The 72089-nt window shown below is 43.3% G+C and overlaps 3 protein-coding genes across 3 annotated transcripts; all 3 read right to left on the reverse strand.

The window, feature by feature from the left end:
* Positions 1–12160: 12160 nt before the first annotated feature.
* Positions 12161–24180, reverse strand: LOC142776502 (uncharacterized). The gene is made up of 3 exons (XM_075880295.1): positions 23733–24180; positions 16321–16500; positions 12161–12281 (listed from the first exon to the last, which is right to left on the reverse strand). Exons 1-3 carry the CDS (start codon positions 24042–24044, stop codon positions 12192–12194), a joined length of 582 nt encoding a protein of 193 aa, XP_075736410.1. The 5' UTR covers positions 24045–24180; the 3' UTR covers positions 12161–12191.
* A 14828-nt stretch (positions 24181–39008) lies between these two features.
* On the reverse strand, positions 39009–42471 carry LOC142777427 (uncharacterized). Its single transcript, XM_075881809.1, has 2 exons — positions 41834–42471; positions 39009–39367 (listed from the first exon to the last, which is right to left on the reverse strand). The coding sequence occupies exons 1-2, from the start codon at positions 42233–42235 to the stop codon at positions 39278–39280; spliced, it is 492 nt and encodes a 163-aa protein (XP_075737924.1). The 5' UTR covers positions 42236–42471; the 3' UTR covers positions 39009–39277.
* Positions 42472–52175: 9704 nt separating this feature from the next.
* LOC142776503 (uncharacterized) lies at positions 52176–54763 on the reverse strand. Its single transcript, XM_075880296.1, has one exon. The coding sequence runs from the start codon at positions 54694–54696 to the stop codon at positions 52402–52404; it is 2295 nt and encodes a 764-aa protein (XP_075736411.1). The 5' UTR covers positions 54697–54763; the 3' UTR covers positions 52176–52401.
* Positions 54764–72089: the final 17326 nt, after the last annotated feature.

Raw genomic sequence — 72089 nt, forward strand, 5'->3', positions numbered from 1 at the left:
TTGAACTATTAGGTCCACACACTTTGCCTTGTACTCTGAGAGCTGCCCCTATTTGGCACTCTCCTACTTCAGTGTTTTGGCCATGTTCAGCACCTGTGGCCTGAGGGTTTGATAGGTTGGATTTGAATGCTGCACCATGCCGAAAAACAAGGCCTGGACCCCAATGTACAGTGATAAATGCCTCGTACCACAGTGCCGCTGCAGCGCTATTTCGAGTGCTGATTCGTTCATGGGAATCCACTGCAGGAACGAAGCTCAGGTGATCCATCGTGCCCACAGTAAGTTCCAGTTGTTGCTGCTTGGGCATGCTTGAACTGCCGTATTGCCTCTCCATTTGTCGTCGGCAGGTTGTCACCCGTGAAAAGTACTGATAGCTACAGCTTTTGTGTTTGGCAGCTCATGAACAGTTTCTTAATTTGCCTGGTATGCATTCGCACGCTTTCAGACACAAGAACGAATACCTTGAAGGGACATCCTGGGTGGCTTGCAGATGCTCTTTTCTCGAATGCTGCTACGCTGGCAGTGCTCGAATCATGTGTGTTGATGACAATTCCCTCTGATGCCCACACCTTTTGTTCGTGTCTCTCTCGTACATAGTGTTCGCTTAAGTAATCGTTCTTTAGTTATTATGGCTTCCGAGAGAAAGCAGTTATAACTATAAAATTTGTAAATATTTATAATAACGCGGTGCTTTCAGGGTGGCCGAACACCAGTGTACTTTTCTAAAAAAATTCGGGATTTGGTCAAGATTTTGTGTAAAACATTTATATCAGAAAGTAAAGTTTCAGTCTTAAATACTGCTCTTTCCGAGTACTATTCAATTTAGCCTATTGATAATTCCTTGTACGCATTCGAAATTTTGGCATACTAGGTTCTGTGATGTCACCTCGCAGGAAAGAAATATTTTTTGGGATACTTCAGTTTTCAAAAGAAGTAATTAGGAATGAGCCTGTAATCGTCAGCGTAAAACACAATAAAGATAGGCAGAGAGGAGAGAGCACAGAAAAAAAACTTCTCAATCAAGCAAAGTTGCCAATTCATGAGGAAAGAGGCTTCATGTATAGCATGTTTTTGTGCCAATAAATACATTGTGGAAGTAGAAATCTGTGTGTCCTCTTTTTCCCCGTTTCTGTCGACTTACCGGTTTGATAACGAAACTTTATCAACCAGCTCGGGCCAAGTTTCTGTATTGGTATTCACGCATCTCGGTTGATTCGAAGAAAACTTTTAGCAGTAATATTAACAAGCGCAGATTTCGTTTTTGTTTGTTTCAGTACTTCAATTCATTTTAGTTTTCTCTTCATTGATGATTTGTGGGGTTTAACGTCCCATAACCACTACTTGATTATGAGAGACGCCGTAGTGGAGGGCTCCGGAAATTTTGACCACCTGGGGTTCTTTAACGTGCACCCAAATCTGAGCACACGGGCCTACGACATTTCCGCCTCCATCGGAAATGGCGCCTCAAGAATGCCATTCACCAATTTTCTTGCGCAGAACATAAAAAAAACGTTTTGTTCTCTTTGTCCAGACGCAAGACTAACGTCTTTCCACAACATTTGCAGTGTAACATGCAGATACTGGGCCAATTTTTCATCCCTCCTAATTTTCACTGCTTTTAATCTTCGCTTCTTTTATTCTGTCTTTGCTTCCCCTCTTTATTCCTATTTGTCTACCTATCACTCTAAACATTTCTTACTCATTCTTGCTCTTTCAATTTATGTCCCGTTTTTCCTATTTTTTGAATTCGTATTTGACTATTCTCTTTTTCTATTTCTATTAAGTATAGTTATGCCTTCGTTACGCCTAGTTAGTAACAAAACGAAATTGTAACAAAACAGATTATAATTATGGAGGCGCACCAAGAACAAGTCTTCTCGCTGGCGCAAGAGAACGGTCAACGAGTTAAACAGAGAGCGTTGCCACCGCTTACTACAGCATGTTACACATGAAATGTCACCATACGAAAGCCGGGCCCACATACAGGGATCCGCACTTAGTATGCGGGGCGGCAACTCTGACCACGCACACCACCTTGAGTGTTACCAAGACAACATTACTTTAAAGAAATCACCCGCACTTCGTGCTAAAAAAGGCTGAAGACGTACCACGCAACTTTTATGCCGTACTAGCACTAGTTACAACAACACACGGTTAGGTGTAGCCCAACTATCTTGAAGCAATTATTGACCATATGCGGCTGGCGCTCAAGGAGCGCTATCTTGGACTCATAACACTCCAGTTCGGTATCCTTATCAAGTAAACAAAAAGTGCTACGGGGAACTAGGACGCAAAAAAACGCTTGAGTCTTTGAATTGAACGTCTCATGATAATTCTTGTTTCATATTACCACCCAGAAAACCGGCAAAACTCTCGATTATCGCATCATTGTGAAGGTGCCCATAAATCTAACTGTGCTCCCAAATTTATTATTTTTCATATGTATTATTAAATATTATATACAACCCAGCACCTTAGAGAAGCGTTCCCCATAAAGCCCCTTTATCTAATTAGAGGAGTCTTAAATTCCTAAATACTGAAGGGTCACCTACAGACCTAATTGCCGCTTTCAAAGCTTAGCGAATGCTTGTAAATAAATCCACCAACAAGTCCTTCTTTTCACAGATGTAATTCCAAACTTCTTACACGCCATTGTAGTTGGAACAACTGAAAAACAAGTCTATATTATAAATTATAAAAAAGTTTATTGCACTCCTCTCGTTTGATATAAACGTTCTAAAGGAAGCTCTCTAATCTCTCCGATATGGTGAGAACACAACAGAACGAGCGAGATCGTGAAAAAGTAAGCTGCATTTATCACCTCAAAATTAACCGTTCTTTAGCTAGTGCTGTCTTGTTACCGACGCAATATGTTGGATACACCCCCTTCCTTTCCTTCTACCCTTTTTTCTAACGCCTCTTCACACCCTCTTCGTGTTTTTTTATTTTGTTTCAGCTCATTCTGATTTCATGATGCAAGAGACAGCACAAAAGACACGCACACGTTAAAGTAGGTAGTTCACGCTTTCAAGCAGACAGTGCTCATCTCTTCTCTTCTACGTACTCATCTATAATGTGCACGTACTGACTTCAAGGCAGGTTGACAGGGAAACATCATTTGCCATTCATGTAGTTTTATTTTAAACGCGTACACCAAATAAACATATTTGCACGTATTTTATGCTGGAAGAATACGCTGGCCGTATTTCTTCACCACTTGGCCATCGACAACTGTGTCTCTATCTCCGGCTGGGGACCGAGGCACAGTTTTCAGCCCCTCTCCAGTGGACGCCGGTTGTCCTGCTGGACAACGCCGCTGTTGTCGGCGACACAGCTGCACGAACAGCTACCACCCACCGGGAAGCACTGATCCGCCAGAGGGTCGCCGAATTCCGCAACTCTTTCGCTACTTCCGCTCAGGAATAGACGGGAGAAGCGGGGCAGTCGACGCTGCTGGCTGCTACCGTGTCGCCCAGACGGACACCGACACAACGGTGCAGGCTGCGGTTAAAGAGCGAAAATTCAACGTAACGCCCCAGCAACCTCACTTTCGTTGAGCCATTTTAGCTGCTGCAGGATACACTTGTCATCTAATTATACGCTCAACCACAATGTTTAGCCAAGTACGTACGTCACACCTGAGTACGAAGGCTCTTGAATTTGAGACACCACTGACCGACAGATCCGCTTGCATTAACCAGCTGGCAGCACCCTATACTCAGAGCCTGCAGCCTTTGAATGTAACCTTGGAAACAATACAACCAAAGCCCCACATTCAATTAAACGTATGAATTAGTGTAAAGTCCGTCATATGCAGCTCCTAACGGGGGTTTCTATTTGTTGATTTAGAGACCAATAACAGTTTATATTTGCCCAAAAACGGCGATAACAGAGGTTGATATTTTGAATTTGACAGCGTCATGAAAATCCCACATGAATGGCAATACAAAGTTAGAAACAGAAGACCTCCCGGGATCAAAGCTAGCCATTGTTAAAGCAGCTTTGGAGAAAGATCACATGCAGACGTAATGTCATGGAACAACTGTGTTTACAGTGCACTCTATGCAATTTCTTGACAACATAACAAACGTAAGTATCTAATCCCATGACTCAGGTGAGGTTACTTATGTCAGCTTACCGTTAATTGTGGCGACAGTGTAAGCTCTGCTTTACCACCAGCACACTATAGGTTACATTTATACTTCTAATATTCAACAAACTATATGCAAGCGTTTTATACACCACTTCAATACGCTAACATCTGATACAATACGTATAATATTGGCATATCATTGCCCTGTATCATGTATTATTTTTTCATAAAACTTACGTCTCTGCTCCAACATAAATATTGTGTTACGGAATACTACGAGATACAGTTTAACCACCTGGGCAACCAAGAAGCCTCGAAAGCCCATTATGTGTAGACAGCTACTTCATTCACACATAAACGAGAAATACAAGTCCTTCTTGTTACGCTTGGCTTAAAGCCAAAGAAGGCAGTCACTGAAAGGCAAAAGGGTGTTAAAAGGGTGTGTGGTTCGTCCGTTTGGGGAATAATGGGGCATTCAATTTCATCGCCCTCACGACGTATCCACTCAGAGCCGCATTGCTGGCTTGATGAGAGAGCACCTGTTGATGACTTGTCGTTATATTTATCTGCAATGTTTGATAGAAGCGAAACGAGCAGCACGAAACAGCTGCGTCTGCACGCTTACTGCCTTCGAGTGTGGAAATTTCGGTGCTGCAGGTAGATTGAAAGATCCCGTTCGAAAGAGCATAAACGCTCACCAACACACACATCCTGGCAAAAAAATATATGTTGACTGAGTGGTGACGCGGACGTGTTCGCAAGTGGTATTTCTTTTCAAAAGCCGCAAATGCCTCACATGCGTTACAAACGCCAAACGTAGAGTGAATCAACGCTGCTATCATGCGCCCCGCACTGTCTTCATACCATGGCCGCCGCAGGGCGAACACGCAGCTAACTCGTTTGCCCGTGAAGCTCTACTCATCCTGCATAGCACCACAGATCCCACAAACTTATGCAACTGTTGTCCTGTGCAAGAGGCAACAATCAGCTCTCTATACTGAATAGCTGCAAGTTCAGCCCCGTGCTATAAGAGCATCGACGACATCGTGCAAAACGAGTAGTTGGCGGAATGATAGCTTTAAACGCACGCGAAATACGCTGGCATGCTTGATGGATGGATACTGTTCTACGTAACTTCGACAGCCACGTTCGCGCGCGCCCCTTACTCTCGTCGAGTAAAGACGCATGCCCTGTTCGCTTTGTGCTATCCTTCTGGTAGTAGCAACAATAAACTAACGTATCACTGTCCGAGCTGAGCACATGTAGTACATATTACGATGCAGTACAAGCTCGTGAGAAAAATTTCCTTATATCCGCCAACAAAATCTAGCATTAGCCAGTGCTAGCCAACTATAAATTACCTTTAGAAGTTTACTCAGAAGTCTACAAGATTGGCAGCACTACCGAACGCTACTAAACGGTGAGTCAATCCTCCCCTCACAAGCAAATAACCCACATAACAAGAAAGCAGCAGTCAGCATTACATGGCTAACATTTTCGTTATTTAACAAAAGCTGGTTATCGACCATGCTTATCGAAAATGTTGACATTATCTAGCACAACGTAACACTGAAAAAGATAATAGCTTTAACATCCCAAAAACACGTTTTCCTTTTGAGGCCACGGTGCAAAAATACTTTAGGTGAGCGAACGCCGCGAAGCGAGCGCTTGGCGGAGAGGGACCGATTATGTTCTCTTCGGGGCATGCCAATAGATGTCTCGCCGGGCTGAAGGCCATGGCGAGCTGCTAGCAAACTCCGCAAAGCACACTCGGCACATGGGTGACGGTTTCCGATTATGAGAAAATCCGGTTATCGCGCGATATCGACCACGTGACACATATAGAGCGGTGCCGTGAAAGAGTGGGTGATAAGGAAGGAGGTCGATGGTGCGGTGAGGGTGTTGTGGTGACTATTTGAAACCTCACAACGTATAGAATGCGTGATGGTACATCTAACATGGGGATCGTTGACATGATCCCCGAAAGAGACTGTACCGGAAAGAACACTTTTGGCGAAGAGTGCGATTCTTCGCTCTTCGGTGGCTCTTTGATTTATGTTTTTCATAAAGTAGGGGAGTGCTAACAAATTTAAGTAAATAAATGCCGAATAGCACATAGGATAGACTAATATGCGTAAAATTATGAGTAAGGCCCACACGTACGTTCTTCACGTTGCTGGCTGTGCGTAATGGCGCGTGACGCCTGACGTCATGTTGTAACATTCTTATGATAGGAGCCTTAGTTCGAATTTCTCAGTAGTAATAGAAACATTTTCGGTGACGTTTTTTATCTCAAAGTTTTGCTTGCATCACATTCTGCGCGAAACCTAATTGTTCAGCTAACCTAAATTCCTGAAGTAGAATAAGCAGGACGAAATAATTATTTTTCAATACTAAAGCACAAGCACCAGCATAGGCATGTCATAATGCCGGCTTTATTATTTTAGGGTGCTTTCTAGAATAAAAAAATCTGAACAGAATATCAAGAGAATGATGTCGGCAAGCAGTGAACAAAACCAGTGCAATTTTCTCGTTTAAGAGGGGACGTTACCTTTACTAGTCTATGTTTAGGCGTTTTAGAAGTAAAAAAAAATAACATGGTGCTAGGCATAAACGACAAAAAAGCGCCATCAGCAAGTAAGCCTAAACACAAGTTGCAGCAGATGTGAAGGTCTTATAAGCACTTTGCAGACGCCTCAGATGTGCAATGACGTGAGGAACGTTTTGAAACCAGCCCGTACATTCTATACTATAGGCGGAACGCATTCATAATTCAGTTCTGGTACCGTTGACACAGCGACCACGTTAAACAGACAAACTATCCGCGAAACCTGCAAACCTTGAAGTTCCTTTACTCGTACTCGAAATGTGTGCTTCATATGATCATGCGCCTTGGTTATTTGCCTGTGATTTTTAACTCCCTTAACCACTCAAGACTTTTGGGGGCTCTAACGGGAGGCTTACTTTTGCTTTCGGCATATATATATATATATATATATATATATATATATATATATATATATATATATATATATATATATATATATATATGTGTGCTGTTTGCGTCGAGGGTTGCAGTGATATCAGTCAGATTTTTTTTTTCTACTTCTCTTCAACTCTAAAAACTTAAATTATTGCGGTAATATTGAGGTCATTCACAACCTTGAAAAACAACCACAAACGCGGCAACACAAGCAGCAGACATCTGCTGTATGAAGCAGGTCCAAAACTTCATTCGTATCAGCAGAGCTTCCGGCCGTCAGCGCTCAGTGCCGCCATCGTACCTAGCAGTTGCGAATAGTGCCTAGAAAGGTTTGTAGCTACTATCAACGATTAATGAGTGCGGCTACTGTCCTATGTCCCTGCAGGATTTTCTACACTGAAAGAGAGGGGGAAGATGGGCAAAGTTTGTAGCGCCATCTTTCGGCCTCCTTTCGAAACAAAACATCATCGGGCACCATCTTTGAGGCATACCGTTTGGGCGGGCTCCGGAAGTTTACACAATCAGCTTTTACCTGACGAGCAAAAGAATCGCTCAGTCGACGCTCCTTTAGCAAGTCGCCTCTATTAAAATGTGATCACTGTGGCCGGTATTTTCCCTGATACCTTTATGTCGACAGCCGAGCGCCGTAACCAGAATGCCACTACTGCGGCCAGTGTTTTATCTTGATTACGCCTGTTATCACAGCCAATCATGAAGCACCGCCACAGTAGGTAATGACATTGTGGCTCCCCTGCGCCCAAAATTCTACATTGACATGTCCGCTCAAACCCCTATGACTGATTACGAGAACTGTCCATTGACGGCCACCACGGAGAATAAAGAGGGGGTTGCGGTAGGGACAATCGTCTCATCCGAAGCCTTTTTTAAGCACACCCACCCCCATATTCAGTGTTTGACATCCACCTTCTATCACCAATTAGAACATTTTAGTGTGATTGCTGTGAGCACATATTAACAGAATTTAGGCTATGATGGGGTTTTCTTGTTACTAAAAACGAAAAATGCAGGGCTCAGCTCCTCCCTTCCAGTGTTACTTCAAGCGACCGCCCCCTCCCCCTAAAATGAGTGCATGGATTTATCCCATATTAGAGGTAGTCTTATAATAACAGCCACTAAAAATGCATGACTCCGCGATACTCTTACGTAGCATCTTGTCTTAGGGCGTCATTATTGGCAGTGTTACTAATCAGTGGACGTTCTGGTTCTCTTAGGTATATATCGGACACTTGGATAAATAAATTTAAAAACAAAAAACTGTAGTTGAGTACCAGTGCAAAAGCAGCGGTAGCAATCAGATGCACCTGATCTGAAACAGATAGGTAAACGCACTCTGCAATATGCCGGGAAGACTACACCTATTCAGCACTGCACCAATCTGAATGATTCAGCCATTATATTATACACATTAGTTTTGTTTTATGCATATCGAATTTCTGACTTCTTACTGTGCTATTCCTGCAGTTCAGAAATCAGGAGCATTAATTCGTACCATGGGTTACTCATCAGTGCAATATTATCAGTCAACCGCAGGTTCCCAAGATATTTTATTACCTCGTATTCTTAACTATTTCTAATCCATGGCCCTAAACCATTCTACCCATGCCGTAATTCGCATTGGAATGATCGTGTCTTTATTCCCCACCCCTACTTTGTTCGATTTGGTCGCTGGCTTTATGGAAGGATATGAGTGGGTTCTTTCTGCTGCAGAAAACTTCCAATAGGTTCATATAGGCTTCGTTGACGCCCTGATCTTGCAGTGCCTGCATGGCTGCTCAAGTCTCGACCCAATCGAACGCATTCGCGTAACCTATGAAGGCGATGTACAGGGTTGGTTGTATTCCGCGCATTCCTCTATCAACCTATTCACTGTATGAATATGGTGTATTGTTGAGTACCCTCTACGAAATTTTTCTTGGCCTTTTCGGGTATTTAATGCAAGTTGATATATAAGCTATTATTTTTGCAAATAGCTTGTAGACAGTGAACCAAAAGCTGTTGGGCCTGTTTTTTTTTTAATTCTTGAAATCTCCTTTCTTGTGGATTCAGATGTAGGCATACCTGAAGATATAATTATCTTCCTGTCAATAAAACTAGGTATATGTGGTTGCCAGTTCTTCTAACATAATCTCTCCACAGCTCTTATGTTACCTTTTGTTACCTAAGCCTGAGTGGCTCTCTTCAATTTCCCTGTAGTTACTTGTGTGATTTCAGGTTTCTATGGTCTCTTACTGCTTGTTACGTGATTATTCAAGTAGTGTCGGCTGCTCCACGGATCTGTGTAGAAATATACAGCTACCTCAACTATGCTATCTTCATTTGTTGCGACCTTGCGTTTTTTGTCCCATAGCATATGCATACATCTGATCTTTGCCTGTGCAGAGTGTTTCCTTCGCAGCTTTTAGGCTCCTTCCACTCTTTACAGCATGATCTATTCCCTCCATGCTATAACTTGCTTTGCGAAAGCTCAAACAGCTCTGCTTTGTCTGTTCATCGCTCCGCGTTTCGTAAGGATGTTTCTCGTCTTCTACTATAGGTTGCCAGTGTCTTTTATATTGACTGTACCTTGACTTCCACCGCACACTCCTTGATTATACTAAGCAGATGATCGCTGATTGTGTTAATGCTATAGATGTCGGTTTCCTCATGTATAGCCGCAAATCAATTGTAAGGTGAAACTAAGTTTCTGCATTTTCCATTTCAACTGGAGCTAATCAATATCCTTCTTGCGTGTCAGTTTATGCTCTTGCTAATAATAAATCTACGTTAATTCGAGACCTCTCCAATCTAAAGTTACCACATGGAATCTTTTCTACTACTTCCACATCGTTAACAATGCCTGCTTGAGCGCACGTAATAAAGTTTTTAATTATTTTCGAAATTTTGAATGTTCCACGTTCTAAAGTTACCCTCTTGTTCGTAGATAGTGTATATGTTGGGTAATTTATTGCTTTATTCCTGTGGCATTTGGACAGCCGATGCCATTTTCCCACGCTGCATTGCATCAAGCCTGCTTGTTACCTAGCTTGGCATTAAACTTGCCTTTCCGTACAGTTTACCCTTTCTTTTCATTACTCATTGCTGACTCTACATTTACGTGTAAGCGTACAGCCATATGCTTACCTCTTATTACAGTTAATTCCAATACTTGCCACCCTCCCACTAATACTATAGCCTTCAACCTTGTTGCTTGCAAAAATTTTGTAAATAAGAATATCCACACCTAGTACTTTCATCTAACCCGCAATAGCATAGGACGTGGTCCTTCTACAGCAGTGCAAAAGCCTCATGTGTCTTCCTACTTTCGTTAAGCCTTAGTATATCCCTTTGTACACCCTCTAATTCCCCCAATAGCTCAGCTAGACTCGGATTAGTAGATAACATACAAGCGTTAGGCATGTGCATGTTCAGATTTCAATGGCAGCTATTCTGGACAAAAAAATTCTTAGCGCTCTCCGCTAGGTCGCAGGTTTGAAAGACATTTTGGCCAGCTGCTCTGCAGTCGTGGGTACTGAGGGCTGCGTGTTAATTGGTGTATTTATGCGATAGTTAGGGTGGCCAGTCTTCTATGGTACGGGAGTGCATTACAAGCTGTGGTCGACAGTTAGGCGACACGCCCATCGTTTTTTTTTCTTTCTTGCAATCCCATCGCCTCGTGGATTTTCTTTTTTGAGCGCTTGAAATAAATAATCCGGTGCTCGATTCGAACAACCCACCTCTTGCATGTGAGGCTAATCTCTACCTTTAGATAGGAGTTGTGCCCCGCATTCTTAGCTCTTTTGAGTTCACACTTACTGCGGATCCAATCTCAACTTGGCCTTCCTCACAGCTCGCGTGGTCTTCCCGTTGTTCCAAGGATTGAGAATTGAAACGCGTTAAAGACGATTCCTGTAACGTACGGAAGCTCCAACGGTGAAGGAAGTGTGCAAAGTAACAAACCGTGCATTTCTTTTGTGTTTTTTTTTCGTCATTGCTGGCAACTTGAAAACACAACAGCAGCTGTTCACACAAATTTGAAATTTGCCGCCACATAAATACCCCGTCATCAATACTGTGCCATCCATTCATTCCAACGGGTCTTGTCATTAGAAAACATGTGCAATAGGCTTGCAACCAAAATTTTCAAGAACGTGAAGCCTCCCGAACCTGATGTCTTCATGAATGTGGTCTAATTATTCTCATAGAAACAAAAAATATAGCCTTATCACATGCTAATTGTAGCATGGCCCAAAATTCTCGAACACACAAATTTGCCTCGAGCTCACCTTGCGGTCATGACAGCAAAACAGCGCACAAAACGAGAAAGCAGTGCTGCGTAAAGCTGCTTCAAAAACACGCGTGGAGTATTAAATGCATGAGCGGCGTTTGAGACGTTCATCAATGAACACAGCGTGCAAACGCTTTAGCGCCGCCACTCAGCAAACACATCAGTGGTGCTGCAACGCCAGCGAGTATGTCAGAATATTTTAATTGCAACTGAACGTCGCTCAACTCATACGCATGTTCACGCGTTGTTGTCCACTTTCGAACAAACCATTTTGTTTCCCCTGCAATATGTAAATTTGAACTCTCGAAGGCAGCAGGCATGCACATCAAACACTGTGGTACTGCAGCTCTTCACTCTTGTATCGAATATTAAAGCTCAATAAAAAAAAAAGGTTGTGCATAGCTGTGTGTTTCCTGAGTGGTAAAGTGTGTGTATTTGCGATTGTGTTAGGCTCTTCAAAGTTTCGCTAAAATCAGTTACAATGTGATGAAAATCCAACTAGCCTAACAACAAATTTTAGTGGGTTATAGCTACTTATGCTTACCGTAACTTATGCAACTCAGCACGTCAAGAGGAACGAATTCAACTTTTCATATTGTTAGCTCTTTGTAAAGGAGTCTGGCACATGAATCACGTAGATAAAGTGGGTATAAAACAATAAACAAAGTAATAAGGCAAAACGCGCAACTATGGCTGTACTGAATTGCGTAACTCAGTTTATTACTAGAGGTGAATTACTCATCGATGAGATCAATATCCTCTATACAGCGCTATCTACCTCAATGTGATGAACCGTGCTCTTCATGTTGCTCGAATGAATACTTTCATCGTCAAGAAGAACAATTAAGGAAGAAGAGACGAACATTTCTCCCGGCAAATAGTGGGTAGCCGGGCCATATCTCCCGATGACGTTCGGTCGCCTGAAATCGACATGAATACAGCCAATCATTAGGAAGCTGAGTATAAGCAGCACTTATATAGCGGTGGTTTTGCAGTAAGAAATCGACAACTTATTCCACGCATAAGACGCGGTTGGCCTTTTTTTAATGTTAAGAGTACCGAAACAACAAAAGTAAATCATATAATAACAGAGAATCCTTCAAACTATTATTTAAATCACCGAGCTTTGACGGTTGGCTAGCCCCGCCATGGTGGTCTAGTGGCTAAGGTACTCAGCTGCTGACCCGCAGATCGCGGGTTCGAATCCCGGCGGCGGCGGTTGCATTTCCGATGGAGGCGGAAATGTTGTAGGCCCGTGTGCTCAGATTTGGGCGCACGTTAAAGAACCCCAGGTGGTCGAAATTTTCGGAGCCCTCCACTACGGCGTCTCTCATAATCATATGGTGGTTTTGGGACGTTAAACCCCACATATCTATCAATATCAATTGATGGTTGGCTATCTCTCGATTTGATTGGTACTATCACTTTTCCTATACGACATGCTTCTGTTTACAATAACTGACAACTGTGCTGGTTTTATTAATGGCACTTGTAGACATTCTTGCTATGTTAAGACTGCAATTAATGTGTTGCATATAAAATATGATGCCTACCAGGGGCAGTCTGCCTTGTTATACAAAAAATGTGACATAGAGAGCCTATAGTTTCTTTATGGCCAAAGTATAGTGTAATATATGAAAATCTGTTGCTTCGTTATATAGTGAACTAAGCAGCAGAGGATCTGAGAGAAACCTGGTATTGAAACGCAAGAGCAATTTCTGTCAGTACTGGTGCGCCTCTCAGTTTTAATAGCTAAAATATTTCTGAGGTTTTTGACGGTGTTCTCTGGAAGCGCGAGAATTGCGCTGTGGATGAAAAGTTGGAAGCGCAAAACCAACGAGGACAGGAAGGAACATACAAAGACAAATTGGGGATTTCGCGCTTCCAATTTTTCACTTTATGAACCAACTAAACCAACCACGCAATTTTGTTTTGTGCTTTGTGTACTGCTGGGCTATATATGGCTCAAACAGGCGTCGGCGGTAACAAGGCGTCAATGCCGCAGCCCGTGCACTCACTCTCCGGGCACCATCCATGATCCCACACCAATACGGACCTCAAAATAATCCCGCCTACACCTTCAAAAAAAACACATATTTCGAACTCAATAACATCTATCCGAACCCGTGTGAAGGATTCACCAAGATGGAGAAGCGAATCCTTCTTCACCTTTACACTAAAACTCTAATATGACCCAGCAATTCTAAAGAGCGTGTTTAAAAACCAACCTTGGCTTCACCTCAAGTTTTCCCTAAATTACTGTACACCATAGGTGCGTCTTAAGGCGCAAAAATAGTAACAAAGTCAAAGACAACAACAAGATCGACTCATGAATTCTGGCCCACACTGCTAAACACGTGCCCAAAACACTTTAATCTCGCTTCCACGGGAAGTTGCGCACTGTGAGTAGAATTCCTGTGACATTTGCCACATGGCATAGGAGCGCCAAAGAACAATAAACCTCACCTTTCTAGCCGACCCTTCCCGGAAAGACTGGGAAGCCTTCCTTCGCGGTGGCCTTTACCTGACGGCCCTACCGGCCTTCGTTGAGATATCCCGAGTCGCGGCTGACGCCAAAGGACTCCGGTAAGTGGGAGCCCGCCGAGTGTTTGTACGAAGAGGGCCTCTAAGGACAATCCCTCTAGACATCCCTTCCATAAATAAATGGGTTTCATCATTATCATAACATCATCATAATCATCATCACTTTCACTGCGGGTGAACGAGATGAATATTCGGCTCTCACACACTAGCAAGAAGAAAGTCTCACTGCAGTTTCCTGTGTAGGCATCGTCACCAGCCCGGCTAATGTTCGGGTTCCAGTGCACAAGGGTCACATTTCTGTAAACGGTCCGCTTAAATACGTGGGGAAGTGAACCTTTAGTTTCCAAATATCCACCTATGTGACTACAGCGATGACTTACCTTTTGTGCCTTTTATCTGACACAATTTTTAAATATTGATCATTTCTTAGTGGCACGATGTCACGGGTCGTGTATCAGTGGCGATGTCCACAACCCCACTGCGAATTCTCACGCCTCGCGTACCGGCTACATGCTTTCGTTGCGCCAACTGTTTGCCCCCCTTCCTCCCTTCTCTAGCGCAAGGCTGCCGCAGGCAGCGTCTGCTTGGAAAAATTGACTGCTCGCGCTGCACAACCGTTCACTGGCCACCCTGTTTATGTGAGCACTGGATCGCACGTCAGCGTCCCACCACTCACTGTTGACAACGTTTCTCCTTCATTGAATAAGTAAGGCTAATATATATATGAAATAACAATTCATCATTCCCAAGCCATACCCAATTACGCACCATTCACAAGATACCCCGAAACTCCGCGACGCATTTACTCGAGATCTCCCAGTGGGAAGATGCAGGCGGCGTTTTCAACGGCTTTATGGTCGCATAATAAGACAAGTAATGATTCAGCTCACAAACAATGATAGCGCATGTAAGCACGATTGTTCTATGTTGCACTGATTTTGAAGGTAATTGTTTTCTAAGAAAATAACATAGACAGGATGTGAATAAAGCCACGTCACCTGTTCAAGGTGGTAAGAACCTACCATGGCATCACAATTTTGCAAACATCCGACTCCACTTTATGCAAAGCTATGTTGGGGTTATTTCCGCTGTAGAAAACTTTCAGTAGGTTTATATAGGCTTCGTTGATGCCTTGATCTCGCAGTGCCTGCATAGCTGCTCATGCACCGGAAACTCCCAAACGGAGCAATGATGACAGAACGCGCTGAATGGAGGAGCAGCAAAAAACGAATTATCTGTCGTTTCCAAACATGCTGTGTCATGCGTGACAATACACTTTATCCAACCGTTATGTATGGTCGTATTCGTACAGTCTTGTAATCCAACTAAATGCTTCCCTTCAACATATAGATGTTTTTCTAAACATAAATACTCCACTGGACCAGCTGATAAGATGAGGCCATAGTCCACTAAACACAATCAGCAGATGAGAGAAGTTCCTAAGAAGCTGTATGCTTCAACCTTTCAGAAATGATGGGTGTCGCTATAGCCAGCCTTCTGTCCAGTCTTTTTGACGTTCCCACAAGGCTACTTGTCGACGCATTGGCTACAGACCCTACCTATGTTCAAGTGTTTTTGATCAACCTTGTGGAAAGAGAAAATATATGATGTCGTGCTCGAAAATAAATCAGTTTTAACTTTTCATTCGGGCTAAAAAAGAGGTATAGGGTGGAAGCATTTCTCTGAAAGTACTGATAATTAAAGCAACAATGATTAGTTGATGGTTGTGAAGGAATTCCGGATTTTGGAATTATTAGAGGACAAGATCATCTTGCAGCTTGTTCGTAATCGCAACAACACTTATTCATGAGGCTGTAGCCAGCTAAAAATAGACGCAAATTTGATTTAGTAAGTGCGCAGTGTCACTTAACTCAGGTGCAGCAAATTAAGATGCACATAATAACATGACAGCCGGGCAATACACAAAAAGATTACCACACTGAAGCAACGAAATCATAGAATATAGTTTGGTGCTTGTTTATTGGTTCTCGTATTAAGTGGGTATAAATGGAAATTCTCAACATCACACGTAATCTAACGAATAGAAGCGGAACAAGGGAAACCTAATGTATTGTCTTTGTGGGAATGATACACGGGCTGAGAAAATGATTGAAATAATTTTTCCGTATCGCAATGAATGGCTTCGTCTAATGCATGCCACAGGCAATCTCATTGAATGCTTTCAATACTTTGACAGTTACATGCAAGCTGTAACTCGAAGTAGCCGCTAAAAAGTACTGACGAGCCGAGCCCGATCATTTCTTTCATGCTATTTTTACTACTACACCTCCTCACCTAAGAGTCCCCGTTATCTCCGTCTTGTGAGCGCAGGTATTTGACGAGCCAATGCGGTCTTCACACATTATAATTTACAGAATCCTAGTTAATATGCAATATTTTGTGCCAAATATTCACCTTGCGGAGTGTCATGGCCAGTTCCTCGGGAGTGGCAGAAACTTCTCCCGAGTGTTTCTCCGCAGCTGACGCATATGTGGCCCAGCGATTGAGAGGTGCTGCAATCGATCTTCGTCTCCAGTTAGAATGAACTGATGGTGCCTTGGTAGCAAAGAAGGTGTCTTTCCAGTGGAGCTTGTCCTGTTAAGGAAAAAGCACATGAAATATCCCACCGCAAAATGAATTATGAACCGCGGTTGCAAAGTGCTAGAATAACGGATTTCAAGCTAGTTCGTTGTCAGTCAGTGCATGGGTCTGTGCCTTTCTTGTTCACTGTCCTTTCTCGACAATACGGGATATTTTTGCCTCGGTAAAAAGCACTAAAAGCATTTGCAATTCATAGAAGCGGAATAACAGAGAGCTGCAGTAATACAAATATAGAGTTCTGAATTGTCTTGAAGGAGCTCTCATTACGACGGCGCTGCACGTCAAGGTCGATATATGGCCTTCCACAAAGGGCCTGAGACAACACGTAGGAAAAGCAGTTGTGGATATATGCTTCATTAGGTGCAACCACAATCAATCTTTCAATGCAATCAAACTGATATTCATCGCATTTTAACGGGTGATAAATATGTGGGGTTTAACGTCTCAAAACCACCATATGGTTATAAGAGACGCCGTAGTGCAGGGCTCTGCAAATTTTGACCACTGGGGGTTCCTTAACGTGCACTCTATTCTGAGCACATGAGACAACTGCATTTTCGCCTCCGTTCAAAATGCAGCCGCCACAGCCGGGATTCGATCCCGCGACCTGCGGATCAGCAGCCGAAACCCTTAGCCACTAGACTATCGTGGAGGGGCTATCCTAATAGTAAGGCTTAGCGTTTGTTCAATAAGTCAGTTTGCCCTCGAACACAGCTATCAAATACATAACGTCCTCTTTAACAATCAATATTGCTCAGCGGTGGCGGCTACGGAACAGTGGCTCGTCACTAACTGCTCCTGTCTGACTTTGCAGCCCCGGCGAAAGCGTGTTTGCGGATCGGCGCCTGCTGCCACTTTACCTTCTTCGACGCCATATCAAGAATCCCGGGTCCATATCAAGAATCGACAACGCCCCCTTTGTGAACTACGTCATCGAGACGCACCTTCAAAAGGCACAACCCAGACACCGGAGGACCATTTGCTCAGCGGTGGCGGCTACGGAACAGTGGCTCGTCACTAACTGCTCCTGTCGGACTTTGCAGGTTGGTGTAAACTGTATTTACATTTCCCTAATTTGACGCTGTTTGCCACCACCGCCACCGCTGTTGCAAGAATTTCCTGATCATTGTAGCTTCCTTTTTGTGACCACTGATACTGTTGAATCTGTGATTTTGCTCAGTTCGAGATGTCCGAGTCTGATGCCTGCTTAGTCTGTAATGAGCCTCTCTTAGAGAGCGGCTCATATCCAACCTGCTCTGAATGCAAATATGGCTATCACCTGGGAGCATGCTCGGGAATGAGCAAAACGACCTTCAAAAAAGATGATGCCGCAAAGAAAACATGGAAGTGCCAGACATGCCTGGTTTCGGCGGCCCGAAGTACACGTGGCGATAAGAGCCACATCGGCGAGCATAATTCGCCGTTCGAGAAAGTACTGATCGAAATTAATAGGAAGCTGGCCCAAATACCAGACATACAGAGAAAGGTGGATGCACTAATGAAAGTAAAAGATACAGTCGACAAATTGGAGCTGTCAGTTCAGCATTTGTCTGATCAATATGATGCGGTGCTCGTTGAAATGCAAAAGCAATCAGCTGAAATGGCAGTCCTCAAAAAACAGGTGCATTCTGCCCAGTTGTCCGACACCACTTAGAACATCCATGAGCTGCAAAAGCAGGTGAATGCTTTAGAGCAATACAGTAGACGCCAAAATATTGAAATTCACGGCATGCCTGTCACCCAGAATGAAAATTTGCTCGGTAAGCTCAATAACTTAGCAGTTAAGCTTACCCTTCCTGAACTGACGAGCTCTGAAGTCGAAGGCATACACAGACTTCCACCAAAAACCGGCAAAGTTCCTGTTTTGCTTGTTCGTTTCGTGTCACGAGCAACACGTGACCAGTGGGTGGCTAAGAAGGTCGATATAAAAACTGCTAGCTCTAACGTGTATTTCCTTGACAATCTGATGCCACAAAACAAAAAACTTCTCTGGCTAATGAAGACGAAGGCAGAGGAATACCATCATCAGTTCGCATGGCAGAAATCCGGCAAATTGTTTGTGCGCAAAGTGCCTGGTAATCGAGCATTGCACGTAGACAGCGACAGCGACCTAGATAAGATTCGTTGAACTGTGTCTTCTATCACTTACGTTACTTCAATTTTCAGTTATCCCCCTCAATGGCTATCTTCCATGAAGCCATATATTATGACGCTCAAACTTTTAAATCAATTGTGCAGGGCCCTTCTTTTAAGGAGCCGGACAGAATGTCGATCTTTCATTTAAACATACGTAGTTTGAGAAACAAGCAAACTGATGTGCTGTTTGGTTCTTTAGATCATACGTTCCATTTTTTGGCCTTCACTGAGACTTGGTACACTTGCACGTCCGATGTAGTGTTCATCGAAGGATACAAGCATGAAAGCGTGCATAGACCGAATTGTAGGGGTGGTGGTGTGTCGCTATATATACAAAAAGATGTTTCATATGCCGTGCTTCCCGAATTTTGTTGTGTCAGCACACATTATGAATCCATTGCCGTTCAATGTGTAATGTCCCTGATTGTCACAGTTTATAAGCCCCCATCCGAGGATATTCAAGAATTTCTGTGTTTTATAACTTCGATGCTTGAATATGCGTCCTTGAGAAATTTGCATATTGTGCTTGTCGGTGATAATAATATTGATTTGTTACTTCTTACTCCACATAGTAGACAATTTTTAGATGTAATCGAATCATTTTCGTGTAGGAACTTTATAAGTTTGCCAACTAGAATAACAGCAGAAAGTGAAACTATGCTAGACCTATGTATAACTAATTATGACAGAAACGACGTCAGTGCTGGTGTGCTAACAACTGATCTGAGTGACCACTTGTCCATATTCTGTTTTTTTCCTGCAGCTAAGAAAGAAAAAAATAGTGTTAACGATGCTCCTGTTCCATATCGCTCTTTCAATACCAATGCCTTGTCAGCATTTCATGCTAGTATTGAGAGTATCGACTGGGAGATTGTCTACAATGAGCAAAACCCTAATATATCGTATGATCTGTTCCAGCAACATGTAAAGCGCTGTTATGATGCTGCCTTCCCACTACAACACTATAAAAAGCACGGAAAGTCTAAGAAACCATGGATTAACAGGGATCTTTACAACAGAATTAGAGAACGAGATAAACTATACCATAACTTCATTAGGATAAGAGACATATCTATATTACATGAATATAAAAAAGTTCGCAACAAATTAAACTCTGATCTGAAGAGAGCCCATATTCAGTATTATCAGGCTCGACTTGCAGAGGTCTCTTTCAATCCAAGGAAAGCATGTAACTCGGTACGTACACTCATAGGAACAACAAAAGGTTCTCTTCCCTCAGCATTAACAATTGACGGTGTAGAGTTTAGAGAAGCTCGTCTGGCGGATAAATTTAATAATCATTTCTTAACCTCAGCTGCAGCAGCTCAGACAAGGGACGCAGCAAACGACTGCCAAAAATACATTTCTTCTTTCTCTGCGAACTCTATTTTCTTGACTCCTTGTAGTCAATTAGAAATACTTACGTACCTGAAGTCTTTAAATAAAAATACTGCCGCTGGTTACGATAACATTAAGGTAGAACCAATTAAACATGTCGCCGAATTACTGTGTGGCCCACTGCAGCATATCTGCAATCAATCTTTTGCCACTGGTATTTTTCCTGATGGCATGAAGATAGCTGAGGTGGTAGTCATCCACAAAGGTGGCACTCACGACGACTTGAATAACTACCGGCCTATTTCCGTGCTACCTTTATTTTCCAAAGTTTTAGAATATACATTAAAGTCACGACTAATGAAGTTTCTTGGTGACCATCAAATGCTTGCAAAGCAACAGTTCGGATTCCGTGAAAAGAAATCAACTGAAATGGCACAGTTGGATATTAAAGAAAAATTACTTATTAACATGTATCATAAGCAATATACTCTTGCAACATTTTTAGACTTCAAAAAGGCGTTTGATTCCATAAAGCATTTCATTTTGTTTCACAAACTCCCTTACTACGGTAATAGAGGTATCGTATTAGATTTGATCCACAGTTACTTATCTGACAAGGTACAATGCACTAAATGGCTACTCTTCTCAATCTCAGTCAAAAAACAATGGCGTTCCGCAAGGTTCCATTCTGGGACCTTTATTCTTTCTCCTTTACATAAATGATATTGTGAACATACCGCGAACTCCTGACATAATTCTCCATGCAGACGACACGAGTACTTTTTTTTTCAGGTAAACATCTACTTGAACTTCAAAATGTAGCTAATAGATGGCTAACTGAACTTTCACACTGGTTGCATCTAAACCAACTTCAACTTAATGTAAAAAAAAACTAAATTTATTATTTTCAAGAGCCGTAATAAGCCTGAAGATCATAATGCCTGTATATTATTTCAAAACTGCGCTATTGAACAGATTCCTAGTTATAAATTTCCAAGTGTTGTTTTTGAAGAGAATATTAGCTGGACACCTCACGTAAACAATATTCATGCAAATATGTGCAGGTCAATTTCGATACGGTATAAAGTTAGCTCCTTGGTGCCTAAATGCTTGAAACCGAAGTTATATTATGCCCTCGTTCACTCTCATTTGCAATACTGTCTCCTAACCAGGGGTACCACTACTCACACAAATTTTGATAGATTATTAGTTTAAAAAAAAAGAGCTGTCCGTTGCATTGAAAATCTTAAGCGAAATGACCACACAGCGCCATCCTTTTCAAAGCTTAATATACTCAGAATAGATCAGCTATTCCAACTAAGATTTGCTATGCATACATATAGGCAAATTTTGCATGACCCCCAAATCCTGCCCTCATCATCGTTATCTGTACATTCACAATATCACCTAAGGCAAAATAGACTCAGAACACCTATGTTCCGAACTAACTATGGTACTCAGACACTAGCCTATTTAATGCCACACTTTCTGAATAATAATCGAGAAATCGCCAATATGATCCAGGACAACTGTTCGACATACAGCCTACGGAAAAAAGTTAAAGAGAACCTCTTGCTTAGCTCCTAACCTTCCCTTTATATTGTGCATTTGCTGTTTTTTTATTTTTTCCTATTTTGTTCTATACTGTTTGGTAACGTTGATCATCATCAGGGCTTGTATAAACATTTTTATGTCACGCATCATTAGTGTGTACCGAAGGTAACTATTCTACCGATTGTGTTTTGATCGCCTGTGCGCCTGTTCTTTTTTGTTTTGTTTTGTTTTTCCTTTTCTTGTTACCTGTATTTGCGCATGTACCGCGGCTTTCCACCCCTGAGAAATGTATGGGTACGGGGGCCTTTGTCAGGCAGTTGCATCGGCCTTTAGCCCCTTCATCCCAGACCATGACTGTCTGAATAAACTTCTGAATATATTGTGTCAGTTTTCCGAAGTTCGTATACGTGGCTCAAAGGAGAGTGCGTGTATTTTATATGCTCGGCAAGAGGCCGCAACAATGTGGGCTCCCCATACAATTTTGCCTCACCGCGGTGGTCTAGTGGCTAAGGTACTCGGCTTCTGACCCGCAGGTTGCGGGTTCAAATCCCAGTGGAAGCGGCTGCATTTCCGATGGAGGCGGAAATGTTGCAGGTCCGTGTGCTCAGATTTGGGTGCACGTTAAAGAACACCAGGTGGTCGCCATTCCCGGGGCCCTCTACTACGGCGTCTCTAATAATCATATGGTGGGTTTGGGACAATAAACCCCACATATCAATCATCCCCACACACTTTTCTAGACGAGCACGAAATAATCTTTTTCTGTCATCCTGATAGCTTTGGCGTCCTCATTAAAAGACAAGGAATGATTTGATGTGATACCTGCCCTCAATATATCCTTGTCTCGAACCATTAATTTTTTATTTAAAAAAACCGACTTTATGAATATGAAATATCAGCGCTCTAGAGAATTTGATTGGCTGAGGAACACGTTTGTCACCCTGAGCTCCTGCAACTCGAATAATAACAAGCAAAAGCTTCGGGTGAATGGCTTTAATTTGAGGCACGTGTTACAAGTACCATACAATGCCATCACATAAAAGGAGTCGTTTGCGGGACCATATCTTAGCAAACACGCAGGCTATACTGGGGTGCCTGATGAATAGAGCTTGAGCTACCTAATATATGTTGACGCCTCGCCAACGCACATCACTTTTGTCGAGCAGAACTGCAGTCGAGTGCACGAAACATGTTTTTCTATCAGCAGCGTACGTTTCGTGTAGTGCTGCAGGTAGTAACAATGCTAATCTAAGGTAGCATCATTGCAGCATGCCATACCGAATATATATTGCAATGTTTTACTGCTCACTGCCTAATAGTTTCCAACAAAACATTACCCAAAGCTAGCTAAGAATAAGTGAAAATAACAAACGCCATATAATATTAGACAATATTCCGGAAAATGTTACAAATTTGGAGAACGCTAGCATACAGTACACATCGAGCAAACATACTCCCTAAACCCATAGCCAACGTATTAAGCAAAAACCAGGTGGCATGATGTTCCCAAGACTGCGCTGCAGATTGGTTGGCATCAAAAATGTGAGACATTAGTTAACCCAACTGAACACAATGGAAGTCTGCAACCAATATCTAGATCTTGGCAAGAGTATGGCAAAATTACCAAGCGGTGGCAGCACTCTATTGCGATTATTCAACTAATGTCGAGATATTCAATGGTGGCTAGGGTGTCCCTGACTTATTCATTAGAATGATTTATAGGCTTTTCCGTACTAAACCACTTTTAATTACGAGACACGCTATAGTGTTACACTCCAGAAATTTAGCCCATCAGTTTTATTTAACGAGAAGTTATCGCGCAACGGGAAGGTCCTCGGGCCTTTTGCCTCCACCGAAACGCGACCGCACGGCGGTGATATAACTTGTTACCTTCAGGTACGCAACCGGGTGCCATAAGAAGAATATCGGAACGGTGGCGCAAAGAGCCAAATAACATTTTCGCCTTAAAAAAACGTTGTTAGCACATATCAGCCCGGTTATTCTCAGTTGCATTGCTCTTAAATGTAAGAGATTCAAGTTCTCCTAAAGATATATCTTGCTAAAAAATCTATATGGTCCCGAAAGCCACGTTGAGTAGAGGCGAATCGGCAAAGACTGTAGCTTGATATAGCACACTGTAAAATACCCGCAGTCTGCTATGTGTCGGAAAGGCTGCGCCTATGTATCAAGGCACTAACCTGAATGTCGGGGCCTTGGTCAGCAGGTCTGCCCTTGGAATGGTATCGGCTGGAATTACGTGCTGCATCATGGCAGACGAAGAGGTTTGGATCGTGTCGGACACCGATGAAGGCTACGTAGCCCAGTGCTGGTGCGATGCTGCATCGATCGGCTGTGCATTCGGAGACATTTTCTGCAGGAACGAATGAAGGTTGAGACAAGGCGCCCACACCAAGTTGCAGCTCTTGCTGTGGAGGCGTGCTGTAGGTGACGTAGCCCTCCTTTTCTGCCGTCGGGAAACTGTCGCCAGTGCGAGGTAATGGTGTTCCCATAATCACGGTAGAAGGAGACGAGGACCCTATTATTTAGATTCCCCGTATCGATCCGAGAACCCTCAGAAGCACCGAAAAAGAAGCCTGCATAAGGTTTTAGAACACTTTTTCGCAGCCTGCGCGTGAGCCGAGTCTCTTGATGATGATCCCCACTCCCAGTCTTCGTTTTTCTTCACCACGTAGCGTTTGCCTACAAAAATACACTGAAAAACTTCTGTTTCAAACAAAGAATACTTAGAATATTCATATTTCTGCAATTTTTAATTATTCTTACCTAATTTCACCAGCGTCTTCGTAGTATTTATTTATTCAAGAAATCCCCCATAAGGTAAAACACGATGCTATGTGAATAATGTGGAATGTAAGTATTAAGCTTGCTTGTTTTTGTACCGGTCTACCTTGCAGTTTCTTTAGTCAATGAATATTTCCAGCATATTCATATTCTACGCCTCTCGATTGCGTAATTTCTTCTTAAGAAAAAAATATATTGCTGGTATGCTAACTTACTTCACTTTCCGTTGGGTCGGAAAACCAATATTATTGATATGAGCTTGTAGAATTGGCCGAAGAAGAAAAATTTGTTATGTATAGAGAAAAAATCTCCCACTCATTTTTAACCAATATTTTTCTCAGGTTTAATTGACTTTCAATCGTCCCGGCATAAACAACTCTAGCTTATTTACTTTTAAGTACAAGTGGAGACGATATTCCTCTTTTGTTTTCGAGGTTGTACGCCCATTGAATCCAGTGACCAACTTCTCAAATACTTATATAATTTTAAGTTTGAAGAGAATTATGAATACGCTGCCACCATGTAGTACGAGAGCGGGAGCAGATTTTTAGAGGCCCCTGCCATTGAACAGGATTTTTACAATAGATATAAACAAATGAACGAATGAATGAATGAATGAATGAATAGAATTAAAAACTTCCTATATGAGGCTTTGTCCAAACGGTCAGATCAAAAATAGCGCTATGGACCCATGATTGTAAGGTATCTTATCAAAGAGCATTGTGTATATAAACTGAACATAAAGGTGGAAAGGTGTAATCTAAATTAACCGTAAAAAAGCTCTTCTAACTTATGAAAAAACTTGGATTTCTCGAGGGATTCCAGAATAAGAGAAGCTGCGTGTCGAACACTACTTTGCAAGCAATGCTAAGCAAGTTGTACAATATAGAATTTATAATCAGGTTGCAAACTTAAGAGTACAGACAGCACGGCGAAGAAGAGTTATGATAACCAACATACTGAGTTGCTTCAAAAAATGGACCGAGGTAAATGTTTTTAGCAATCAAAAACAAAGTTCTTTTGCTCATAAATGTCGTATTGGTGTATTCAAAGCCAAGTAAATGGTCTAGTTTCATTAAAGATATTTTTGAACCACTTGAAGTTGTTCACAACTGCCTTCTTGTACCTCTTATTCTCTGGTAATCAAGTGAAGACATTAAAAAGGTTATTGCCACATACACCTCAATAGAATTTTCATTAGGTACCATTTTGAATTAAACACTAGATTAGTAGTAATTACCTTGACATCGACAACGAACTAAGAAGATAGTGGCTACGACAGAACACTGAGAACAACATAGGTTGGGTGTGCTTCTTGTAAGGACGTTTCTGTTTTTAAGAAATCGTGTGGAGTGATAGCTAGGAGACCATGTATATAATCAATATGATGGGTCAGCTAACTTGCTGCAAGTATTTTTAAGTACTCGCGCAATTAAAACAAATCATAGATTATTAAGGAAATAATTTTATATTGCTGCAGGGAACGGAGGTTCATAAACGAGCACGACATTCATCCAACCCACCATTTTTCACTAAGATTTCTTCGTTACCAGGTCTCAGCCATATTCGTATTTCTTATTTACTGGGGTACTGAGTATCCAAGAAGAGACGAAAGTTTTCACCGTTTTTAAACATGTAAAGAATTTTTCGTATTGAGGCTTTCATTGCTGCTCTTGCATTTTTAAAGTTGAAAAAAGAATCCGGGTTAATTACACACCCTTGAAAATGCTGACTCTCTGCCCGTGTGTACATTCTGACTGTGTTTTTTTGCCCCCCTTCCAAACAGACCACCTGTTTTTGCTTTCGCCTCCTCTTCCTCTACTATTAAAATTGACAACAATTGCGATAACTGACGTTTCACGTCGGCTAATTATGATATATTATTTAGAGACGCCGTGGTGAAGCGCTGTGAAAACTTCTCACCACCTGACTTTCTTAAACATACTCCTTAACTTAACCACAGGGGTAGTTAAGCCATTACCCCTGCTCTCTCGAAATCAGGTAACATCAGCCGGAATTCTGCACGGCGAACTTCGGTCAGTGTTCCAGCGCAATATCGAATAGAACACTGTAGCAGTTAGATCGGAGAGTGTGTTAGAAGCACAATCATACTCGCGCAAACGTGGGCAGTTCCTGGCTTGAAGAAGACACCGCCCCTTGTCTAAAACTTGGCTTCAGCCATAGTGCTTCTTAGAGGAATTTTCTCGTTTTGTTAGAACACAGTAACACTAATTAAGCAAAGTAGAGAGGCTTGGACAATCGCTTGGTGTCATTCATTTGCACACATGAAGGAATAAATGAAGTATGTTGCTGATTTAGTGCAGTACGGTGAGCATATTTTCGCACTTGTTTACGACTGATAACTGTGCCTCGATTCCCAGCTGGTGATTGAGGCATTGAATTTGCCTTCACTGCTGTGGCTTAAAGTAAGCTTTCTAGCCGATGGTACGACACAATAGGCACCGTTTCTGGGATGGCTTCCAATCTCTGGAACGCACTGTTCCAAAACGAGTGGCGCTCATATGAGAAGTCTTGACCTTGTGCCCCTCCAGGTCACGCTGAAGAGTCAAGGCAACCAGCACTGCTGGCCTCTGGCCATTCGTACAGATGGAAGAACACAACGTCCAGGCTCACCGCCGCAAACTGTGAGCAAAGGCGCAAAAACAAATGGAGGGCTTCTCAAGCCCAGTATACCATCACCCATGCACCATTTAAACAGGTATATCTACCACAAGGCTGAGCATTGCACGGCAAACAAGAGAACGAAGGCCCTTCATATTTTTGCTTCTGAGCCTCAAAGTTCTCCTTCCGTTCATCAGACGGCATCAAGGTATGCGGATAGACTACAGGCTGAAGCGCTTGAACATAGCCCATGAAATATTCCCGGGTTATGGCTGACGACTTTTTCCTTGGAGTCAACTTAGTCAAATGCATAATGTAGCCTCTGAGATTTGTACGGCTGAAACTAGTTAGGGCCTCCTCTTATTGTCGTTCACGTCCGTGATGGGGAAACTCGTGGATGTGAAAGACAAAAAATCGATTGACGCTAGACTATAGGCTATTCATATTTTTTACCAATCATTATAAAACCCTCTTGTCGATGAGTTCAACGTCCATATTATGTCTAGCTTTGTCGTCAAAGCTCACTCCGCAGACATTGTGGTTAGAAAATCATGGTTATCGTGGAAACAAGATTGTATTTGAATGAAACAAAGCTTCAACAGATGATCTACAAATAAAATTGTGAAAAGAGCACTGTAAAATCGTGAAAACACAAACGCTTTATACTAGTCCGTGACTGCAACGTAGACAATGTGAACCTCAAGACAGCTTTGTTGTCGACATTATGTCGCTTTACGTCACTCAAATTACATTATATGGAGAAATGCTCCTATTACACGCACGCACACAAAACATAATTAAAATGCACTAATAGTGATCATATTCTAGCAAAACTTTATAAAAACCTACAATCGCAGGTCCTTTACACTTCTCAGATACTTCAACTTTGACATGGTGGACCTTTGGGCCAAGCTTCGTCCAATTGTCCTCACTGACTTCGTGGAGATGCGTGGATTTTTAAAAGCTTGCTCTTTTTTCCTTGTGGCTTGTTATACGGCGGCTTCTGGCGTGTACAGCAGTGTTCCCAGAAGGTGGACTTCTGCAGTCAGCGCTCACGATCAACCCGTTCTTATGGTTCCAACAATGTTTACTAGAGGGCGCACCACCACACAAGTCGCCGGTTTTCCATGGACCGCGCGCTTGCCTACTCGAAGTGGCTTTGAAACAAAGAGAAGCGAAGAGAAAAGCGTGGCGTCAGAACTGTCTCCAACTCAGGTGGCCAATGCAACAAAGCCACTAAGAGGACGGGAAGTGGGAGATAAAAAGGAATCTGAAACAGAGAGGAATATAACAGTATGACAGTGGTGTTTGGTCTGGCCGTGCATGAACGCGTGCTGCCACCGCGCCGAGAGGAGAGAAAAAAGGAACGTGAAGCAAGCCAGCTGGTTGAGGAGGATCCTCGCGACTATGTCCACTTTGTTCTCGTCGCTTCGCAGGCACGGCAACATGTGAAAAAATTCTAAGATCAGTGTTAGACACGGGTATCGATATCCTGCCAAGCCTCTTCCCCTGCCTGCTCTCAATAAATGAAGAACACCTCATAGCTGCACGTCTCCACTTTATAAGCGTTTTAGACATTTGACTCATGGCAACAGCAACTATCACATAGAGGTGCAGGAGGATCACGTGCCGATGACCGTGGCCATTACTGTGCAGTTCCTGCCACAAAACGTGCTCAATAACGCTGTCTTCGAGGTACACAGCAGACGCCGGCTCGTTAACACGCCTTACTGCAGAAATTGTCTCGCAAAAAGAATGTCCCCTGAACATGCAAACAAGCTCCTCTAACATCCACTTTGTGGATATGGCGGTGAATGTTAGATGCGAAGCAGCTCTTTGACTTGACAGTGTAATGCTGTTCGGTACGCCCGTACGAAACATCTTGCCGCAAGTGTTGGTGCGGTGCCAAGTAGGTCAAGTCTCTGCTGCGTTGACGTCACTCTCTTCCTCACCCGCATCAGCTGCCGGCCTCTCCCCACGCTCGCAACCAACTACTTGCTCGCTACACACTTCTCTCTCGCCTTACCCTCTCCATCGTGCACAACACTCAACTGCACGTCCAGTGCAAGCATTAGACAGATTTAGTTGCGCGTCCAGTTCAGTCGTACGGAAGCAGCACACCAGCCGTTCGCAATGGCAGGCTGCATACGTGCGGCTGCTGCGGACGCACAACTCAATCTGTCTGCTCCTTCGGCTCGTTGATTGCAATGAAACTTGCATGAAACCCGACCCGCCCCCTTGTGTTCTCGTTTCGAACAAACTTTTACTTTAGTAAATGCTACACCTAGATTCGCTTCAAACCGTTCTTCAAGCATACGTGCCGACGACCCTTTCAATCGGGTCGACGCCGTGTGCTCCGCTGCTGCTTCGTATCCCATCAGGGTTCCTTCCGGAATTTTTCGAGCCCACTGTGTTTTATGCGGGAGTCAATCATGTCTACTTAGACATATTTTTGTCACAGAAATCATCAGGAAGTGAGGCCGAAAATTCCGTCAATAGATGTCGCCCCCATTGCCTTTTGTTATCCAGTCACACATGTCTGGCACGCTACGCACCAAGCCAAGGCCACACTCCCTAGACGCTCACAAACACGCCATTAATGTCTAACACTCGGATCTAGCTGCGACCGTTCTAAAGTGAAGGAATGTGTCATGACCATGACAGCAATGATTCTTTTTTTCAACGCGTCATTTCTACCTGTTCATCCTGTTCGGTTCATTTCTAATAGGAGAACTGCAATTTTATTGATGCAATACCGCATTTCCACGTTCCCCTATGACCCTTACCCATGTCCTCGCTTTTAGCACCCAACCATGCAAAAAAAAAATTGTGCGTTGTCTGGCTGTAACTCCACGTTTTCCGTTTACTCTTAGCCGGGATGTTTTGTTTGTTTTTTTTTTGCTGGTCGAACCATTTCGCCCATGTGACCAATTCGTTGACGTCACCAAAACATCAGGGCTGCCGCGGCTAGAGCCCCTTCTTGTACACTGTACCGTGGGGCTTTTTTTACCATTCGCCGTCCGTTTGAAGTCGTGACAAGCCGGTGCTAAGTGAACAAATTATGAAAAGACTCTGCGTCTGTGATAACAGCAATAGTATGACGGCTGAAGAGATGGTAAGAAGTGTCCGAAAATGCCTTGGATATAAAAATTCGTTCCCCTGTGGAGCAAACGAAAGTCGGTAAAAAACATTTTCTGTGCCAGAACCATCCTCATCGAAATTTTGGCCTGCTGAGACGTGTTCGCAATTTGTTTCGCGTCAGTGTTCCGTGCACACAAACATGTGTAGGTGCCTTTGGTGGCAAAGCTGTTCGTGCATCTTGTTTTGTGAGGTCTCCTTGCTGTGAGATATCCGGCCAGTGCCGTAATGACCCATGCTAAGACTTCTTATTCGCAGCATTTAGCGTTAGCAAACGACCGCATCCGCTCCTTCCAATTTTTACGGACAAGCGCGTACTATTACATGCTGCTTATGTAAGCAAGATATGCTGGGGTGTTTTGTGATGAAATGGTGCAAAAGTGTTACTACGCCATTCGTTTTTTTTTTCGCCTGTCATTTATTGTGAAAACAAGCTGTAGCTGTGGACGTAATATTTCGCGGTGTCGCAAAACAATTGCGCATGTTTTATTAGTTTGGCCTGGAAAGAAAGTGCAAATAAGTTGTGCGCTACCTTGTTGAACTCTCATCTTTATCAGCAAACTATTCAGTGCCTTGATCGCCGTGTGGATGCTTGCTTTCGCTGTTATCTCTTTGTTGAATTCCCAATTTTACCATACCAGCGCGCGGGTTGTTTGAATCGCAAAGACAGAATGAGATAGTTCCCTGTGTACGTTTTTTCGAGTAGTGTTGCGTTATGGTGTCCGTTACAACTACTTGCTTCCTCGTAGTCTTTATTGTAAGATATGACAGTGTATCTCAGTTCAAGCTAAGATGCAACCATACGTACACTTTCTAAAGTTGCTCCTATTTTTTATACGCCGTGAGCTCAACAAGATGCAAAGGCAGGCATTTTGAAAATATTTCAGTGATAAACCAGTGCTAGACTAGCTCTGATATCTGTTTAGGGGCAGTGTACTGGGGGACACACTGAAAACATCATGTCACGGGATCATGTACTATTATCCCAGAAAAAGGTTTTGGTATTGCCAGAGGGCACCAAATTTCACCTAGCATGACTTCTTACATCAACTGTGTTTGTTTTCAACAGCCATTTTTCAGTCTGAAAGATTCTTTTTTTCTCGATTTTGAGTCACCAGAATAAGTAATCTGTATTTCAGGATGGCAATTGTACAGTACGAAATTTGATGTGGGACTGTGAGCAATTTATTTCGAACGTAGTCTGAATTGCTATGTTTCGCAGGACCCTCTTCACCCCTAACCAGTTAGCATGCTTAGCCAAGGCAGTTTCATACCACAGCGTTTATGTGCCCGTATCTGCACTAGGCTACATCACTGCCAATGGCGTAACCACAAAAACAGTGAATTCCGCAGACATTGAGCAAGCGCCACTGCCGTGTATAGCACGTGTAAGTGTCCAATGGAAACAGAAGTGTGCACCACATGTATTAGGCAAGCCAACAAAAATATTTTCAACAGGCATCGTTGTCTCACCAAAGTAGACAATGAATTCAGATCCCACTTCGGTAAACTCAATAGGACAGAAGGCTAGCCGATGAGTTTTGCATAGGTTGCTGTCTCAGAAACTCGAAACCGCAAAGAGCTACGCCATTAATGAGTAGTCACACTTCTTATCGCTCTATGTTTTCTCTCTGGCCCATCATGCCAACGACACACTTCACAGTCCCATTTTTTAGCATTGCTATGTACTTTGCCTCTCGGATGAAGCATGTATGGATTACGAACAACTCCTCAAAGTCGTAGACTATACCAGTGTACTGTTTATGTGCTACCGGAGACCACCACAGAGGGGAGGAATGACTATTTACTTGCGTTCGGAAATCTCTGCTATACCCATTGGATAATTGAGTAGCTCAGATGAAGTTGGTGAACTGTGTTCCGCAAATCTGGACAATGGCTTGCTGCTCACTGTGCTTACCGAAGACATCGTGCATTTCCTGCGCCTCGCATTAGCCGGACATGAATCAACACCAATATTATCTGTGGTTGACTGGACTGTAATGTTAACGTAAAGACAAACGAGACCTTCCTGCCACTACATCGTGAATGATTCCACTACTGTGATGACCTTGCGAAACAGTTAAATAGACGTATGAAACAGTTAGAAACAGAGATAAACAGTTAGATAGAACCAGGCGATAGTGTGCAAGCTGGACATATCTCCGACCACAAAGCTTCCTTCATTACAATAAAAGACAATCAGACATATATTCCCTAGTGAGAGGGTGGAAAATAAATAGAGGAATGCAGCAGTACGTACATACCTGTCTGTCTCAATTGCTCGTTTAAACTTATCGCAATACCAAAACACCTAAAGAATTTGCAATATGTAGTATCATGACGGTCCGTGATATGTTTTTTTTTTTACTGTGGCACAGGGGCAGTATATAGATGTACTGTCAATGCAGTGTGATATCGTTACGGCACGACTCATGCTCAAATGGTAGGGCGATTTCGTATACAGCGGGTGACATGCCCGAAGTCAAGAAACATTAGTTCCTGGTGCAGTAATTTCTTTACATATTTTCAATACAACCAGTCTCTTTGGAGACTCAGGCAGGTGAGCATACAGATAACAACGTCAGCATACAAAAATGCACACATTGCTGGACACATTGCAATTTATACAACGAAGTGTCATTATAATACAGCATTAGTATTTACAATGAAACAATCGAGGTTAATACAATTTATTTCACTATAAAATCATAAAAAGAACAAAAGAAGAATTGGCGCAAATATGAAACTGTTTTTTTTTTTGGTGTTGGGGCTTATATTTGATCACATCACAAAAGGTGAATAACTGCTTCATATTGCTGGGTTAAGGCTGCTCCACACCCTAACTGCTTTAGGAAAAATGAGTACTTTATATGTAGAGTAGCTAAAGTGTTCAGCTAATTCAATAATTTGTTAGAGCTGTAAAAGTATTCACAGAAATTATTTGCTTGGCAAAACCTTACAGCCTTGCTAGTCTATACTTTTTTTGTTATCTAAGCATGTTGTTTCAGAAGTTGTACAATTCACTGTAATAATTGGGATATTAAATACATGAAAAAATACAAGGCATGCGAGTACTTCAAGACAGGAACAAAATAAATGCACTAGGTCATGATGTATAAAATATATCGATGAAGCCACGCTGGATTCTGGTCAAACTTTTACTAGGAAACGCAAACAATTTACCGAAATATGCATGTTTCAGTGCTCCCAAGTGTGTCAAAGCCTACATTACTTCATGAGAACATGATACTGAATTGCGGAGTTCACAAATGCATCTCAGTAAACTGCTGCTTGTTTATGGCTCATGAAAGCTACTTTTAGCACTAAAGTTACAAAGGTTTTTCTCAGCCTCCCTACAAAGCTGTTCAGTGATTTTCGACGCATTTTAATCAATTCACGTACATTGCAAGAGGCAAAGAAAGTTTGCTCACTGCTATAGATTTGCAGTGAGAAATGTTTGAAAAAAAATGCAATAAAAATTTATGCGCCTTCATATTACTGATTATTTAACCAGGAATTCAAGCACGTGACTTGTGATGGTCTTTACTAAAAACAAAGACATCCCAAGTGGGCAATCAACACCAGTAAAAACGGCATATCTATCGTGAATGGGTACAGCATAATTTCTCACGAAAAATCCTGGAACTCCACAGGAAATAAATATTTGCAGAATCAGGAGCAATGTTACAAAATATACGTATGGTTGCATGTTATTTTCAGCTGTCATGCACTGTCATATGGTACAGCAAATACCACGACGAAGTGAGTAAGCCCGCCGCGGTGGTCTGGTGGCTAACCACAGGTCGCATGATTGAATCCCGGCCGGGGCGGCTGCATTTTCGATGGAAGTGATAATGCTGTAGGTCCATGTGCTCAGATTAGTGTGCAGGTTAAAAACACACAACCGTTCAAAACTTCACTACAGTGTCTCTCATATTCATATGATGGTTTTGGGACACTAAACCCAACATATCAATCAAATCAATCGAGGAAGCGACTAGGCTGTTATGAGCGCCATAATGTGAACGTGTCTCGAAAAAAACGTACACTGGGAACTGTCTCGTTCGGTCTTCGCCATTCAAACAATTCACGGGCACGAATTGTGAGATGGCAAAACGACCAAAGAGATAACAGCGAAAAAATCATCTACATGAAGATCAAAGCACAGAACAGTTTGCTGATAAAGATGCAAGTTCACACAAGACACCGCACGATGCCTCCGCACTTTCCTTCCAGGCCGCCCCACCGTGGTGGTCTAGTGGCTAAGGTACTCGGCTGCTGACCTGCAGAGCACGGGTTCGAATCCCCGCTGCGGCGGCTGCATTTTCGATGGTGGCGGATATGTTGTAGGCCCGTGTGCTCAGATTTGGGTGCACGTTAAAGAACCCCAGGTGGTCTAAATTTCCGGAGCCCTCCACTACAGCGTCTCTCATAATCATAAAGTGGTTTTGGGACGTTAAACCCCACATGTCAATCAATTCCTTCCATGCCAAACTAATTGAACATGCGGTAATATTTTGCAGCATCGACGCAATAATACGTCCACATCTACAGCTTGTTTTCATCTTAAACGACCCCCCCCCTCCCTCAAAAAAACGAATGGCGTAGTAACACTTTTGTGAAATTTCATCACAAATCCCAACATAGCTTGCTTACATAAGCAGCATGTGATAGTACGCGCTTAACCGTACATATTGGAAGCAGCGGATGCAATCGTTTGCTAACATCAAACGTTGCGAATCAAAGTCTTAACACGAGGCATTACTGCACTGGCCGGCTATCTCACAGCAAGGAGACTTCACCAAAAAAGAAGCGCAAACCGCTTTATGGCCTCCACATGTTTGTGTGCACAGTAAAGGGACCCGGAACAAAGTTTTGATTTCTCTCAGAACCAGAAAGTCTCTATGACGACGGATGTGACACTGAATGTGCTTTTTGCCGACTTTCGTTTGTTCCACTTCGAAGGGGGAAAGCAAGCACAAATCTAAGGCTTTTTTGACACATCTTGCCATCTCTTCAGTCGTGGTACTGTTGCTGTTATTCCGAAATGCGAGATTGACTACTAGTCAACCTCGCTGCGAACTTCAGGTCAATCACCACTATCACTTGTATTACACAGTTATGTCCACGCACTTCGCCTTGTACTCGGAGGGCTGCGCCTATTTGGCACTCTCACACTTCAATGTTTTGGCCACGTTGAGCAGCTGTGGCCAGAGGGTCTGATAGGTTGGACTTGAATGCTGCATCATGCCGAAAAACGAAGCCTGTACCCCGATGGAGTGATAAATGCCTCGTACCCCGGTGCCGCTGCAGCGCTATTTAGAGTGCCGATGTGTTCATGGGAATCCACAGCAGGAACGAAGTTCAGGTGATCCATCGTGCCTACACTATGTTCCAGTTGTTGCTGCATGAGCGTGCTTGAACTGTCGTATACCTCTCCGTTTGTCGTTGGCAGGCTGCCGCCCATGAAAAGTACTGATAGCTACACGTTTTCTAATTGGCAGCCTATGAACAGTCTCCTAATTGGCCTGGTATGCATTCGCACGCTCTCAAACAGAAGAACGAAAGCCTTGAAGAGATTTCCTGGATAACTTGCAGAGGCTCTTTTATCGAATGCTGCTACGCTGGCAGTGCTCGAACCATGTGTGTTGATGACCATTTTGTCTGAGGCCCACACCTTTTGTTCGTCTTTCTCTCGTAAATAGTCTTTGCTTAAGTAATTGTTTTTTTGGTTATTATGGCTTTCGAGAGAAAGCAGTTTCAAATATAAAATTAGCGAATATTTATTTTAACCCGGTGCTTTCGGGATGGCCAAACACCAATGTTTTTTCTTGAAAAATTCGCCATTCGGTCAAGATTTTGTGTAAATTATTGATATCAGAAAGTAAAATTTCAGTCTTAAGTACTGCTTTTTTGGTAATGTTTAATTTATTTTAGCCTGTTGATAATTTCTTGTACGCATTCGAAATTTTGGCGTACTAGATTGCGTGATCTCGTCTCGCAAGAAAGAAATATTTTTCGGGATACTTCAGTTTTCAAAAGAGGTAATTGGAGATGAGCCTGTAAGCGTCAGCGTCAACGGACAAAAAAAGGACAGAGAGGAGAAAGCATACAAATAAAAGAGAAACCTTTCAATAATGCAAAGTTGCCATTTCCTGAAAGAAGAGGCCACATGTGTAGCATGTTTTTGTGCCAATAAATACATTTTGGAAGTAGCAATCTGTGTCTTCTTTTTCCTTTCTCTGTCGACTTACCGGTTTGGTTATGAAACTTTACCAACCAGCTCGGGCCGAGTCTCTTAATCAGTAATCACGCATTTCTGTCTATTCGAAGAAAATTTTAGCAATAATATTAACAAGCACAGATATCGTTTTTTGTTTGTTTAAGTGTTTCGATTCATTTCAGTTTTGTCTTCAAGCAAAAGATTATACAGATAACGCATGTTACCTCGAGTTATTCTATCAGTGTTACGTACTACCGTGACTTACAAAAGACCTCGTTATTTTGAGCAAGTGGTGTTCAGTCTGACATTTCACTTCTCTCCTGGGCGGCCAATATTGCAAATCTCGGCAGAAGTAACCTTCAGCGCCCGGTGCATGCATTACACTATCCAGCCCGAAATATCCTAACATGGAGAGCGGTCTCTAAAGGTGTTGACAGACTGAGAAGAAATCTACCCTGCGCAATCATTAGACCCGGTTTTTATGAGGATAAAAAAGCCGTTCTGGCCTTTTGGCTTTTGTGCTGCCCTTCTTTGCCATACAGAAAAAAAAAGAGATTAAGGATCATCTTTATTAGTTGGAAAAGCGTTAATTACCTCACATTGCTAGTCTTTTACAGGAGAGGCCATCTTCACAAAACCTCAAAAAAAAAACAATTGCGTTGCTGTGTTAAACAATTGGTACCTTTATGCCATCGTAAACTATAATGTTTTACTGGAAAAGACTTTTCACTAAAAAATGCATACAGAACTTATTCTAAGGACCATAGTGCTTATCACCCTGCGCTGACGATGCAACGCTTGCAATAAAATGCAAGGGGTTTCAACGTTTTGCCAAAACAACACGGTGGCGGCACCTGCCCGTGGCCTTGCATTTTACACCTTCTCGCCTCCGAGACGGGCGCGCACACCACGCGCTTGGTTTTTCAAGACAAATGCCAGATAGCGCTCATGTCTCACGTGTGACGTGACTGGATGCACTCGCTTCCCTCAACTTCACGCTCGAGGTACTCTAACACAGCAACTTAAGAATGCCATTCACCAATTTTCTTGCGCAGAACATTAAAAAACGTTTTGTTTCCTCTGTCCAGACGAAAGACTAACGTCTTTCGACGACATTTGCAGTGTAACATGCAGATACGGGGCCAATTTTGCATCCCTCCTCATCTTCACTGTTTTTATTCTTTTCAGCTTTTATTCTTTGTTTTGCCTGTTTACTTCTATTTGTATACCTCTCGCTTTACGTATTTCTTATTCTTTCTTGCTCTTTCAATTTATCTTCCCGTTTTTTCCATTTCTTTCTATTTCGCGTTTGACTCTTCTCTTTTTCTATTTATAATAAGTGTAGTTATGCCTTCTTTACGCCTAGTTCTCCTCTGAATGGAATAAGAGATCATAATTATTGAGGCGCTCCAAGAGCAAGTCTTCTCGCTGGAGAAAGAGAACGCTCCACGAGTTAAACAAGGAGCATTGCCACCGCTTAGTACAGCATGTTACACATCACATAACACCATACGAACGCGGGGCCCACATAAGGTGATCCGCACTTAGTATGCGTGGCGGCAACTTTGACCACGCACATCGCCTTGAGTGTTACGAATACAAGAATACTTGAAAAAAAATTGCCCGTTCTTCATGCTAAAAAAGGTTGAAAACGTATTACGCAACTTTTATGCCTTACCAGCACTAGCTAGAACAACACGCGCATAAGTGTAGCCCAACCAGCCGGAAGCATTTATTGACCATATGCGGCTGCCACTCAAGCACCGCTATCTTGGAATCATAACTCTCCAGTTCGGTATTCTTATCAAGTGAACAAAACGTGCTACGGTGAACTAGCACGCACGAAAACGCTCGAGCCTTTGAATTCAAGTCTCATGACAATCCTCGTTTCATATTACGACCCAAAAAACCGGGAAACATTCGTATAACGCATCGATATGAAGGCGCTCATCAATCCAACTGTGCTCTCGAATTTATTACTTTTCGTAAGTATTACTAAATATTATCAAGCACCCAGCACTGTAGAAAAGAGTTTCCCATAAAGCCCCTTTATCTAGTTTCTTAAATACCAAAAGGTCACCTACCAACCTAACGGCCGCTTCCAAAGCTAAAGAAATGCTTGTAAAATTAATCCGCCGACAAGTCCTTTTTTTAGCAGAAGTAATTGTTCCAAAATTCTTCAAGACCTCTTTGTACTTGGAAGAACTGAAGAATATGTCTATATATAAAATGTTCAAGGGTTTTTGGCACACCTGCCATGTGATATAAACCTTTTAAAGGAAGCTTCCAAATCTGTCCGATATGGTAAGAACACAAAGGAACGAATGAGATTGAAGGCTTTCATCGTGAAAAATTTAGCTGCATTTATCACCTCAAACTTAACCGTTCTTTAGCTAGTGCTCTGTACCGCCGCAACGTGGTAGAAAACAGCCCCTTTTCTCCCTTCTGTCAATTTTTCTAATGCCTCTTCACACACTTTTAATGTTATTTTTAATTAGTCTTGGCTCATTATAATTTAGGGATGCAAGAGAGCACAAAGCACACACACGCATTAAAGTAAGCAGTTCACGCTTTCAAGCAGACAGAGCTCATTTCTTCTCTTCTACGCACTCGTCTATATTGTGCACATACTGACTTCAATGCAAGTTCACAGTGAAACATAATTGGCCAATCATGTACTTTTATTTTCAAAGCATACACCAAATAAACATATTCACATATATTGAAATAATGACAGAATACGCTGGCCGTATATCTTCACCACTTGGCCATCGACAACTGTGTTTCGATCTCCGGCTGGGGACCGAGGCACAGTTTTCAGCCCCTCTGCAGTGGACGCCGGTTGCCCTGCTGGACAACGCCGCTGTTGTCGGCAACACAGCTGCACGAACGGCTACCGCCCACCGGGAAGCACTGATCCGCCAGACGGTCGCCGAATTTCGCAACCGTCTCGCTCCTTCAGCTCAGGAATACACGGGAGAAGCGGGGCAGTCGACGCTGCTGGCTGCTACCGTGTCGCCCAGACGGACACCAAAACAACGGCGCAGGCTGCGGTTAAAGAGAACCCAATACAACACAATGCCCCAGACCCCTCACTTTCGTTTAGCCATTTTAGCGGCTGCAGGATACAGTTGTCATCTAATTATACGCTCAACCACGATGTTTAGCCAAGTACGTACGTCACACCTGAGTACGAAGGCTCTTGAATTTGAGACGCCACTGACCGACAGATCCGCTTGCATTAACCAGCTGGCAGCACCCTACACACAGAGCCTGCTGCCTTTGAATGTAACCTTGGAAACAATACAACCAAAGCCCCACATTCAATTAAACGTATGAATTAGTGTAAAGCGCCGTCATATGCAGCTCCTAACGGGGGTTTGTATTTGTTGATTTAGAGACCATTAACAGTTCATAATTTCCCAACAACGGCGATAACAGGGATTGATCATTTGAATGTGACAGCGTCTTGCAAATCCCACATAAATGGCTATACAAAGTTAGAAACAGAAGGCCTCCCGGGATCAAAGCTAGCCATTGTTAAAGCAGCTTTGGAGAAAGATCACATGCAGACGTAATGTCATGGAACAACTGTGATTACAGTGCAGTCTATGCAACTTCTTAACAGTGTAACAAACGTAATTATCTATTATTATGACTCAGGTTAGGTTAGTCATCCCAAGTTACAACTAACTGTGGGTACACTGTAACCGCTGTTTTAACACCAGCATATTAGAGGATACATTTATACTTTTATTAATCAACAAACTATATGAGAGTGTTTTATACACTACTAGAATACGCTAACGGCTGATACGTTACGTAAGATATTGACATATCATCGCCGTGTTGCATGTATTTTGTTTTCATAAAACTTCCGTCTCTGCTCCAACGTAAATGATGTGTTAGGAAATACTACGAGTTACAGTTTAACCCTCTGGGTAATCATGAAGCCTCGAATGCCCACTGTGTCAACAGCTACTCGGTTTACATGAAAACGTGAAATCCTGGTCTTTCTCGTAACACTTGGCTTAAAGCCAAAAGAGGTATTCACTCAAATGCAAAGGTGTTTTAAAAGGGTGTGTGATTTGTTCTTTTGGGGTCTAATGGGGCATTCAATTTCATTGCGCAGCACGAGCTGCGTCTGCACGCTTACTGCCTTACTGCCTCATTGTCACAAGACCTAATCATGAGGCTTTAGCCAGCCAGAAATAGACGTGTGTTTGATTAAGTAAGCACCCAGTGTCACTTGACTCGGAGGCAGCTACTAAAGATGCAAGTAATAACATTAGAGCCGGGCAACACGTAAAAACCTAATCACACTGAAGCAGCGAAATCATAGAATATAGTTTGATGCTTGTTTATTGGTTTTCGCATGAAGTAGGCATAAATGAAAATTCTCAAAATCATACGTAATCTAACGAATGAAAATGGAACAAGGAAAACTTATCGTATTGTCTTTGGGGAACGATATACGGGCTGAGAAAATGATGGAAATTATTTTTCTGTGCCGCAATAGATGGCTTCGGCTGATGCATGCCGCACGCAATCTCATTGAGTTTTTTCAATATTTTGACAGTTGCATGCCAGCTGTAACTCGAAATAGTAACCAAAAACAATTGACAAGCCGACCAGGGTTGTTTCTTTCATGTTATCTGTCAAGGTGGTCGAAATTTCCGGAGCCCTCCACTACGGCATCTCTCATAATCTAATGGTGGTTTTGGGACGTTAAACCCCACAAATCAATCAAGCATACCCCCTAAACACATATAGTCAACATAGTAAACAAACACAAAAGACATGATTTTCCCAACACTGCGCTGCAGATTGGTTGGCATCAAAAATGTGAGACTTTAGTTAACCCAACTGAACACAATGGAAGTCTGCGACCAATATTTAGATCTAGGCAAGAGTATGGCAAAATTAGCAAACAGTGGCAAGCACCCTATTGCGATTATTCAACCAAAGTCGAGATATTCAATGGTGGCCAGGGTGACCCCAAGTTATTCAATAGAATGATTTATAAGTTTTTTCGTACTAAACCACTTTTAATTACGAGACACGCCACAGTGGTGGACTCCAGAAACTTAGACCATCGGTTTTATTTAACATGCAATTATCGCTCAACGAGAAGGTCCTCTAGCCTTTTGCCTCCACCGAAACGCGACCGCACGGCAGTGATCTAACCCGTTACCGTCAGGTACAAAAACGAGCGCCGTAAGCAGAATATCGGAACGGTGGCGCAATGAGCCAAATAATGTTTTTTGTCTTAAAAAACTTTGTTAGCACATATCAGCCTGGTTATTCTCAGTTGCACTGTTCTTAAATGTAAGAGATTCAAGTTCTCTTACAGTTAAATCTTGTTAACAAATCTATCCGGACCCGAAAGCCACGTTGAGTAGAGGCGAATAGGCAAAGACAATGATTAATACTGTGGCTTGATATAGTACGCTGTAAAATACACGCACTGTGCTATGTGTCAGAAAGGCTGCGCCTATGTATCAGTGCACTAACCTGAATAGCATGGCCTTGGTCAGCAGGTCTGCCCTTGGAATGGGATCGGCTGGAATTACGCGCTGCATCGTGGTAGACGAAGAGGCTTGGATCGTGTCGGACACCCATGAAGGCTACGTAGCCCAGTGCTGGTGCGATGCTGCATTGATCGGCTGAGCATTCGAAGACATTCTTTGCAGGAACGAATGAAGGTTGAGACAAGGCGCCCACACCAAGTTCCAGCTCTTGCATCGGAGGCGTGCTGTAGGTGACGTTGCCCTCCTTTTCTGCCGTCAGGAAACAGACGCCAGTGCGGGGTAACGGCGTTTCCATCATCACGGTAGAAGGAGACGAGGACCCCATATTTGAGATTTCAGGTAAGAACCCGAAAACCCTAAAAAGCACAGAAAAAGAAGCCTGCATAAGGTTTTGGAACACTTTTCCTCAGCCTGCGCGTGAGCCGAGTCTCCCACATCTAGTCTTCGTTTTTCTTCACCACATAAAATTTGCCTACAAAAATATATTGAAAAACTTCTTTTTCAAAAAAAGAAAATTTAGATATTCATATTTACATCAATTTTTATTAAGTCTTACCTTTTTCAAAGCGTCTTCGTAGTAATCATTTATTTAAGAAATCCCAATAGGTTAAAACACGATGCTCTGTGAATGATATAGAATGTAAAATTCAAACTTGCGTTTTTTTGTACCAGTCTACCTTGTAATTTTTAGTCAATGCACATTTTCCAGCATATTCTTATTCTATCCCTCGCAATTGCGTAATATCGTCTTGAGAAAAAAAATATTGCTGGCATGCTAACTTACATCACTCTACATTACGTCTGAAAACTTATATGATTGGTAAGCGCTTGTATAGTTGGCCGAAAAAGAAAAAATGTATCATGTGTCAAGACGAAATCTCCCGCTCATTTTTTAACCAATACTTTTCTTGGGTTTAACTGACTTTCAATTGTCCCGGCATAAACAACTCTAGTTGATTTACTTTTATTTTAAATACTAGTGGTGACGATATCCATCTTTTGTTTTAGAGGTTGTATGCCTGTTGAATTCAGCAACCAGCTTCTCGATTACTTATATAAATTTGAAGAGCATTATGAATACGCTGCCACCCTGCAATCGTATAAGATCTTTACCATGGAAATAACCAAATGAACGAAAGAATGAATGAATGAATGAATGAAATGAAAGAATGAATGAATGCAATATAAAACTTCCTATATAAGGCTTTGTTCAAATGGTCAGATTAAAATTAGGGTCAAGGAGCCATGAATATATGGAATTTATCAAAGAGCATTGTGATTTTAAATTGACCGTAAAGGTGTAATCTGAATTGACCGTAAAGAAGCTCTTCTAACTGATCAAAAAACTAGGATTCCTCAGGTAATTTCAGACTACGAGAAACTGCGTGTCGAAAACTGCCTTGCAATCAATGCTAAACAAGTTGTACGATTTCTAATTTAAAATCAGGCATCAAACTTCAAAGAACAGACAACACGGCGAAGAAGAGTTATGATAGCCAACATACTGAGTTGCTTCAAAAAATGGACCGAGGTAAATGTTTTTAGCAATGAAAAACAGGGATTCTTTTTTAATAAATGCCATATTGGTGGATTTAAGGCGAAGAAAACGGTCTAGTTTCCATAAAGATATTTTGAAGCACTTGAAGTTGTTCACGACTGCCTTCGAGTACCTCATCTTCTCTGCTAATAAAGTGACGATTTTGAAGAGGTTTTCGCCACATACGGCTCACTGTTTTTTGATTACAATGAAAGTACCTTTTGAAAGAAATTCAAGATTAGTAGTAATTACCTTGACGTCAATAACGAACTTAGATAACAGTGGCTACGAGAGTACACTGGGAACAAAATGAGCTGGGTGTGCTTCTCGTAGGAACGTTTTTCTTTTTATCAAATCGTGTAGAGTCATAACTAGGAGACCATGTATATATTGAATATGGTGGCTAATCTAGCTTGCTGCAAGTATTTTTTAATACTGCGCAATTTAAACAAATTATACATTATTAAGGAAATATTTTTATAGATGCAGGTAACGGAGGTTCATAAACAAGTGCGACAATTATTCTACCCACCAAATTTATCTAAATTTCATGCGTTAGCAGGTAATTCAGCCATATTCGTAATTTTATTTACCGTGGTACACACTATCCTAGAGTAGACGAAAAATTTCAACGTTTCTAAACACGCGCATATTTTTTTTGTATTGAGGCTTTCATTGCTGCTCTTGCATTTTTAAAATTGTATAAGGAATCCGGGGTAATTACAAACTAGTGAGCATGTAGACTTTCTGGCGGTGTGTACGTTCTGACTGTGTTTTTCTCGCCCCTCTTCCAAACAGACCACCCGTTTTTTTCTTTCGCCTCCTCTTCCTCTACTATTTGAATCCATAACCATTGCAATAACTGACGTTTCACGTCAGCTAGATATGATATGATATTGAGAGGCGCCGCGTTGAAGCGCCGCGAAAATTTCTGACCATCTGACTTTCTTAAACATACTCCCTAATTTAACCACAGCGGCAGTTAAGCCAGTACCTCTGCTCTTTCGAAATCCAGTCGCAGCAGGCGATATTCTGCAAGGTGAACTTCGCTCAGTGTTCCAGCACAATAATGAATAGACAACCGTGACAGTTAGATCCACTGATCTCCACTAGGGTTGCTGGATGGCGCTTCGAGCTCTCCGGCGCGCGGCCGCCGGAAGTTCGAGCGCTTGTCCCGGAAGTCGGACAAATGGCCGCCGTTCCAGCATAGCGCGTGCTACGTATGGGCTGGTTTCGCGCGCATTCCGCTAAATATGCCTGCTTGTTGCGCCGTCAACTGCACCAGCAGACCAGAGAAGTCGTCTGGGAAGACGTTCCACTTGTAAGTATTACAATATTCTGCACGACGTGCGTGATACGCAGCGAAACGCAAACGTGATATCAGTGTCGTTGTTAAGCTGTGGCTCTTGTTACGCAGGTTCCCACGCTCTAAGCCGGATTTATATCGGCGTTGGGTGGTAAACTTAAGAAGGGACAAATGGACTCCATCCCCAGGTAGCAGACTCTGCAGTGACCACTTTACTGACAACTGTTTTGACAGAACGGGTGCACGAACTCGGCTACAGCCTGACGCCGTGCCCACCTTGTTTTCTTTCCCGAAGCACCTGGAAAAGGTATAGTACGACATCTCGGCATTTTGGTTTAGCGGCCCGGAAAAAAAAAGCATACTGTTCGGCCATCGCAGTTCGCTCGTTTAGCGTTCGTATAACAACAGTTGATGCTACGTTTATTAGACACTGAAATCGCCTGAATGGGCGCTACCTTCTTTCGTAGTTCATCTGCTGAGTCACTTTAAAAATGACGCCCTACAAATTAGCTCGGAGCACAATAAAATGTACATGTAGCTGTGAGAAGCTGTGGTTGAGAAATTGTTTGGCACACTTACTCTGAAAACCATGTACTATAAGCAATGAAACGGAATTGGAAAAACATGTCCATTACGTTACAAAGCGCGAGGTCTTGAATTTTAAGTGCCCAATTTTTTCTTTCAATTTCTGAAATGCTCCTATCTGCGTTATATATCTCAGTGGTGCTATGATAGCTGTCTAAGATGCTAGTGGTATAATTCAGAAACTGCTAGACTGCTATAATATGCTTGACGCCAGCATATTTTTTTACTTACAGCATTTTGCACTCGCAGTAATAATTAGCATAACTGTGAATGAAACACGGCTGTTTCAGAGGACTGCTGAGAGAAAGCCGCCTAAGCAGAGAACTGCCATTGTGGATGTGACCCCAGTGGAACAGCCAAACGACAACACTCCAACCACGGTGCAAGCAAACTCAGCCCATGCAAGTTGCCTTTTTTGTACTACGCTGCCCGAGTGCAGCTACTTGGTCCGTCCTCGGTTGAATGTAACTAGTCCGATGTTAGTCAGGCCACTTTCTTGTAATCTCGTGGTAACCAACACGATAACTTTGTATACATTACGCACACTAGGATAGCATCCAATTTGAATCAAGTTAGTAGTCCTGGTATGTTCTGTAGTCATAGCAGAACATTGGTTTTATTCATGGCTGCAGCACCAGTTTTTCTAATCCAGGGAAAATATTGAAATTCCTGTCTGATGTGGCATTTCTCGAGTGCACCGGTAAATGAAGGGGACAAAGTTAATTTCTAAACTCCCCTGTGCACCTGGTTGCTTATTTTCTGCGTTAAACCACGTAAGCTACGAACAGATGCCTGCTTTACAAAGACTGTCATATGATGAGTGGTTTTTGTGAAAGGTGTCTTTTTCAACAGCTTTAACTTTCACTGTTTTGTTTTCAGGTCGCCGAGCACAGCTATGCAGTCCTTGACACGCCAAAAACACTGAAGAGGAAACTGGATGCTTGCACAGATTCAGCGGCGACAGTGAAAAGAAAGCTGAAGCTCAGCCTTGAACGAGAACGTCGGTTAAGAAGGAAGGTCAGCTCATTTAATGAAATAATTGATGACCTCAAGCACAAGCAGCTCATTTCAGAAGATGCCTCGGCAATGCTTGAAAGGTGCTTCATGGGGATCCCCTTGGAAGTTACGAAACGGTTGCTCAAGCAAACATCCAGTGAAGGCGACAAGTCGTCTGTTGAGTTAAGCCGAGACAAATATTCTCCTGCACTGCGTGCATTTGCACTCACGCTACAGTTTTACTCGACAAAGGCATATAACTATGTCAGAGAAACATTTCAATGTTCCTTGCCACATCCATCGACTATAACTAAATGGTATAGCTCCATTAACGGAGAACCTGGATTCACAAGCGAAGCAATCAACGCCATCCGAGCAAAAGCCAATGAGGCTAAGAAGAACAACAAACAGCTTCTCTGCAACCTTGTTGTTGATGAAATGGCCATTAGAAAGCACCTTGAATGGGACGGCAAAAAATTTCGAGGCTACGTGGATATTGGCAATGAAGTGGACGATGACAGTAACGCAGTTGCGTCTGAAGCCCTTGTTTTCATGCTCGTATCTCTGGACTCCCACTGGAAGGTACCGTGTGGCTATTTTTTGATCAATGGTCTTTCAGGAAAAGAGCGTGCGAACATTGTGAAGCTCTGTCTGACAAAGTTGCATGAGACAGGAGTGCACGTGACATCATTGACATGTGATGGTCTCCGTTGTAACTTTACAATGTTCAAAGACCTGGGGGCTTCCGTTGAAGATGCATCAGCGATGTCAACATCATTCCCTCACCCTGTAACACAAGAAAAGGTGTACTGCCTTTTAGACGCATGTCACATGGTCAAGTTAGTTAGAAATGCTCTTTCTGCTCTTGGGTGCCTCAGGGACGCATCAGGCGCACCGGTGAGCTGGGACTACATTGTCCAGCTACAAGAACTTCAAGAAAAAGAAGGCCTGCATGCAGCAACAAAACTACGTGCTGCACACATTCAGTGGCAGAAACAGAAGATGAAAGTCAACCTTGCTGTCCAGACTTTAAGCACTAGTGTGGCTGACGCCATAGATTTTTGTCGTGAAGACTTGCAACTCCCACAGTTCAAAAATTCAGAAGGAACTGTGAAATTTATTCGAATGTTCGATAAACTGTTTGATTTCCTCAATTCACGCAACCCAGTGGCCAATGGTTTCAAAGCGCCGCTCCGACCTAGCACCAAGGGAACCTGGATGAACTTCTTCGAAGAAGCCAAGGAGTACATTAGGGGGCTGACTGACGGATCAGGTGTTCCCATTTTCAGGACGCCCAGAAGAACTCCATTTCTAGGATTTCTGGTGACCATTGAAAGTGTCATCGGTCTGGCATCCGCGCTCCTCCTCTCGGACAATGCTCCACTCCGTTACTTTCTTACTTACAAGCTTTCACAAGACCATATTGAACTGTTCTTTGCCGCTGTGCGTTCTAAAGGGGGCTGGAATAACAATCCCACAGTCTCACAATTTGTGGCGGCATACAGGCGACTTGTCACACACAACCAGGTGAAGGGTGGGCGAGGGAACTGTGAGTCTCTTGACAAAACGCGCATACTGTACGTGAGCAGTCAGTTTTGCTCCAACGATGAGCTCGACATGGCCACAGCAAAGCGAAGCGGCACACAAGACCTCATGCAAGGCATAGACCTACCCGACGAGAGCGAGCTGGATGTCATAGTTGAGGATCTCCCTGCACTGTCTCCGTACCTTGGAAACGTCGTTGGTTACATCACAGGGTTCGTTTGCCGAATGGTCAAACGTAAAATACCTTGCGCAGTATGCTACTCGGCCACCATTGCCGAGACATGTGGTTCGGCACTCCTGAACAGAAAAAACCGTGGAGGTCTTTCCAAGCCGTCGTCATCGACAACGTACATCTGTCAGCTGACTGAAAAAGCTGTTCGACTGCAGGAGAAGGTTCACGACGGAGGCCTTCCCAAAAAGAATGCAGCTGACACTGTGACAGCCAAGGTTATGGCAGAACTTTCGGGAGTGCTGAGCACGAACAAGCTCTATCCGGAACTGCATGGCCATATGTTCGAATCAGCAGTTGACTCCAACCACTTTGTGCGTCTTGTTAAATGTGTCATCGGCTGCTACGTGAAGATCAGGATGCACCATGCCGCGAAGCAAGCTACTGCAAAGATAACAGGACCAAACATCCGCGAGCGACTTGCAAAGTTGATTATTTTCAGTCACCAGTGAAGTGATGTGACGTGGCATTTCTTAAGTGCTTCAAGCGACTTGCAGAGTTGATTATTTTCAGTCACCAGTGAAGTGACGTGACGTGGCAGTTCTTAAGTGCTTCGAGTACAATAAACACGTGAAATCCATCTTTGTACATGTATGCCTGTTTTGTTTTCAATGGCGAGGCAGCAAGCATACTTAAATATTAACCTGCATGCACTATTGCCAAACATCTCCAGGCACTGCATTGTCAGTAACAAGGACACGTGCACAAACGTTCTGAGTAAATGAGTTTTTCGTACAATTGCAGGCCTCTCAATTCCAATAAAGCAGTTCCACGCGTCCTCCTTTATCATTCTTTAAGGGTTACACTAAAATGTCCAATTGAAGCCGTAACCACTAGGCAAATCTAAATCTGGATAGACCAGTTTGCATTAGGCACTGCGTGTGCGCAATGGGTGGGCGTCCCTGAAAACTAGCAATAAATGTGTTCATAAGCTAGAAATTTTCCTTCAAGAGAAAGGGCGATACTTTTTGTCAGGCAATGATGAGAAAGCGCGTTTTAAAAGAATTTACTTTGACCTGCTGGTTACACATATATGCTTGAATTCATATTGTAAAGGGTTCCGATGTACTAACCTTCAAAGGTAAAACAGGAGCAAGCTGCGCACAGCCAATTCAGGATTTTTTTTTTTTGGCCGGCACGTAGCAAACATCAAATCGGTTATTCTGTTTCAGGCAGCTTCCTCCGCGTTGTTATCGAACTCGCTTAGCTAGTTGATTTTCCGATAATCCAAGGCCTTTCACGGCTGTTGATTTATTGTTTTCGACTAATACAAGCCCTTTCATGACTGTTAATTTATTGTAAGACGTGCATCCTAACACGAATCATAAAGTCCACTCGCCAGCATAAATCCCGTTCGAGCTGCGTCGTCTCCTCTCGAACCGATACCTAAGTGACATTTTTGTTCTCCTTCGCAATTATAAACTGCTTCATATTAACGTCGCATGTTTCGGTATAGCATAAGTTGTGATCTGAACGCGATGTGTATCACCAAAATGCAATTAAGTGAGAACAAAATGCAAAATGCGTCAATGGGAACGCTGATCAGCGGTTGAGAAGCGTAGCAGACGCTCAACTTCCGGGACGAGCCATTGAAATTCCGGTGGCCGTGCGCGCGCCATGCCGCGACAGCGGCGAAGCGCCATCCAGCAACCCTAGTGGAGATCAGTGGTTAGATCAGAGAGCCTGTTAGAATACTCGCGCTAACGTGGGCAGTTACTGGCTTTAAGAAGACACCGCCCCTTGTCTAAATCTTGGCTTCAGCGATAGTGCCTCGATCATAGAGGACTTTTTTTTTGTTTTGTTAGTACACAATAACAGTAAAGAAAGCAAAGTAGAGAGGCTTAGAAATTCGCTTGGTGTCATTTATTTGCCCACATAAAGGAATAAATGAAGTATGTTGCGGATTTAGTGCAGTACGCTGAGCATATTTTCGCACTTGTTTACGACCGATAATTGTGCCTCGACTCCCAGCTGGTGATTGAGGCATTGAATTTGTCCCAACTGTGGTGGCTTAAAGTAATGTTTCTAGCCGATGGTACAATACAATAGCCACAGTTTCTGGATGGTTTCCATTCTCTGGAACGCACTGTTCCAAAACGAGTGGCACTCATTTGAGCAGACTTGACCTTGTGCCCCTCCAGCTTATGCTGAAAAGTCAAAACCAGCACTGCTGGCCTCGGGCCATTCGTACAGATGGAAGAACACAACTTCCTGGCTCAACGCCGCAAACTGCGAGCAAGAGCGCAGAAACAAAACTCGCGGACATGAAAGACAAAAAAATGATTGAAGCTACACTGACGCTAGTCATAATTTTTACCAATCATTATAAAACCATGTTGTCGATGACTTCAACGTCCATATTAGGGCTAGCTTTGTCGTCAAAGCTCACTCCACAAACATTGTGGCTGGAAAATCATGGTTATCGTGGAAACTTGTTTGTATTTGAATAAATCCATCTTTCAACGGATGAGCTACAAATAAAATTGTGAAAACACCACTGCGAAGTTGTGAAAGCACAAACGCTTTATACTAGTCCATGACTACAACGTAGACAATGTGAACCTCACGACAGCTTTGTTGTCGACTTTATGTCGCTTTACGTCCCTCAAATTACATTATGTAGGGAAATGCTCTTATAACATAAGAGTCGCAAAAGATATTTAAAATGCACTAATAGCGATCATATTCTAGCAGAACGTTATGAAAACCTACAAGCGCAAGTCTTTTAGACTTGTCAGATACTTTAACTTTGACATGGTGGACCATAGGGTCAAGCTTCGCCCAATTCTCATCATCTACTTCGTGGAGATGCTTGTGTTTTTAAAAGCTTGTTCCTTTTTCCTCGTGACATGTCATGCGGCGGCTTCCGGCGTGTACAGCAGTGTTGCCAGAGTGTGCACTTCTGCGGTCACCACTCACGATCAACCCCCTTTCATGGTTCCATCAATGTTTACTGGACGGCGCGCCGCCAAAAAAGTCGTCGGTTTTTGAAGTGGCTTTGAAAGACAGAAAAGTGAAGAGAAAAGCGTGGCGTCAGGACTGTCTCCAACTTAGGTGGCCCATTCAACAACGCCACAAGGGGCACGGAAAGTGGGAGATAAAAAGGAATGTGAAAGAGAGAGGACAAGAACAGTATGACAGTGGTGTTTGGTCTGGCCGTGCATGAACGCGTGCTGCCACCGCGCCGAGAGGAGCGAAAAAAGGAACGTGAAGCAAGCCAGCTGGTTGAGGAGGATCCTCGCGACTATGTCCACTTTGTTCTCGTCGATTCGCACGCACGGCAGCACGTGACAAAATCCTAAAATCAGTGTTAGACACGGGTATCGATATCCTGCCAAGCCTCTTCACCTGCCTGCTCTCAACAAATGAAGAACGCCTGACAGCTCCACGTCTCCACTTTATAAGCGTTTTAGCCATTTGACTCACGGCGAAGTGGAGCAACTTCTCAGGGTAATTTGCACAAAACAGTTACCTCCCAGCCACAAACAAGTAAGAAATATTGATTACGAAACAAATACACAAGGCATGCAACTATTTTCTATTCAGTTCATTACCAAGTTGTTGTCCTTTTGTTCATTTGATGAATAAACTGCCTTGACACAATTATTCTTGTTCACTCAGTCAAGATTTTATTCATTTGTATCTAGAGGTGAGCTCAACTTATTTTTATAATGTTATGCACTGCTCTGCATAACTGTCTAGTATTTTCATTTATGCATTTGTTGTGTTGTGTGCCACTAATTTTAGCATTTCAACATTTTGAATTTGCAGTGAATGTAGCTTCCAAGTTGATACTTTGTAGAGAGTGGTTATGCGCATCTTTGGAAAAGTGGCAAAGTACTTTCACTGGTTTGCGGACGTCGTTAGGAAGAAAGTTGATTTTTCGAAGGTATTCAGATTGAGTATTATGACCGAGTACCCTCTTTCAGTGGTGATCCACCACTTCAACTTTTGGAGCAATTTTTGGAGCAGAGAAAATGCTCTTTTGGAGCACCTTTGTATCGGCACTCGATTTTGGAGCAGCAATTGTAGCAGCAACTTATTTTACAAAAATACATCTCTCATTATTGCTGAAATTAAAGCTGTGATAGCAACCACAGTTCTATAAAACCGTATTTGTTTCAATTCTCAATTATTAATTAGAGTGTCACGTGCATGCCGATTTTAAAAGCCACCAAGAAATGGACCAGTCCATCAGATTTAATGCACTACTGAAAATGAAGGTAGTGCAGGTGTAGCATTAGTTTATTAAAGTACACTAAAAGCTACGACGAAAATTCCCAGAAACCGAACTGTAAGGAGAGTTTTGAACTTTCATTTATTTACAGAAGAAAGATGTGCATGTTGCAGCATTTACGTCCTCTTGCTCACATTCTTGCTTAGTTCTTCCAGCTGTGAGAGGGTTTGGCTCAAAGCGGAGTTGCCTTCAGCTAATAAAGTTTGCCCAGCTTCAACTTGTTCCAGGCTCTTAGAACGCAGACCAGAAGAAATTATGTCTTCTGCTCGTTTCAGCAATGCCCTACTTGAGGTGACCTTTTCTTCCAAGTTCTTACGAAGTCGCTTTTCGTCGACATCAGCACCAGTGTCTTGGTCTCCAAGCCTTTTCCTGCTTTCTGACTGCTGTGCACTTGCAGTTCTCTCTGTGTATCGGGCTCTAGATCTCCTTACACTTTGCAGAAGCTCTGTAGACAAGGGAACTTTAGTGGCATCTCCATCATACCTGCGGAGGTATGTCTTTGTCAGGCGCAACCCGTTAATGCTTGCAATGCATAACGAGTAGGGGTTCTCATAAAAGCGCTTATTTTCGCTAAATCCTCGTTCGCAGTCTGCGTTGCCATGTGGCAGGCATAGCAGACACTTGACAAGCCTCGACAATAATGGATACTTTGGTTGACCTCCAGGAGACTTCAGTTCAAATATTTTGCCCCAATGAACATCAATTCTTTCACCTCCAAGTGCCAGGAGGTCACTGTTGGAGTCACACTTTAACATATGCCACTCATCGATGGCTGAGGAAACTACATGTTTGATTACCTGTGGAAGCTGAGACACAAGGTACTTCAGTGCTCGCACTTCCGATTCAACATTTGTTGACTGCCAATTGAGGAGGCTAGCAGATTGAAGAACTCTATTGTCGAGTGGAAGCTTCTGAAGAAGATCCTTGGCACAGGCCAAGTAAAAAGCACGTGCTCCAAGATAAAACCGCTTCTTCTCACTAGAGTCCCACTCAAGCATTGATTTTTCAGTGTCTGTACCAACTTCCGGCCTCGATTTCCAAAGGGATGCATCCATCACATCTAGCCTTTTCAGTTGTTCAGCGCTCTTGTCTGCAAAGGCTTCATGACGAAGAAACCGACTGAGGACTCGTTGGACTAGAACAATAAGTTCAACGTGAAGTATGTGCAAGAGCGGCTCTTGCTTTTGGAAGAGCAGCTGAAATCCACTGAAAAGCTGCGCACAGTTCTTAAGGAACAACACTTTGGCCAAAAGTTGTTTCTCAGAAAATGCCGACACAAGCTTGTTGTGTAGGCTTTGGGTGTCAGGTCGTTGACGAGATAAATTGCCCTTAAAAAAATAGGTGCGAAGCGCTTCAAACTGTTTCTCAACTCGGCAAAGTGAGTCTTGTAGCGTCAGCCAGCGATTAGAAACGTGGCGCAGAAATACATGACAAGAGATTCCCAAAGTATCCTGGCATTCTCTGAGTGCTTCAGCGCGGACAGCACCTTTGAAGTAGTAGTAAATATTTCTCACTACTTCTTCTACATCTAAGCCAAATGCATCCAGGCCTCTGCCAAATGCATTATGAACCTTATGAAGATTGCAGTTGCCAATATCAATCAAACTTGGTGCCACATGCTTCTGAAGCTTGTTTCTTACGCTCTTCATAACATTAGGGCCATCACTGAAAAAGCAAACAAGTCCTTGCTTTGGAAGATCTGCTATTGCTTCTTCTATGCAGCCAACAATTATTTCAGCGGTTGCACGCCCAGGATCAAATGATTGGACATGTTCAACAACAACTTCCTGTTGGCTGCTGGAAAAATAGCGTACCAGCACATCTAGTTGCTGCACCCTTAGCTCTGGCTTTGGCGTCTCATAAATCATAATGGAAAAATAGACATTTGGCTGGCACAGCTCAGTCACCACTTGTCCTTTAAAGTAGGGACCCAGTCCATCTGATACAATGCGGGCCAACTTTATTCTGCCGCAACTAAACTTTTTGGCAATGTCACTGTCGGGGAACATGCAGTGATAAATCGAAGTTGCCGTGTCTCCCCATGAAAAAGGAATTCCCTTGGCCACAACAGACAAAGCAAAAGTAGTTTCTGCCTTGCTGACTCGGTGCTCAAGTGATGCATTAGCAGACCCGTTGGAGAAGTCCAGTGTACCTTGCACCAATTTGGGTGGAAGAAGATTCCCGTCCTTGTCTCTGTGTCTAGCAGCTGCATCAATATGTTTCTTTATCCAAGCATGATGCTTCACTGCTGCCGCTCCATGCTGTGCGCAAGAAATGGTGCAGTTGCAAAGAATACAAAATGCATCTGTATTTCGGGTTCCACTCTTGCACCACCGACTGATCGGATCATTATTGGAGTCCACCTCGTTGAGTACAGAGGCGTTGAACTTGGTGTTGCGATCTGAAAACATGAGCGAAACGAACTTTATGACAGTAAACTTTCCCAAGTTTTTTTTTCAGAGCATGAATATAGGTAAAAGCAACAGGGTAGACAGAAAGAGCACTAACTTCTAACTTTATATCACAGAGTGGCAAGAATATATATGCCCAAAAAAGGATGATTAAAAACATGACAAAATACAAGCCTAGTCAATGCGTCAGTATAAAAAACTTGCAAATGTGACTACGCACCAACTAGCCCAAGGTTCCACTCTTGTAAATTTTCCCACGACAAAGGCACGCTAGTAAACTAGTAAAAAGAGCACGTAACTACTAGATTTATTTTTAGGGTAGCCCGTAACATAATGCCAACCTTACTTCATTGGAAGATCTAAATACCAACTCTAAGGCGCCAACACCAAATATTTGCGCAAGAATTCTGGGTACAGCCTCGACAAATGGCGCGAATCGGGATGCCAGTTTGTCTGTCGACCATTCACACCTAAAACTCACGACCAACTTACAGGAAGTTGCCATGCGGATGATGCGTGGGTCTGACGGCCGCAGACAAACGCATTGCCCCAGCTGGCAAGGCGGCATAAGGCGCTAATGTATGTTGGAGGTTTGCTTCCTTCCGGCGCGGTGCGCGATGACCAGAGCAGAAATCGACAGCAATGTTTTCCTTAAATTAAATATTTAAAAAAGCTGATTGGGAACGGCACGTCACGAATAGCGGATTCCCAACGATCGGCGGCCGCTAATGCGGTAACATTACGGTGCTTATTGACTTGCTTGTGTTGACATGGTCGACGCTCAATCACTCTTTTCCGACTATTCTACAAGCAGCTCGCACGGTGGGGCGCCCGATCCGTGACGCGCCGGCAGCACATACGGCCCATCTAGCAATCTGCTAACGTCAACAAAAGCGACCCGCCTGCAGAAATTCGTAGTGTATTCCGCGTCACTCGCTCGTTCGTTTCGCACTATTATATGTTCCGAACGGTAGCATGTAGGAGGTGTAACTGCTGCATGCCGTACGAGCGATTGCGCGCTTCAAATGCGGATATCCGCACTACGAAACAAGGCACGGCGCACCTTCCTAAGCCTACGTACAGCGCTCAGACACTCCGAACACAAAAACAATCAGTAGCGAGAAATCAGAAGAACTATAGGCAAGTTGCAACTTCTGTACTGATTCAATAGCAAAGTGCGGCCGGTAATAAATGCCAGCAGCGCTATGCGATCGCCTAAGCATTCACTAAAGTATTTCATGGGCGCTATTAAGAAATGCCACAAAATTTAAAAAGAAAGCGACTTACTTTTGTCCATTTCAACAGCGGGGGAATGACATACATTCGCTGACTGGTTGTTCACAAGCACATGCAACGACACGACGTGCTGTGCATGAGCGGGAAAATTTACAGAAAACACCCGAACGACACCGACGAATACCAAAGCTGCAAAGCACATGGTAAACAATTGCCAACCTAGAAAAGAATTCACTTGTTGCCAACTGCAAAATGAACATCCGCTAAAGACGGGTTCTTCCGTGCAATTTGGCGCATTTGGCGCAAACAAAACAACACTTGCGCAGTAAGGCGCAGAAAGGTATAATTGTAGCAAATTGGCGCAAATGGCGCAGCTGGATCACTACTGCTCTTTCTCAAAAAGATATAACACCATAAATGTAAACTACGGATACACATACAATCATACTTGTGGGCACAGGAACACCAGCAGGCACAGGAAATGCAATCTTTTAAAGTAGAAGGACAAATGGACACCAACCTGCATCACCATCAGAGAAGCAACTAACAGCCATACCGCCACAACAGTTCACATGCTCAGTGGAGTTCACTAATGCAAACTGAGCAGCGTGTTGAAGTAGCCAGTCTTTGCTAGAGACTTTGCCAATGTAGTTCGACTTGAGTGAACAAGCTCGCCAGGTCAGGGTACATCCAAGAGGGGTACACTGTCGATGATGTCGGCAAACAGAAATCGCAGGGTGATGGCTGTGACGACCGTGGAACAAGCCATGATGCGAGGCAATCGGTTGGCAATGAGGGCCTGCATTATGAAGAGGAAGTGATTAGACCCATACTAGTAGCTTATCAAGCAAACAAAATAATGAAATGAGAATACTTCCGTCAAAAAATGCAGAGAATGGGCTGACAAAATCTGTCAGCAACATTCTATGAAAGCTGTGCCAGGACTACAGAAAGCTATGTAACAATGCACAATCCAGCAGTGAGAAAACACAGCAGCGAAGAAACCTAAATATTGCAGAGATTAAATTTGTGATGCTTTATTGAGCTGAATGATTGGTTCCTTTCTTATTAATGATGCCAAAGACACAACGTTTCGAGCTTATTTACAGTCTTAGTTAAGTTCTTTAGCTCAAACATATTCAGTCTACTTCATTATTTTCAATGTGGCAATGTTCATTGAGCTAATTATTATAAATGATGCACAAAGAAAATTGTTAGTAGTTTAAAATTGCAATATAAATATGGTGCTTATCAAACAGATGGCGCTCACAGCGTAGTATTCCTTTCTGTCACTCGTCATCAGCGACATTGGTGGCAAAGCAAGATGAAATTCTGCTCCTCATTTTCCTCTTCTGGCCCCTGCATAAGTACCTAAAACAAAATGAAAAAATTCATGAGGTTCCATCTGTTTTTTTTTTAACTTTCTATTCGTTTCAACTCAACCTTGCAGCCTTACAATGGGTGACTCAAACGCTGCAGCTTTTCAACGAAAACTGTCCAAGTGCCGCCTCATTCCCTCCGTAATTGTAGGTATGCGTGATCCCCTAAAAATGCACATTCTTTCAGCTAAGAGTCCTTCCAAACAAACAAAAAAAGAGGAGTATGTGGGGGGGGGGAGGGGCAGGGGTTACAAAACAAGCATTTACATTGCTAGTGTCAGAAGGAATTTTCGAGCTTTTTTTTTTAAAGAAGTAGCTATGGAATCGCACACGTATGCTTGTCCACAGGACACGTAGTTGGGTCGGTCTGGCGCAGAGTCACCGAGAAAGTGGTGACCTCTTTCCTCTTTCTCCTAATAATAGAAGCAGGTTGCTGAAGAACTATGGGCCTGCTGATGGCCGTCCAAATGTAAGTTCCCAACACGGAAAGCGGGGCATTATGCAGCCACACAAGGCAAGGAGTTCGACGAAAACTTTTGCAATGGTTCCCGGCCACACCGCCCTGCTTGAGGAGAGTGGTCTCCCGGTAGATGACAACCAGCCTCGATGATTGAGCGTGGCGAGCAGCAGTCCTTTTTTGCTCCATTATACGAACATGAGACGTATGCCCCAGCCCTTCTCACATCAAGAAAGGGACACGTCGGTAAAATGTGGTGGCAATGCCTAATCAAAAATGTTGACCTGCAGGCGGGCGTGGGCTCAGTGGAGACATCATCGTCTGGTTTCAAGATATGTCCGTCACATAGCAAAATGCTTGTCCTGTAATTATTCTAAATAAACGTCAAACTTCCTTCTACCGAAGAAAATTGAGTAGGGAGTTTTAGCTTGTACGTATACTTCTTTACGTTGCCGTGTTACCGGGGCCCGAGTTTTAGCAGCGTTTTGTTACACATACGTGAACCTTTACGTTCGTACGTAAAAGTTTACGTTCACCAGTGATGATGATCATGGATGCACACATATACATTTTCTTTTAAATAAAACTCAATCAGTGCTGCGGAGCAAGTCTAATAACTTTTAACATTTAAAACTATCAAGTGTTTTGGTGCTATATAATCAGCTAACCCATTAAAGTTGGCTGTGTGCAGAAGGCTATAACTAGCCACCGCATGGTTCTTTAAGCCTCTCTGGTTGAACGGTCAGCGGCTGGCCGCATTCGCAAAGTGGTCGTCGATATGGCAACGAGTGTATCCATTCCTGGCTCAAAATCTTCCGTGGAAGTACATCAACGATTTACTGATCATGGATCTTATGGAAGAACCTTCAAGAGAACAGTGTTGGATATCGACGCCATCGATGAAGCCACCTTGTATCGTAACTTTAGGTTCCACAAAGGCGATTTGGACGACCTGACCTTTGGCCTGCGCATTCCCGGTGAAGTGATGAGTGCGCAGCGAGTCTGAGTGTCAGATCTCAAGGCTTTGTCTATGACACTGCGGCAACTCCAAATCGACTTTGTGACCTGGAGACGATGTTTAACCGCCACAGCACCGTGATCTCAAGTGTGGTGTCCAAAGTAATGTCTCACATTGAATATTACTTTGGACACCTGCTTGCAGATTTCACAGTTCATAGCTGAATGAACCTCCAGAACCTGCAACAGTTTTCACAGGTAAGCATGAAAGTCGATCGATTTTGTGGGAATATCACTTTTTTTGTACGAAGCAAAGTCGTAACATGTCCAAAAACTGGCAGAATATTTTTAGTAGCAAGCGTGAAAGTTGAAACGGCAAAATACCCCAAGTTAAATTCAATCACTGATTTTGATTTCGTTGCGTTGCGAGTCTACTAAATTGGCGATTTTACGGCATAGCAGCAGGACGCTGTAGTAAAATCCTTGGTTCAAGGTGGGTAAATGCATTGAAATGCGTCTGTTCGTTCCTCGAAGTTTAAAATGTTCAGTTCGCGTCGAAGCGAGTTCAAAGACATATTCGCACACACTGAAAGAATACATCTGTACTATAATTTGGAGCTCAGACAAACATGGGCACACTCCAGCGATCACATTACATGCAAATGTGTCAGCTTGCGTTGTTTTTGCAGCCTGTTTATTCTTTTATAACCCTGTTTCTACTGTGCTAGAAGACAATTACGCATGAAAAAACAAGAAAAAAACATCACTGAGACCACAAAAATGCGGTGCAATGACCTCTCCCGTGAATTCTTTCACCGGAAATCCTTGATAAAGTTGCTCAGATCCATTCATAATGGTATTTCGTGTGAGTCATGTATCTCATACAGATATTACTGGATTAAAGGAACCGGTAAACCATGTTTCAAGAACAAGATTTAAAGTAGAGCACCCAATATGTGAGATATTGGCATCAAAAAGCTGTGACACCATGACTGAGAAAGGTAATCTTATGCTAGTAGACTCATGTGGCAACACACTGAGGCTCATCGAGACTCTGGTCAAGCTGTGCATCTGTGTCGGTTGGTCTCAGCAATAAGTTGGTGAGTTTGATTTCAAGTGAATGCAGTAGAGAAAAAACTTAGTCACTTCGAGTCCGAAGGAAAATCTTTGGCGAGTCTGAATCGGAGCAAGTGCCTAGAGCAAAATATACCTTTTGAGCGAGTCTAAGCTAGCTCCAATACTTTGGCTGGCTTCTCATTCTACGTTTATCTTTATATTTGTTGCTAAATTACTGCTGTACATATTGTTCATGCTTTAAGTACTCCTAATCGTTGACCTTCTATTGTGAAATGAAACATTTTTTGCATTTAGTGTCCTTTTAGTTCACGGAGCACAAGTCTAACTATAGGTTAGGAGAGGCAAGCATAATTCACCCTTCAATTATATTGCATAATGCAGTGCGCCTTTGTGAAATGTTAAGTGAAAATATTTGTCAGTAATGGATTCAACACCGACGCACTGGGTACAGCTTGTTCTTGAGCACCAAGCTGGCTGTAGCCTTATGCTGTGTTTGCTTTTATCATTGAGTAAGCTATGAATATGAATACTTCTAGTAAACTCATAGGTGTGAATCACAAAAGCAGCAAGCATCATAAACAATAATTGCTACTGCTTTCTCACATACGGTTACTGCTAAAATAAGAAGACATCATTGTTATATTTGGCACTGTTCACTTTTTTGGAAAACAGCCTGGTCCAAAAAGGGAAATGTCCATGGTTGTGTATCAATCAACCCTCACTGTAACTGCCACTGTGACGTGCTCTCTTAGACTGCTAAGAACGTCATTTGTTATTTTGAGTTAGCTTATTCACTGCCTGGCATGAAATGATTCAAAGTTTGATGCCCCTTAGAGTTTTGAAAGACACAGTGAGTAACTCCGCTTCCTGTTATGGTACGAGTAAAAAGCAAAATGCCCTCCACTGCGGGTGGTGGAGACAGTAGCGTAAAACCACTGTAAGAACAGCTAGAAGGCAAGCGAGAATGTTTCGTTTGGTCACGCTTGTTTGTTTGTGTGTCTCGGCTGGCCATGTCAAAGAAAAGAGCAAGGACAATGTTTTCTACTAAGATCATATTTGAAAACTGTACTTTTGCATAAATGCTAATGGCAGCTGCTTCATCTGTTCTTTTGTCATTCCTTTTAGGCCCTGCACCAGAAAGGTGCTCCACTGAAGAACTGCTGGGGCTTCATAGATGGCACGGCACAACGAATTTGTCGGCCGTCTAAGCTCCAGCAAGAGCACCACTCTGGGCACAAGGGCTTCCATCGCCAGAAGTATCAGGCTGTTATGTGCGCCAATGGCACTATTTACCAGCTAGATGGCCCATTAAAGGGACGACGTCATGATGCTGGTAACTGCTACGAGTAAGATTTTGCCTTTGCAGAAACTCTGCTTGTAGCTGGCAAATGGCAAATTGTCATATCACAAACATACCTAGGTCATAACTCACGTGCTAAGATTCCAGATGAACAGTGAGCTTTTGGTGTAGTGTTATTATTATTTGTCCAGGGCAGTATAATGTCAGCATACTGAGATCATATTTTTGACTTGTAGACTGCAGGCAGCTATCCTGTGAATAGATATGGCTAAGATCATTGTTAGTGTATGAGGAAGCCTCTGTGGCAGTCGCTGAAGGAAGCGACTGCTGAAGCAACCGCTGAAGACAGTCGCTGAAGGAAGCAACCGCAGTAGGTAGGCAGCTGCGATTGCAACCACTCCCCATGCATTGAGAATAAATTGCTAATAATATACCACTCACTTGAGTGAGTTCTGAGAAATCTTGTTCAACAATATCGATGAATAAGTCGCCTAATCTAAGAGTCATCTTAATGTTTGACCACATGGCTTAATACAACTCCTGGATTTTTTTGTGTGACCACTGCTTCACAGTCATCTTAGAATAATTGCATTCATGCCATTAAATGTGATGCCACATGGTCAGTGACATTTCAAAGAGTGTTCATGCACACAGTTGCATGAAGTACAGATTGCTGAAAAGCAAAGCTACTTGATCTTGCATAATCTTTTTCAACCAATTCATCTGTATATAAAGTGACTACCAAGATTATTATTTTTTAACCAATTCATCTGTAAACATAGTGACTACCAACAACATAAGCGAAGATGCCATTCCAGCTACCAATGTTTTCGTTTCACGTACACCAAATTCTGCAATATTGTGAAACCAGACTTCTCCACTGTGGAATACAGTCGGGAGGTGAATGTTCCGATTTCAACAATAACTCAACATTACAGGCCACATGCAGGTACTATGTTTGCATCAGCATTGTTCACTGCACTTGCACTCATTACTGGGAAGCCATTGTTTGGCACTCAAAAAGTTCTTTAATATGTTTTCCTTATAGGGTTTATGGTAGTGCAGTTAAATATTTTGATGATTACAGTGCAAGCTAAACATTTCTTTGTTACATGCCATGCAAAAAAGTCGCACGTAGTAATTTCACATCCATCGCATTATAATCTAATCAGTTGCACTGTATACTGTTCCTTAAATGCAAGTTGAACACAATAATTTTGATCTGGTAAATTCGACTTGCCCGAATTGCTTCAAGATGCTACAATGTGAAAAATTACCCCCTTTCTGAGAGCTGGCTTCAAGAAAACTTTGTCACTTGCAGCCATGTGTAATGAACTTCCCAACTTTTCAAGTTTTTAGCTGAAATATTAGTTGTTTTGCTAGAAAGTTGTCAGATTAGCTTAAATGGCAAATAGTGTCAAATGCAGGTATGCAGCATGTCTGAGGAGAAGACAGGGTGTAGAGCAGGCATGGCATTCTCTGCCACTCTTTACAACCATGTTGCAACAAATGGACACAAAAAATACTGTTGACACTGAACCTTGTGTTAATGCTGTGCACTGACACTCATGCATCAGCCAAGTTCTGGCATAAGAAAACTTGTGACACCTTTTGTTTTGTTGCAGGCATCCTGACAGACACCAAGCTCTACGAAAATTTGTCAAGGTTGTCAAGGGTAACAAATATGTGATTTATGGAGACCCGGCCTACCCATTAATGCCTCTGCTCCTGAAGCCTTATGGAGGCGCCCGCTTGCAACCCTAACAGGCGCACTTCAACAAGTGCATGAGCACTGTACGGCAGGCTGTTGAGTGGGGATTTGGCAAAGTGGCTACAGACTTCGCATTTGTAGACTTTCACAAGAACTTGAAAGTGACGCGTCAGAGAGTTGGAAGGATGTATAAGGTTGCTACACTTCTCACCAACTGCCGCACCTGCCTGTACGTCAGCCCGTTGTCTATGTACTTCAACCTTGAGCCACCCTCACTCTGTGACTATTTAATTCCATTTATTTGATGCAATCTTATGCTTTCTTTTTATTTCTCGTCAATTTACTGTATTAATATTTTTCTTTATACACAACAACATTTGATTTTTTTCAGAAAGTCTACTGTCGGATGATGTTACAGTATTTTATTCAAGTGCGTGCCATGATATGAGTGACAAATTGATATGTGGGGTTTCACGTCCCAAAACCACCATATGATTATGAGAGACGCCATAGTAGAGGGCTTCGAAAATTTTGACCACCTGGGGTTCTTTAACGTGCAACCAAATCTGAGCACACGGGCCTACAACATTTCCGCCTCCATTGGAAATGCAGCCGCCGTAGCCAGGTTTTGATTCAAGATTTGCGGCTCAGCAGCAGAGTACCTTAGACCATCACGACGGGGTGTGATATGACAGTGGAGGACAGTGAAGAAAAAACTGGCACTGGCGTGTCGCAGCAAAGAAAATTAATAAATGAAATCCCGCTTGGAGAAAACCACGGCTATAGTTCTGAAGCATGAGAATTGAGGGAAACAAATTGAACTGAAAAAAGAAGAACTTGAGCTAGGGAAGCAGCAAGATAGACAGGCCATGCATATCAGGCATTGCGTTTTCCGACATGAGCCAAGGCGTCTATCTTAGTCTACCAGAGACCTGAGCACCTGTTGTTCTTGGCTGTGGGTTGCTGGCGTGCTGCTCCTGCTGCTGAGAAAAAAACGTTCATGTGCCCTTGGACAAGTGCAAGCAGTCGGGCTCCGTGCCAGAGCTCACATTCTGCTGGAGTCACCTATCGGCCGCGAGAACGAGCAAAGTCGTCGCCTGATGGATTGCCCCGTGCGTCGTGGGCTAGCCACGTCATGCTTCTATGTGCGCGTACATCTCGCACATTTTTAAAGTGTGATTTGTCCAGTCATGTCAGTGCGAGTGTAACTGTTTTTACCTATGCCTATAAAGACGTACGAAAGCATTTGGTCTTTCGTATGCTAACGCGTTCTAATAAGATCAGCAAGTGCAACTTTCCAAAGTGCTGTTTATTGTCGTTGTACCCTCCATTTACCAGAATGATTTCAGAGTGGGTGCCTCTTTCTGTTTCAAGCATACCACAAAATGCTCTGGACATCCTCCCAAACATGAGGACTATTAAATAGTTTATAAATGTAGCGTTTTATAGACACTCGGTAGAAAAAAAAACAGGCTCTAGGCCATACATTTGGGAGCTGTTGGTAGGCATAGCACCAAAACACTTGATAGTTTTACATGTTAAAAGGCATTATATTTGCTCTGCAGCACTGATTGATCTTTATTTAAAAGAAAATGTATATGTGAGCATCCATGATTATCATCTTCGGTGAACGTAAACTTTTACGTACGAACGTAGTAAAGGTTCCCATATGTGTAGCAAAACGCTGCTAAAACTCGGGCGCCGGTAACACGGTAACGCAAAGAAGTATACGTACAAGCTAAAACTTCCTACTAAATTTCCTTCGATAGAAGGAAGTTTGACGTTTATTTAGAATAATTACAGGAAAAGCATTTTGTTACGTGACGAACATATCATGAAACCAGACGACAATGTCTCCACTGAGCCCACGCCCGCCGGCAGGTAGACGTTTTTGATTAGGCATTGCCACCACATTTTACCAACGTGTCCCTTTCTTGATGTGAGAAGGGCTGGGGCATATGCCTCACGTTCATGGAATGGAGCAAAAAAAGGACTGCTGCTCGCCATGCTCAATTAACGAGGCTGGTTGTCATCTACCCGGACCCCACTCTCCTCAAGCAGGGCGGTGTGACCGGGAAGCCGAGAACAATTGCAGTAGTTTTCGTCGAACTCCTTGCCTCGTGGGGCTGCTTAGCGCCCCGCTTCCCGTGTCGGGAGCACACATTTGGACAGCCATCAGTAGGCCCATAGTTCTCCGGCAACCTGTTTCTATAGCACTGTAGTTTATTGATCGTGCTAGGAGCCTTAGTTGTGTTTATCTGGCCGTGGTACCGCTACATAGGAATATTACTACCACATAAACAGTGACACATCAGTACTTAAACTGTACTAAAAACAGCGCTACCGCATGCAACCGTCTGCTTAGACTTAGAACTTTTTAAAGAAGCCAGACATTGGAAATGATTCAGACGACATGCTTCATATATAATGTCGTGTAACTTAACTGAAAATTTCATCTTTGTTATACTGTCTTCAGCGTTTATGTGGCATTGTTAGTGACTGACTGAAGGCAGTGATAATTTTTGTCTGAAAAAAAAACATGCTTGTCTCATTAATCAAGCTTTTGTTGTAGCCCTGTCATGCACATCGATGAAAGCTTTCTGCTGATTAAGATTTTTATATTTTTACTGGTGCGAAAACATGTGCGTACACGTGGTAAATGCAGTATAGTGTTAGCCCCTGAGCCACTGAACGAAGCACGGCTGTTGAGTATTTGTATATGCGCTGCCTAACGCCTATCCCCACTTGCGCGGGTGTGGTGCTGGCATCTATAGCTCGATCCCTTGGAGGTTGCCTGATTTGACAAATCCTCGAGCCGCTAGACACTAATGGCTATGGTACCCTTTATTGGCTGCTGTGCTTCGCTTTAAGGCATCTTCATTATTGACCTTGGTGGGATCAGATCCTGTGTCATCCCTTCTCTCCGCACATAACAGTATGTTAGGAACAGAGTAGTGCACAACTGTCTGATACTAGACATGTAGCTTATGCCTTTCTTCGTGACTTATCTTCAAATGTAGAGGTAATTACAGTTGACTCCCGATAATTCGAAGTCACTTAATTTGAATTATCGGTTAATTGGAAGTGGAGAGGGGTCCCGTAACTTTTGCATGCAGTTCAACAGGAAGAAATTCTCGGTAATTAGAAGCTAGAGGTCTGAAATTTCAGTTATTTCAAATTTATTTTCAATCGAATTCCCGAGGAAATCGTAATGTTTGTTAAATTTCCTATTTTCGAATTGCTAAACAACAATGCATGTCCGACCGGCACCCAAGGGAATCGCAGTTGACCACAGCGCCGCAGCTCAAAGCGTCAGCTGATGGCATCGCAGTTGCATTCAGCGCTCCAGATCACGAAGTGGCTGCTCCGGCGGTTCCGATTCCGGGCCTCATTGTTGATCTCGTTACGGAGCGTTTCCACGTGTGACGAAGCTCCACACACATTTACTATGCCAACTCGCGGGCCTTATCAGACGCTTGACTTGGCGACGAAAGTCAGAATTTTGAAAGACGTTGAACAAGGAGGCACTGCCAAGCAAGATATTGCACAGAAATACGGCATCAAGCCTAATACCCTGTCTAACATCCTGAAGAACAAGCGCTCGGTACTGGACACATTCGAAAATGACCAGTTCAAGATGTCTCGCAAGAGAATGAGCACCGGCGCCCACCCGGAGTGAGAGCAAGCGCTGCTCATCTGGATTTGGGAGGCTCGAAGCAACAGACTTCCTTTCACCGGCGATATCGTTGCAGCGAAAGCGTCATCGCTTGCGATTATGCTAGGTATCGAGAACTTTGCTTCGTCCGTTGGGTGGCTCACACGGTTCAAACAGCGCCACGATATGGTGTTTAAAAGCGTTAAGGGAGAAAAAGGCTGCTGTCAACGCTGAAACTTGTGATACGTGGAGGGAAAAGCAGCTTCGCAAATGTTTGGGAGTATATCGGCCGGAAGATATCTTCAATGCCGACGAGACAGCACTTTTTTACAGAATGTTGCCCGAGAAGACGCTGACCTTTAAGGACGATGACTGTGCTAGAGGGAAGCGTAGCAAAGAAAGAGTGTCGGTGCTGATAGCGGTGAACATGACGGGCAGTGAGCGATGTCGCCTGCTCGTGATAGGCAAAGCTGCTAAGCCTAGATGTTTCAAGTGCGTGAAAACGCTGTGTGTCGACTACGCGTCTAACAGGAAAGCATAGATGACCGCAGACCTGTTTAAGGATTGGCTGACAAAATTGGATCGCAAGTTCGCGTTATCTAATTGCAATGTATTGCTTCTTGTGGACCAATGCAGTGCACACGTGAATGTGCCACCCTTGAGTGCAATACATGTCGCCTACCTGCCAGCGAACACTACATCGGTGTTACAACTACTGGACCAGGGGATCATCAAAAACGTGAAAGTACTGTACAGGAAGCATCTTCTTGAGCGGATGCTGTTGTGTATGGACAATGGAAGTCAGTATGAGGTGAGCCTTCTCAGTGCTATCCATATGCTGGCGCGAGCGTGGGGTCGCGTAAAGGATGAAATTATTGCAAACTGCTTTAGGACGTGCGGCTTCATTCCAAGTGGTGTAGATGATGACGCGTCTTGTACAGTGGGGGAAGACACAAGTCACCTTGACGTTGATGGTCTCCTGCCAGCTCTCGGCGACGTCCCTTTCGAGGAGTACATTGCCACTGACAGTTCGGTAAAAACGGGCGGTGCACTGTCGGACGCTGAGATCGTGAAGATGGTTCGGCCCAGCGAGCCTAGTCATGAAACTGAGGTTGACGACAACGCCGCCGCAAGTGAGCCACTACTGCGGGCTGCTGATGTAGCCGCAGGCCTTGCCCTATCGCAGCGGTTTTTCACTGCTGAGAGCAACGCCGAGGAAGCACTTGGGCACATATACAGCCTGCAGGACTTGCTTTCTGCTGCAAGATTCAGCAAACAGAAGCAAATGGCAATCACAAATTTTTTCTCATAAACTGCTTTGAAATAAATGTATTTTTCGTTCATTGTGGTTAATTGGAATTCCACTTAATTCGAAGTTTTTCGCGGTCCCCGTGAACTTCGTGTTAACGAGAGTCGACTGTATTTCTGCACTGTTATCTTCTGTCATTTTAGGTGTTATGTGTTCTGGTTTAAGTGCAGTTGTTCTCTAGTGGTGTCGTTCTTCAAGGAGTGTTCACGAGACACCTCTTACATTCCAAAAATAAAAAATTTGCTCGTCGTGCCAACAGAACCTAACAGCTACTCATGTCTGCATTTTCCCATTAGTCTATTGTAAGATGGTCTATTGAAGGCCACAGTTATGTTTGGTGAACTATGTGTGTGTGTATGCACATAACAAGGTAATCATGGTGGTGTTATCGGGTCGCTCCACACCTAAAAATCTCAAACTATTTTTATGAACCACCATATAACGAAAATACAGGAATGAGAGCCAGACACCTTGTTACGTCGAAAGAATGAAAGCAACTACCTGTAGCAGCACCCTCTGCCGATGCTCATGCTCTAAACTCATTTTTATTTTATTTGCAGCACACCTTAAATGTATTTAAAACCCACTTTAATACCCATTTTGCAAAATATGTAGATATATATCCATTTTGATGCACATGGTTGGGCAATAATGGTCAAATATTTTGCAAAGATTGCTTGTGCAAAGTCTGCGGAATAGCGAGTGAGAAATATGAGACACCCAACCAAAATTACACACCAAGTGGAGTTTCACACCGATAACACGCTTAATTATGCTTGTTGAGTGCTTCTGATAGGACTTCGTACACTAGTTTGAACACTTCTGTTGTGTTTGTTTCAGCATATCTTTCTTGTTCATGCATACCCAACACACATAAAAAGGACCTTAACATACTTTGTGCCTCTTATGCTATGCGTTTTTAGGATTTGTGGTTGCTTTGATGTATAACTTGATAGGAGGTTTGCAGTTGCATAGATGTATATCTGTTTGGTGCCGAAAAATTGTAGGCTTTATGCAGGTTTCTGCAGCTGCAGGAAAATAAAGAATTGTTCAGTATCTCACCCAGTGTCGATGTTTCTAAATAGCATAGAGTAGTTTGGAGTAGAAAAATCACGGCCTAGGTAAGAAACTCACTGTTCACTCAATGTCGCAAAGTGTGCATGAAATGTGACATAAACCTGGTGAAAAAATATTAGGTTTTATTTTGTTTGACATAATTCATTACTAAAGTCACTACTCCCCTGGGGCACTCAAGGTTTTTAAAGCGTCTCTGTAAAACTTCAGGTACAAAATGCATCACAGAATGTATCACATGAGACCACGAAATGAAAACTGTTTTAGCCCAGCCGGAAACTTTGATCTACAAAATTAAAGCAAGAGGCAACAGCTGAACAAGAGCCGGCTAAGCAATGTAAATATACTTAACTTTATTGTCTATCACATAATTAACTGACTAGATTTATTGAGAAATAGCTGGGGGACATTCAAGACCTTCAGTATATATAACAAATTTCAGGTAAATCTAGTATCACAATAACCTGTCATGATAACCCCTGCAATGAAGACACTTTCTGCACAGCCAAAAAATTTCATCTACCTTTTGACCAAGCTGGGTATACACAACACCTTGGAAGAAATAGCCAAAGCACAATGCATTTTGCAGCTTCAATGCGTGTCAACCACCACCATAGGAAAACAAACTATGAACAAACTAGGCACAATTTACCACCAGCTTGGCCAGAAAATTTATGTCTCCACAAAACTTGGGGACACCGTTGCAGCGGCTAATACTCATGAACACGTGCACCTCGACTACAACAGATTGATTGATATGTGGGGTTTAACGTCCCAAAACCACCATATGATTATGAGAGACGCCATAGTGGAGGGCTACGGAAATTTCGACCACCTGGGGTTCTTTAACGTGCACCCAAATCTGAGCACACGGGCCTACAACATTTCCACCTCCATCGAAAATAAAGCCGCTGCAGCCGGGATTCGAACCCACGACCTGCGGGACGGCAGCCGAGTACCTTAGCCGCTAGACCACCGCGGTAGGGCTTGACTACAACAGAAGCCAATGAAAGGCAAAAGCGAAGGCTTTGCTTTGTTTTTTTTGGCAGAGAGTGAAATGCATGCTTTGTTGACGTGACCGTGTATTACAAGGGTACTAATTACACTGTCAAAATAATAGACAAGTTTCAAAGCTGAAATTACATGCAGCATACGTGTGGAACATTTGGAAATAGCAGAAGAAGTAGCCATATTATTGCGGGAAGAAAACAGGCACACGAGTGCAGAGTTGGTGTTTTGACAGTATGTGTAGTGATTGCGCAGGCGGTGATCAGTCAGGTCCAATTCCTTCAATCCAAGCGAGCTTTCTCGTTCTTTTTAGTGCAACATCAACCTCTCAGCAAGCGTAGCTCTATCCCGGTACAAATCATGGAGCATTACCGTAGTTAAGGCAAAGTATATATGGTTTGATCCTGGCAACATGAACGTCACTGTTGATGTGACGTAGCAAAAACACGTCAGCTGGTGCGATTTCGTATACCACGTCACAATATAGGCCTAAGGTCTTGTACGAACCAGAACAACAAGAGAGTAGTTTTAAAGCCGAGCTAACACGGCGTGAGGGCGTCCACAGCAGGACAAGAGAACCAAGTGGCGATTGTGTCTTGGTGCTGATCGTAGCGTTGCTTTTGAGAAGTTTGCGAGGTCTTGACGAGCGACCTCTCGGGCATGGGCGGCCAAAGTGATTGCATCGCCGGCGTAATTGGTCGTTTAGAATATGACACCAGATGGTAGGAATGTGTCGAACGGCAAGACAGGGCCGCAGCCATACAAAAAATAAAATGGTGAAAATCCAGAGTTTTCGTGATGGGACGAATTGTAAGCAAAATGATTGTACGGTAAAGCGGTGGACAAAGTCATGGTGATCGTCGGAAACGTACAAGGCCAGCATGTCAGTTAAGAATGTGACTTAGCCGCTCATTGAGCCCCTTCGTTTGATGGTGGTATGCGGTAGCGATCTTGTGTTCAGAAGCTCAGGAGAGAAAGGGGCCATCATCGACCTTAGACAATAAATAACGGCCATGATCCTTTGGTAACTGTCGAAGGGCGCTGTGGCGTAGGGTAACATCAGGGAGTAAAAAGTTCGCAACATCTGTTGCACAGCTGGTCGGCATTGCTCGTGCATTGGCGTATCTTGCTGCATAATATGTCACAATGGCGATCCATCTGTAGCGCGAGAGGAAGACGGGATGGCGGCCAACGTGGTCGTGTCAAACTCGCTGCTTTATTTATCTTTATAGAGAGTCCCCTTCTGACATTGGGGATGGTGAAGGTTCTGCGACCAGGAAGTGAATAGCAGGCAAAAGGATGTCTGCGTCAGACTCCGAGGCGTGCAGCCAGGTAGCCATCGTAAAGTCGGGTAGGGCCACGGTGTCGCGTGCCGTCGATGTCACGGAAGACGTGCAGGTGGCCGGCACGTGCGACGAAGCTGCGCACGTGTGCTCTGAGGGAATGTATCTTTCGGAGAGGAGGTAAATCGCAGTAGGGGCATCTTCTACCTCGTGGTCAGGTGCAGGAGTGGATGTTTCTGCGACCGGATCAGGGGTAGAAGTAGTCGAAGGCGGGGTACCGAGGTAGCGGCCGAAGGAGGGCTGTGGACCGGTTCGTACCTGCAATGCCTCGGAAACCTGCCAGGTGTGGGTAATTGGAAGCGGGCGGTACGTGTGGCCGTTGTGGGCGAGCACTGCCGTGCAGAGGGCATCATAAGGGCATTGAGAAGAATGGCGTGCATCAGCGGCTGGTCCATGCTGCCATTCACCGCAAGAACAGCGTCGAGCTGCATAAACCACACTTTGGGGTAGGTCGATTGGAACGGCGGCACTGGCAGGCAGAGTGGCGGAAACACGGCAGCCGATGGCGAGTCGAAGGGCGCGTTCTCCGAGTCACCAATGTAGCGAGAGAGGAAGACAGGACGGCGGCCAACGTGATCGTGTCAAACTCTCTGCTTTATTCGATTGCTAAAATGGAGCGGCGGCGGCTGCCAAGTCGAAACCGCTAGGCGCGTGAGCTTGTTCTAATCCTCGCGCAGCTCGAGCTAGCATCAGCTGCGCGAAAGGTGCAGTGCGGTGATTGAGAAATGATGATGATGATGATCACGCCTACACACCTGTTCCCTTTCGTAGCTATAGGGAACGGGTCAAACAGGTCGAGGCCCACACGGAAGAGTTGCTCTGTTGGCACCTCAATTGGCTGAACGGAACCAGCAGGAGGCAAAGCAGGCGTCTTTCGCCACTAACAC

Source organism: Rhipicephalus microplus, chromosome X (assembly GCF_043290135.1).
Source record: "Rhipicephalus microplus isolate Deutch F79 chromosome X, USDA_Rmic, whole genome shotgun sequence".
Taxonomy (NCBI): Eukaryota; Metazoa; Arthropoda; class Arachnida; order Ixodida; family Ixodidae; genus Rhipicephalus; species Rhipicephalus microplus.

What these genes read in the sequence shown, in the direction of transcription:
- LOC142777427 (XM_075881809.1), bottom strand. Translation starts at nt 42,235, where the DNA reads ATGCAGGCTTCTTTTTCTGTGCTTTTTAGGGTTTTCGGGTTCTTACCT. An exon ending in ACCAAGGCCATGCTATTCAG is followed by an intron (nt 39,368 to 41,833) that starts GTTAGTGCACTG and finishes CTTTAACCGCAG; the next exon opens with CCTGCGCCGTTGTTTTGGTG.
- LOC142776502 (XM_075880295.1), bottom strand. Translation starts at nt 24,044, where the DNA reads ATGGGAACACCATTACCTCGCACTGGCGACAGTTTCCCGACGGCAGAA. An exon ending in ACCAAGGCCCCGACATTCAG is followed by an intron (nt 16,501 to 23,732) that starts GTTAGTGCCTTG and finishes TTTCCTTAACAG; the next exon opens with GACAAGCTCCACTGGAAAGA. An exon ending in TGGCCATGACACTCCGCAAG is followed by an intron (nt 12,282 to 16,320) that starts GTGAATATTTGG and finishes TGTCGATTTCAG; the next exon opens with GCGACCGAACGTCATCGGGA.
- LOC142776503 (XM_075880296.1), bottom strand. Translation starts at nt 54,696, where the DNA reads ATGTTTTCAGATCGCAACACCAAGTTCAACGCCTCTGTACTCAACGAG.